At 47.2% G+C, this 62234-nt stretch overlaps 2 protein-coding genes and 1 non-coding gene across 5 annotated transcripts; all 3 read left to right on the forward strand.

Moving 5' to 3' along the window:
- The first annotated feature begins 7229 nt into the window (after window positions 1-7229).
- Window positions 7230-49873, forward strand: FAM117A (family with sequence similarity 117 member A). Of its 3 annotated transcripts, none has more exons than XM_061143773.1 (8): window positions 7230-7438; window positions 31923-32092; window positions 40494-40589; window positions 42574-42684; window positions 43074-43208; window positions 44293-44494; window positions 45668-45818; window positions 48638-49873. In XM_061143773.1, exons 1-8 carry the CDS (start codon window positions 7249-7251, stop codon window positions 48936-48938), a joined length of 1356 nt encoding a protein of 451 aa, XP_060999756.1. In that variant the 5' UTR covers window positions 7230-7248; the 3' UTR covers window positions 48939-49873. The 3 variants fall into 3 exon arrangements, with proteins under 3 accessions (XP_060999756.1, XP_060999757.1, XP_060999758.1); XM_061143774.1 differs by having other exon boundaries at window positions 7233-7438; window positions 31898-32092; XM_061143775.1 differs by lacking the exon at window positions 7230-7438 and adding an exon at window positions 20508-20575.
- Window positions 49874-52121: 2248 nt separating this feature from the next.
- SLC35B1 (solute carrier family 35 member B1) lies at window positions 52122-59077 on the forward strand. The gene is made up of 9 exons (XM_061143776.1): window positions 52122-52389; window positions 53122-53225; window positions 53801-53931; window positions 54222-54252; window positions 54835-54992; window positions 56766-56892; window positions 57664-57770; window positions 57917-58070; window positions 58835-59077. Exons 1-9 carry the CDS (start codon window positions 52187-52189, stop codon window positions 58885-58887), a joined length of 1068 nt encoding a protein of 355 aa, XP_060999759.1. The 5' UTR covers window positions 52122-52186; the 3' UTR covers window positions 58888-59077.
- Window positions 55348-55482, forward strand: LOC133058143 (small nucleolar RNA SNORA70). The gene has a single exon (XR_009693252.1). It is a non-coding gene; the product is annotated as a small nucleolar RNA SNORA70 (small nucleolar RNA).
- Window positions 59078-62234: the final 3157 nt, after the last annotated feature.

Consider the following 62234-nt stretch of genomic DNA (forward strand, 5'->3'; position numbering starts at 1 on the left):
AACTCCAATCCTTTGGCCACCTGATGCGGAGAGCTGACTCATTTGAAAAGACCCTGATGCTGGGAAAGATTGAAGGCAGGAGGAGAGGGGACGACAGAGGATGAGATGGTTGGATGGCATCACTGACACAATGGACATGGGTTTGGGTGGACTCCGGGAGTTGGTGATGGGACAGGGAGGCCTGGCGTGCTGTGGTTCATGGGGTCGAAGAGTCAGACATGACTGAGCTACTGAACTGAACTGAACTGAACTGAACTGAACTGAAGCCTGCAGGCCTACAGCCTGTGCTCCACAATGAAAAGCCACCACAGTGAGATGCATGCTCCACAATGAAAAGGAGCCCCAGCTCGCCGCTACCGAGAGCAACTAAATCTTGTTCGAAGCAACAAAGATCCAGCACAACCAAAAGTAAATAAGTTAATTAATTAAAAAAAATAATTGGCAAGAAATGACAAACATATAAAATGACAGAAGAGGAATTATGAAGCCACTCATAAGCTAGTACAAAATAATGGGCCAAACACCTAAGTCCTGGAGGCATCATTACTGTCTCACAGGATAAGCTGAGGAATGCTTGCAGGAAGTGAGGTCTGATTGGAAGTTGAAGTTGATGATGAAGATGGTGGACAGGGAACCTTGGTGTGCCGCAGTCCGTGAGGTCGCAAAGAGTCGGACACGACTGAGTGACTGAACTGAACTGAGGGGGAATATCATCTCAAAGCACAAAAGATAAAACTGTGGACACATCTGTGGTGATATTTTGCAGTTATCTATTACAAAAGCCCTTTAGATAATATTCGTGGCTCTGAAAATAATTTCTGAGCCTATTTCCTAGGTCTGAAGGAAATCAAACTACAGACCAACTTTCACATCACTTGTCTCTTCTGTCACATTTATAGTATCTTTGAATTGGATTTTATGGTACTTGATTCTTCATTTGGTGTATGGTGTGAGGGTAAGGGAGAGGATTAGATGTGAAATTAGATGAAGAATGTTTAGAGTATTGTAGCTTATTTGCCCAGGGGTCATTGTATTTTTGAGGCTGACCTGGATAAGGTAAATGGGAACAATGGTGGGGAAGAGAGAAGTCTAAAGTGGTGCGAAATGAATAGGCCTTTTGGTTTATACACAGTCTTCTAGGGATATACGCAATCAGCATTTCCTCTCCAGAGACTGATCTCTAAGGGACCTGGGAGAGTCCCAGGTGGGGGATGCAAACTGTTCCCACCAAGGTGCTGCTCTAGAAAGAAGATGATCCCTCAAGGTACCCATAATCACATGACACTGCAGAACTAAAGTTTATTTTAATTTGCTTTCTGTGAAGCAATATCTGCATGCTGGTCATAGTGCTAGGTGTAGTCATTAGACTGAGGACCAAGACATGCCTGTTCTCCTCGAGAAACTTACATATTTTAGTGAGGAGGACAATTGTGAAGGATGCTAACCTGGGTATTTCATAAGTCAAAGAACCAAATCTTCTGTCTCTCACAGTGACCTTTTATGGATATCATAGGGGTAGGTATATCTTTTTCATGAAATGTTCCCTTGAAAGATTAGCAGGGTCTGACACACATCAGAGATCTTTCATCCATAAACACATCTAAATCCTCCTTTAAAAGCAGCTTGATTGAGCTGCATAAATTATATACCATAAAATTCACTTATTATACATGTATAATTCTATGATTTTTTTAAAGTTTATAGAATTGTGCAACCATCAGCATATTCCAGTTTTAGATCATTTCCATCACCCCAAAAAGTTCCACTGTGCCTGTTTGCAGATAATCCCTGCTTCCACTCTCAGCTAGAGGCAACCTCTGATCTGCTTTCTCTATAAATTTGCCTTTTCTAGATAGTTCATATAAATGGAATCATATAATATGTGGTCTTTTGTATCTGGCTCCTTTTACTTAGCATATTGTTTTTAAGGTCCTTTCACATTGTAGCATATATCAGTAGTTTATTCCCTTTTATTGCCAAATAGTATTCTCTATAAATTCTTTTGGAAGTTATTTATGTTTTGAGGCAACACTGACCAGGATGCAGGAGCCCTGGTCTTCTGTCCTGCCTCTTATTTGCCAACTGACCTCTACCAAGTCCTTCCCTTGTCTTGACACCCACTTCTTCATTTGTAAAATGAAGGGACTAGACTGATCATACACAGTCTTTAATGGCTCTTTGTATTTTTCATGGAGTGCCACTAAGTCCTGTATACCCAAATTTTGATGTCTCTGATCCCACATTTACTCTTTACCTATGCATCAGGAAGATCACCTGGAGAAGGGAATGGCTACCCAATCCAGTATTCTTTGCCTGGAGAATTCCATGGACAGAGGACCCTGGACTGTCCATGGGGGTCACAAAGAGTTGGACAAGACTGAGCGACTAACACTTTGACTTTTTTTTTTTTTAAACATCTAAGAAATCCTTTATTGTTAAGGATGAGGAAAACTTCAGTTTTAAAAGGCTGCAGTTTAGCAAGAAAAGTTGATTCCCACTGAGAGGAAAAGAAGAGTTAAGGAGTGAACATCACCCAGTCTGAGAGATGGAGAATGAACAAGTGAGATAACTAAGCAGAAGACAGAAAGTGGTGGGCTGCAGCAAGGGACAAAGTGTGTCAGACAGAGTACCGAAGGTCAAAATCCAGGCCACGGTTATCTTGGGAGTAATAGGGCAGGGATACAGGGAAAGGGAGGCCCCCAGAGTGGGAGAGATGTTGAGGGCTAGCCCCCCTCCCTACTCTGTTCCCATAACCTCATTCATTCCCTCAACACTCCTTCTCAATCCCTCTAAGGCTGCTCTGCTCCTTTAGCTCTGACCCCATTTCCTCAGGATCTCGTTCCCTGAGGAACCAGGCCTGACATTTCAGACAGAGGCTGAGGGAAGGAGGTAGGTCAGAAAAAGACACTGTGTGTCTGCGTCATTTCATTTTTTGCCTTTATTATTTTGGAACGCAGGGGCCAAAGACGTAAGTACTTAAACATTTACCAGGAAGTTCAGAGATAGTCCCAGGTACCAAGGAATATCAAGATTTCTCTAATCTCTGCTGAAAAATTGCTCCTGAGTATCAGATTCTGGAGAATAAAAATAATGATTTGGAATTTCCATTCTTGTTGGTTATTGTGGCATAAATGTACAGAGTGAAGGATCAAGGTGCCCCAGAAGTAGGGCCAGACAGCACCTTCAGAACTGGAAAGCTTCCCTTGACCATGACAACCCTAGCCTTCTCTTAATTCAGTAGCCAGTGGATCCTAGAGATCCTCTGATCTTCTAGAAATCTCCAAAGGCTTTCATCCTTGGTAGCCCTGCAGACATCTGCAGTTTTTAAGACCCCAGGCCTTATAGGGACCGCTTGGGGAAGGGCTATACCTCTGACCCCACACTTGTAGGAAAAATAATTCAAGTTCTCATTTATTTGTGACAGCTGTGGACATCCCAAGAGCAGGCTAGGATCAAGGGGCTGAGCATTTGCTGTTGGAACCTTCTGAGGCAAATAATTCTCCCATAGATGAAAAACAATTTCTTGATATACTTGGTGTATATAATCCTCTTTTGATGTTTTTGAGTGCTTGTCTCCAACCACCCTGAAAGCAGCACCCAGAACATGTCTCAATCAGAACAGCCTCTAGACCACTTCTGCTTGCAGGCTTCACGGCCTGCTGGGCTATGAACTCCAGAATAGGAAGTATGTTTCTGAATATTATTGTCATTCCATAGTGCCTAGCTCTGTGTTTGGCACATAGTGGTCATTTCAATAAGTTTGTGACAAGCAAATTAATTGGTGACAATCATGTTGATAAAGATGACAGAGGGACAATGACAAAGGTTTTCTTGAAGCTAGAAGATGCTTTTAAGGCAATACATCTCCCCTTAGCAGCACGCAGTCTCCCCAAACCCTGGCTGCTGCTTCTTTTGAAAAAAAAAATGTTTTGTTTTTTTTTAATTTGGCTATGTCGGGTCTTAGTTGCGGCACGCAGGTTCTTTAGTTGTGGCATATGGGATTGAGTTCCTTGACCAGGGATTGAACCCAGGCCCCCTGCATTGGGAGCATGGAGTCTTAGCCACTGGACCACCAGGGAAGTCCTAAGCCCTGGCTTCTTGAATTAGAGGAAACAGACAGAAGTTGATCTTCAGATGTGGTCTTTATCCTCCCATCATGCCCATGCCAGGAGAAGCAACCAGTGATAGAGAAGGGAATGAGAAACAGCTGCTTGGGCATGATACCTGGGATAAGGAGAAGACAGGGATCTCCTCTGCATGCCTGCTTTTGCACTCCTCCAGCTGGGCCATCTTAGTGTCTTTAGCCAGCTTATCAAGAAGGAACATGACTCTCTGGATTCAGAAGATCCAGTCCTTCAGCTGTGCCACCTCCACCAACTCTTCTTCCACTGTCTAGGCCCTCTATTCTTTGTACTTTGGTTTAAAAATGAAATTTAAACTCCATATCCTTGAGACTACCCTCTTCTCTCCAAGGGAAGAATGCCACTGCCCAATAATATGCCATTTTCTCTTTAGAACAACTCTATAAGGTTGATAAAGCACAGTTGATTCTGGCACAGAGAAAGGAAGTCATTTGTCCAAAGTATTTCAAGATTCCTCACTCTGGGCTTTTACCTGTAACACCTACCATATGGCCCAACCAGTAAAAATCACACATCATCTTCTAAGACTGCCTGAGAATTTACATGTTGTGTCCTAAAATGGACAAAGTTGTCAGGTAAGAATAGATTTTAAGAGACCAACTGGCCCACACTTTGGCTATCAGGCAAATCAACTGTCTAGAAGTTGAGTGTGTATTGAGAAAATACTTGAATCTGAAGTCAAAAGACCTAGGACGTCCGTCCTGGGTCTGCCATTAACTAAGTGGACAATCTTGGGCAAGTCATCTAAGCCTCTGGGACTTAGCCTTCTGTAAAATAGCAACAATAATATTTTCATTTTCTACCTATTGTATATATAATAGTCTACCTATTACACACTTGTGAAAATTAAATGAGATGGTACATGTGAAAGCTATGAAGTACGAGACAAGTGTTAATTTTAACATCTCAGCCAAACTGTGTCTTTGGAGACTCTTTATGTAAAATGTAAATAGTAATCCTTCTTTGTTTATAAGAAAGTTTTATAATAACAGAGATTAGGAGTTCATCTCTGGAGTCAGGCTGCCTGAGTAACCTTGGGCAGTAAGCAATCTTGCTTCTTTCTGAAGCCTCCATGAAGAGGAGATAATACCCATCTCATAGGTATGCTCATGAGAATTAAATGAGGCAATGTATGCACGGTGCTTAAGATATGCCTGTCATGGAGAAACAAACTCAGTGAATGTTAGCTGCTACTATTACTGATTTTATTAATGAAGTGTGCCACAATAAGGCAGTGTGGTCTATTAAGATCTGATAGAGATCTGAGTCAAGAATCAAAAAGATTCACCTTTTTGGACCTCAGTTTCTCTACCTGCACCATAATAAAAATCCATGTTTTCCTTTTTCCAGATTTTCATGGGGATTAAAAAAAAATATGAAGACTTTGAACTAACTGGAATGTTATAAATTGTAAGTTTTTTTTTTAATTGAGTTATTTATTAAGACTAAATTTTTATCAGGTCATCAATTTTTGTTCATTCCTATCTGCCTTTGGTAAAGTTGTCCACTTCATAGAAAAGGAGTACAACATCTCCCTATCAGTAAAAAAGATTTCAAATATCATCTTAAAGTACATTCTACAAATCTGCAAGAATATACTCTTTGCAAAGAAAAATTTTCTTTAGCGTGTTCCATATCCTCAATTTGTTTTCTGTACATATGCTGATTTTAATATTCATCCAACTCTTGAATTTCCATTTTGGGTATTATCTGCTTTCAATATTTAATCCCAAAAATGACGTCTCATTGCCTTGCAGCATGCTTCCAGATTACCTCCTTTTTTCTGATTATTAATAGTTAGTATGACTTCAGGGAATACTTTCATTTTAACATTAAACTGGGAAAAAACAGAAATAGAAAGATAAATCTGTAGCAAGATCAAAATTAGATATCATGGCTAAATATAAATCTGGAGGGAATTATCTAATTATTTGGATGGTCCCTTATCACAGACAATCTAGGATTGATTGCCTTTCACTTTTTCCACATAAGAGAACAAAATGGTTAATGAATACCAAGAGTAATAATTTTTTCTTTTGAAGAGAATAATTTTAAGCAGTAACTTAAATGCTTTTTCCCTCAAACGTCTCATGTATATATTATAGCACGTGATTTTCACAACAGCATGCATTCTCTTTGTGGCCCATTCAGGTTCATTTTGACTTGTAGGTCAGAGAGCATTGAGCTGGGAAGACCAGGATTTGGTTATGGAGTCACTGTGTAGATTTGCTCAACTTTCTCAGTTACTTTGTTCCTTCCACTCTGCTGAACAGACTTGGAATGGACAACTCTGCTCCTTTTCAGGCTCGGTTTAATTTACAAGCCAGCAGCTGCGTTTTTAGGTTGGACCAACACCAAGTAAGGACTTAGATATGTGAAGAAAGACAAATGTGGTGCCACACGAGGCACAATAGCTATTAAGTTCACGGATATAATGCAAATCGCATGCAAATATTATGCAAACTTTTCATTAATTTGTAGAAACTTACTTTGGAGCTTGCAAGCAACATTGAGATCCTATGAGGATTTAAAACTAATGCTTTCAGGTTAAACAAAAAGTAATGCTTTTTGAACTTATTGCTTTCTTCATACTTACCGGGACTCAAAATTGCTGAAAGTTTGACACTCCTCCCAGCTACCCATAATGATTTCACTACTGCTTTATTCCATCTTACACCCGGCCTCGGCCCCGGCCCCGCCCCCACTTTGCCTGACGTCACGTGACATAGTATTTGCATACTACCTGGGACTGGGTGTGACGCTCCCCTTTTCTGCATCTTGTCATTGGCGGTACCGGAGAACCAGCCTCCTTCCGGGCGGGCCAATCAGCGAACTCTCGGACGTGGGGCAGCAGGCGGCGGTGGGATGAAGGTGGGGTCTTGGGGTTGGATCGCTAGGCATATTAACCAATCATCCTCTGGTAGGGAAAGATCAAGCCACGGATTGGTTGGGAGGAGGGTTCTGGGGATCCGTAGGCCAATGAGAACTCTGGGCTGAAGGGCCGGTCTCCGCCCCGTAGGGCAGATAAGCAGCTGCAGCGGGGGTTGGGGGGCTGTGTGGGGCTCGCTGTGGGTCCGAGGCAGGCGGGCAGTCCGGCGGGCGGGCGATGGCCGCAGCGGGCGGCAGAGGCGGAGGTGCCTGGGGGCCGGGTCGCGGAGGGGCCGGGGGGCTCCGGCGGGGCTGCTCTCCTCCAGTCCCTGCCGGCTCCCCCCGGGCTGGTCTGCAGCCGCTCAGGGCCACCGTCCCCTTCCAGCTGCAGCAGCCGCACCAGCGCCGGGACGGGGGTGGCCGCGCAGGTGAGCCGGGCCTGGAGTGCGTGCCGCTGAAGGAGCCGTTGGGGGGGAGGGCTCGCGTGACGGGGGGAGGGGTAGGGAGAAAAGTGTAAAGGGGAAGTGGAATAGGGGCGAAGGAAGAGAAAGGGGGTCGCGCAGAGTCTGCGAGGACGGAAGGAGCGAGAGCGAGGAGCGGTGAACGCGGAGTGCACCGCCGGGACATAGTGCAGGGGAGTCAGGCCGGGAGGTGAGGGGAAGGTCCTGGCAGATGGAGGCTGGCTTTGGGGGCGTAACCGAAATGTGGGCAGAGATGTGGTGTGGGGGTGAATGGAAGATGCACGGGTGGCAGCAAGGTGTGAGGCGCGTGATGGGGGCGCCCTATGCAGGGATTGCACTGGAGCGGGGAGCCGGTGGGCGTTGGATGTCTACACGCTGAGGGGGAGGGGCATGGAGGAGAGCCCCGTGGAGCCATGTGTTAGTTCTCCAACTTGAGTTTGGCCCCAGCATCCCGTTCTGCAGCTCTCGAGTTCCTTTTCCCACCACTTCTTGTGCGCTTCGCTTTATGGCACCTCCTGGAGCTAGTTTCTTCTAAGCCGTTGGAATAAGTTTAACGGCTTCTACCACCATACAAACGCTCCGCTCCTACTCCCTACATTCCTGTTGGTATGGCCCAAAAGTTGTATGTTTCCAGATCACAGACCTGCTTAATATGGTTGTCTCATTTCAACCATCGCGCGCGCGCGCGTGTGTGTGTAGGTGTAGGATCTGGGTAGTTTGCCCCCTGCCTTTCCGTTCTCCCCCCACCAGTGCTATTTTGTCCTGAGCTTGTCGGTCAACGTGGCAGTGGGGTGAGGGCTACAGTCAAGTACAGTGTGGCAAATACTCCCACTTTCTCAACAGCACCAAAAAGGTGTCTCAATAGCAGCTAACGTGGTGGATGTGGTTGGCAAAGAGCAAGCTTAACCTTGCTTTCACACTCAAAGTTGTAATGGATCCCTTGCAAATGCAGGCAGTTAGGAATGGGAGAAGGAACCTACTTGCATGAGGAGGTTGGCAATAAGTTGAAAGTGAGGCTTACATTTGATTCACAGCAGATGTGAAAAGATCACTGCACACTTCCAAAGCCTCAGGGTCTACCAAATGTACAAGTCATAGTCCCTGCCATCTGATGGTTAATGACATTCTCTAAACCAGAGTTTCTCAGGCTTTTTGTGATTACTAAGCTTAGTTCCAGCCCCTCCTGAAAGTGTAGTTGCTACGGTGCCTTCCTAGGTAGGAATGGGATTAAGAGGGTCTCTGAAGTAGAAAGTCTTCGTTCGTCTGGACTTCATTGTAAATGTTAGCATTGTGTCTTGGAACACAGAAACTTGGTCAAATCTGGTAGCAAGATGGTAACCAACTAGTAAAAGTATGCCTAGAATCTGACGATGTAGAGCAAGGCAATGCCCAGACAAACTCAGGCCTATCGTGAACTGCTCTAAAGCAAACCACAAGAGTACAAACCTGTTGGTTTTGTTTGTGCCTCCTTAGAGTCAGGGAAGTTAGTAGAACAGCAAGCACCAGAACCTAGTCATTTTTAGTGGACATCAGCAGAAAGCCTGCCTGTGTACTAGTTGGAAATCTATTAGCAGTCATATTTTAAGAGCACTTATGTTGTATAGAACTAATATTTTTTTCTTTTTTTTTTTTTTTTTTTAGAACTAATATTAAAAGGACAAACACTGGTGGATACTGTGGAAAGAAGAGTGTAGCTTTGGATGACTGAGTTCTTTACATGGCCAGTTCCTTTTTTAGGGCCACGTACCCTAAGATACTGGTAAAAAAACATAGGAGGCTAGAGCTCTGCATGATTTGTTGGATGATTTAAGACAGATTGAGTGATTTCTTGCTTATAGATTGGGCTGAAGGATTGTTTCTTCTCCATCTATTAGTATCCCAGAGGCACTAATAAGGCACTTACCTGGTCTGTAGTGGGATTATTTGTAGGTTTGCAGTGAAGCAGGAGAGAAGCAAGACAGGAGGAAAGAGCAGCCTGAGCCTGTGGACTTACTTGTGACCAAACATTAAAGGAATGTCCCTGGCCTTTGGTTTGGGAGTGCATCAGGTCTTCTGCATGTTAACTTTTACCTTTATGTGTGTTCAGATTTTTTCCATTCCTCGGCCTTGAGAAGTGGCAGAAGTGGTTTCCTCTGGGCCCGAAGGGTGTATGTGATAAAAGGAAATGCTTTGTGGTCATAAACCCTTAAGAGAATGGCTTTGGGTGCCAGAGTTACCTGGGTATCCAGGTTCTATATTTTACTAGCTGTGTGGCCTAGAAGAAGTTAAGTAACTTCAGTGCCTTAATCTCCTCATCTGTAGAGTATGAATAATAATATCTACATCATAAGAATCAAATGAGTCAATAGCTGTAAAGTGCTTAGAACAGTGCCTGGCAAGTAGAAGGTACTCTGCAGTGTCTGCTGCTGCTTATATTGTTGTTATTTTCTCCACCCAGCCAAGGTAAGAGCCTGTTGGCCAGCGCACATTGCCTTTTCAGGCTTCAAAGAGCAAACTCATATTGGTCTGAAACCAGTACTGCGGCTTTCAGAATTTCAGGGCCTCCCCTTGCATTTTTATTCACTCATCTTTTAAAATGGGGTTTCTAAACAGGGCTCTGAAACCCAACTGTTTAAAAAAACGTGAGCTGGAGCTGAGTCTCAGAAACAATTGTGTCGTCACCGTTTCTGTTTCCCATCTCAAAGTGATGTAGTGCTCAGGGCTGTGCAGTTATCTCTCCACCACACACCCTGTTGTGTTCTTGACAAGATATATTAGATGTTGTTGTTTATTTTATTTATTTATTTTTGGCTGTGCTGGATCTTCAGTCCTGTCTGTGCTTTTCTGTAGTTGCAGCAAATGGCTCTTCTCTAGTTGTAGTATTACTTCTCTTGTTGCAGGAGTATGGGCTCTAGGGTGCGCAGGCTTCAGTAGTCGCAGGTCGTGGCCTCAGAGGTTGCAGCTCCCGGGCTCTAGCACAGGCTCAGTAGTTGCGATGCACCGGTTTAGTTGCTCCAGTGGCATGTGGGATCTTCCCAGATCAGGGATCCAACCCTGATAGGAGGATCTCCCGGTAAGAGGATTCTTTACCACTGAGCCACTGGGCAAGTCCTAGATGTTATTTTTTTAAAAAGGAGGGGTTAAAGATTTACCCTCTGTGGCCATTCTTCCTTAAGGGATGTCTTCATAAAGTGAGGAAGCCTGGGCTTTTATGAGCCTGGGCGAGGGGTGTGGAAGGCAGAAGAATGGAGAGAAAAATAAAGATCAACTCTTAAGAAGCTAAGAGCTCCTAGTAGGTAACAGAAACTTAGGAGAAATTTCTTACTACAGTTTCTTCTTTGTAGGTAACAGGAACCCAGGAGAAATTTCTTACTGCAGTTTCTCCTTTAATTAAATTCTTATTTGTGTCTTATGTCAGTTGGAGTCTGCTGACTTTTAAGTTCTTCTTGGACAGACTGATGGTGAACAAAATCGGGCTAGGAGGTGAACTGTTCTGGCCTCCAGTCTTACCTATTCTGTTTAGTGTCTCTGTCTCCATGTCCTGAAAATGAAACTAATATTCAATCGAGGTTTGCAAATTCTTCCCTAGATGACCAGCCCCACTGGCCAGCTGGGTGCTGGGGGTGCCAAATGCTGCCTCTGAATCTCCTCTGCCCACTAGATTCTTCTTAAACCAAGGCCTGGTGTTATGGCCTGCAGACCAAATCCAGGCTTCTGCCTGTTTTTGTAGATAAAAGGTTTATTGGAATATGGCCATGCTCCTTCATTTATGTATTGTCTGTGGCTGTTTTTGCACATTGGCAAAATTTGAGAAGTTTTGCACAGTGATAGAGTTGAGTAGTTTTGATAGAGACCAAATAGCCACAAAACCTGAAGTATTTACTATGTGAACTTTTCAGGAAACAAACAAAAAAATGGCCTACCCCTTGTCTTCCACAATGTTCCTGACCACTATTCCTGTATAAAGACGAGTTTCAAATGTATGTAGTATATACCTCTGCAGAAAATCCTAAGGGAGCAAAGAAAACTCAAGCCTGTATCCCCACTCATATTTTAGGGAAAAAGAAAGAGACATCATCAAGTTCTAGTCAGTTCTCAATCTTTATAGAAGATCAGCACATGTAAACCCAGGCTACTCACCCCCACCCTTGTCAGGTGACTTGTTTAGTAGATATAAACTAGTTTGGATTTACATAAAAGCTTAACTGTTAGGCAGATTTGCATCTCTTCCCTTCTTACCCTCCTTCCAAAGCTAACAACCCACAGTTGCAGTGAACACATTTCAAAGTCAGATGGAAATTACCTTGGGCTTATCTCCTGTTTTGGATTCTTCTCCTTACCTTTCATTTTTCTGAACAGATCATTGAGAGGTGGCATTGTCATGATTGCCCTCAAACACTGACTTCCCCACAGGGACATAGAAGCAAATGTCCACGATCAGGTTTTCCACGATGGCTGTCTCAGTGAATGTAAAGCACATTGTTATTAGCAGTGCTATTGGTAATTATTAAACTCTCCTTCCCTGCCATGCTTTTGTAAACTTCGTCCTTAGGGATGGGTGTTTGGAGAGGTATGGAACAATAAAAGAGGTTGCTTATTAGCGACCCTCATCAGACCATGGTCCTTCTGGACCTTGGTGTTAGAAACAGCCTGGAGATTAGAATAGAGTGTAACTTTTCTATGCCACAGAACCATCTGCCTGTAAAGAAGCTTGGGGCTGCAGTTAAAATCCTTTAAGAGCTACATTTGTCCTTTAAAAACCTGTGATTGAAGCAGCTTCTGTTTGGGAGGCATTAAACATGAAGCACTTCCCAGCCTGACACTGCTAGCTTGCTTTTGACAGCTTTGCTAGCACTAGGCACATGGTCAGCAAAATGCACTGTTGAAGTATCTGACTCTTAAATGTTATCACCAATGATGGCATCCTTGAAATTAGGGGCCACAATTCCTAACTACTTATCCTTTTGGTATCCAGAGAAGCATGGGTCCATATGTTATTCAGTATTTTGTACAGCAAAGGATTATCCATATGGGAAACTCTCCACTTAGGTAACATAGAGTGAGGATTTTTCAAACTATTTGAGGTCAGTGGAGAAAGGCTGAGAACAATGGTAGGGTGTGGCAGTAAGAGGACGTTGTTCTCTCTGGTTCCAGATATAGACTATCCTCTAGAAAATTTGAGGCAGGATTGGAAATTTTTCATAGTTGTGTTGGCAATATGAGTGTTGCCAAAGTGGTTGGTAGGCTTTAGTAGTCCGAGAACACTTCACCTGCATTTTCTGCCAGTTTATAATGAATGATGTGATGGGCACCAAGGCCACACTATCCCTTGGATCTTAATGGAGCATCCTCCTCCAGATTCTTATAATTCTCGCGTAGAGCCTTGATGCCAAAGGATTCAGATTTTATTTTAGGGTGTGACATATTCTGGGGGCAGGTCTGGTTTTGAGTTCTTTTTGACACCATCATATATATCAAATGCTATATGACACTAGCACAAATGCTTTACTAGACTTAACCTGGGCTTACTTTTATTCCGCAGGCAGCTTGGAGCCCTTTGAAAGGGCTGGAAGGGAAAACCTTGTGTTTCTTTCCATTTCAGAGTGAAAGTGGGTCGCTACCAGCAAGTTAGTTTGGTGAGATGGGGCTGTCTCATCTTTTATCACCCTCTGAGATGGATAGAAGAGGGATCAGGGAAGAGTGAAAACAGAGAAAAGATGAGTGAGAAATCTGGTGATTTGACTCTTCACAGAGGGCTCCGTTATTTGGTTTGCCACTTTATGAATTAACCAAACATCAGCCAAACTAGTCACATTGTTGGGTCCAAAACAAATCCTGATCTCAGAGAGAAAAGAGTTTGGGATTATATTTGAAGTTATAAATGATCTATGCTCCAGTTCCTCTCTGGTCGTGTGGAACTGAAGGGGCTCTTGTTCTTGGGAACAGCTGTCTGGAGGGAGGCTCTCCACAGCTGGCTGCTCTCAGCCAGGCCTCCAGCGCATGGTCCCTACTGAACTTCCTGGGTTTGAAAACTCTTCCTGGCACTTTGTTTTCTCCTCCACACTTTTCCTCAGAGTTGCTACAAAACTGAATGCCCAGCCTGGAGTTATTTAAGTATTTGTCCTCAGGCCCCGAATATACTTCAGTTGACTTTTACTTTGTGGGAGCACCACAGCCAATCAAGGGTGGCTTTAATGAACTTAGAAGAATGCTATCAAAGTATTTCATAATAGGAAAACTTTTAACTCCAGCGCCTGGGGAACCTAGAACTAAAGTCCGGGCTGTGTGCAGACACTTAACCCAGACAGCTGACACCAGGGGTGGTGAACGCCCTGGGGTCAGCTCTGCTACACATTCTGGAAGGGTGGAGGTTGGCGGGGGATGCTGGGGAGACACCTCCAAGGGCTTTGGATGATCTGAAGTGGCAGGCTTTAGGGATGGGGGAGCTTTCTCTCAGACGCTGCCCAACTGTGACTTCTTAGAGTTGGCAGGATTTCTCAGGCAGAGTGGTAGTTTGGGGTGCCACTTCTCTGACCCTGTGTGCCCCATCCTGCAAATGGCGGATGGCTTTCCCAAGAGAAACTTTGTTAACAAGTGTAGGTCTCGTTTACCACCTGCTCTGCTGCTTGCCTCTCTCATCATCTGATCCTAAATAAAAACATGCAGGAGAGCATGGAGGTCTAACCTCCTTTAGAGGCAAAGGTAGGATTAAACATACAGCTCTGAAAGCAAATTACTAACACATGCGCTGGTGAATAAAATGTAAATTCAAGCTAGAGGAGGTACAAAATGAAGGAATATTTAGAGTTAGGTAGGATTAATTAGAGAATTACTGAGATGTCTCTAGTAGGCTTTTTTTTTTTTTTTTTTTTAAAGTTGGCCAGTGTATTATTCTCCCTACGGTTAAATTAAATTTTTACTCTCTCCCTTCCCCTTTGAAAGTGGCATTAGTGTGTCCTTGTTTGGTCAGCTGTGCTCTTTAACTTTCTCAAATCTCTTCAGGCCCTTCTGCCCCATGTTGGAAATTGTGTGCCTGCCTTTTTAAAAGATAGGCACCTCATGTTTCAAGTTCAAGTGCAGTGGAACTCACCCTGCAGCTTGAACAGATTTGAGTGTTTTTGCAGAGGGAGGGCCAGGGCAGATGGGGAGTGTCATGCTCAATAAATACTTGTTGGATGGAGTTGCTGGAAAGGCAGCAGGGGAGGGGGGAGTGAGCCACACTTCCCCAGGCTTATTTGAAATGGTTTTTCCCACTTCTGGTCCCCACACTCTCTCTTTAGCTACTTACAAGGCACCCCCGCCCCTCCTGAAGTGTTAGTGTTCTCTCTCTTCCAATCACTGGTCTCCCATTCATCCTGGTTATTGGGCTCAAAGCCCAGCTGGTGGCAGAGACGTGGCATTTCCATGGATGTCTTTGCTAGGCCTGTAGATTCTCTTCCCCCACACACTTAAAGCCAGAGGGTGAGCTTGGGTGGTTAGTTACCAGGTTGATCCATGGAAACAGCCAATGTTTAGGATTTTGTTGTGATTTTGTAATAGAGCCAGATGACCTGGCTTTAGGCTTAGACGTGTATATGGGTGAGAGGCCAAGGATGAAGGCTGGATGTCCTTTCATTCCAGGTGGATTTACACCAAATTCCTAGGAGTGCTATAATGTATAAAGAAAGCAGAATCTGAATTAGCAGCTTTCCTGGGCTAGAGAATGGAATTGTCTAGCTTGTTGGCTAGACAAAATTGTTGGCTTTAGGGTGACCAGAGGTGTGATCAGGCTAGAAACTCCCATCCCAACCCAGGCACCATCCTTTATATTAATAGAAAGCACTGATGTTTCTTCTTCTCTTTTCCCCACCAAATGGGGGAATACTGGAAAGAGATGCTCACTGTCCTTCTCCAAGCCCTGATACCTACGCTGTCATGTGTAGATCCTGTGTTCTTCTGCCAAACTGCAGGCCTGGTGGCTTAGTCAGAATGGTTTCATAAACCTGCCCAGCTGGGGGTAACTTTGAACAGAGTAAAAATGTGATTGTAAGGGAAAAAAAGCAACTTCTCCCCTCCTCCCCTCTTCTCCACCCCCCCAACCCTACTGCCACATACTGCTTCCCTTTAAGAGTTTTTTGTGCTCTGCATGTGTTTGATCGCCCACACAGCTTTGAGAGAACCGCAGCTGATAACACGTGCGCTCCCTGCCCCACACCTGCAAGCTGGCTGAGAACCTGATGCCTGGCCCCTATTTGACGCTTGTCTTATAACTCATGCCCATCAGATATGACACACAAATTGGAGTTGAGGGTGGAGTGGATAGCATTTGGCATGACAGGATGCAACCAGAGAGCTTTCACAATATTGTGTCGTCTGGATTTCGAGGTTGGGGAGGGGAGGCCCATGCAAGGCCATCCATGTGGTGTGTGCACATTTTAATGCCGGAGGCAGCACCTGGACTCTTTCTCATTAGAACCTCTTCCCTGGGGAGTTCTCTTTTCATGAAAGGCTACAGCAGCTGCTTCTGTGGAAAGAAAGTTTGGATCCCAACCCCAGAAAGCCCCAAAATCCATGTGCATTTTTCAGGGAAGCTGAGAATGTGGGTAGCATTAGTTGTGACAGGGCATTCTGCATATTTAGCTCTTTGTTGCTTGCGGTCGGTGCCCTTGAACGTTTTTCCTTCATTCTCATCAAAGACCTGCAGGTGCAGGTGGCATTTGCTTGTTTTTGCAGATAGGAAAACTGAGGCCCCTAGAGGAAGTGACTTGCCCAAGACTGTGTGACTAGTAAAGCTCTTTGGCTTCTGATCCAGGGCTCTTCCCACTTACGTGTGGAGAGTCTGTGAGGAATTTCCCTCCAGGCTGGCATCCTGTGCTTCCTGCCCGCACACATCCAGCCTCTTTCCCTTCTGCTCACATACCTGTATACCAGGAGCAAAAGTTCATATGTTTAACTGACCAGAAGAGAATTAGAAAAATGGGCTGCAGAGAAGTCCGTTTGTTCCTTTAGCACTCCATAAGTAACTGTCCACTTGATGTGGCTGACTGGAAGTTGATGGTAACAACATTATATGTGTGATATAGTGGCAGCTTTTGAGTGTTCCCAACTGGTTTGAAATATGCAATTTCTATGCGGAATGAGAAGCTAACCAAGAGGCAGGGTTTTCCTACCTCTGTGGAGTCATGGTTATGGTTACTGAGCTTTGACCCATGTCAGGGAGATATTCTTAAGGTGGAGCTTAAGGGAAAGGGTGTCTTTCTTATGTGTAAGTGTGGAATCCCCCAGAAGCACCCATAAATGTGGGTGGTGCATTCCTATGGTGGGGAGGTATGTACAGATGGGATTGTGGCTTAGATGACAATTTAGTCCTCCATATAGGGGATCACTGGTGCAGACCTCCACCGCCCTACCCATGTCCTGCCTGAATGTGTCTCTCTCCTAGCTTTAGATTAACTGGGAGTGGAGTCATTGTGTTACCTAGAGCCTATATGAGACAAGTGTGTATCCAATAAGGGGACCAGCAGGGACTTGAACTCAGGAGAAGGCTCCATCTGGGGATGTGGTATCATGGAGAACTGCCTGGGCTGCTTCCTAGGGAGGGTTATGGGCGGCTCTGACTTCCTTATTTCTCTTACAAAACCTTTCTTTCCCAGTTATTTCCCAACTGCATAGGTAAAGCCCCATTATAACAAATATAAATATAGTTCTATATAATAAAGTTGTTTCCATGCTTCGTATAAATGCTTTTGTTGTTGTTTTGTGGGTTTTTTCTTATTTAAAGAAAAAGAAAAGAGTAACCAACTATCTTATGTAAAAAGTACTTTTTCTGGTCCCTGTCCATGTAATAGTTCATCTCCAAGCCAGAATACTCGAGTGCTTACTTTTGCTTTGGAGGTGGGGAGTGGGGAGTGGGGCTGTGGACCCATCACCGAATAGCATGCCCCACTTGGCTTTTTCTTTATCACAAAACTCCCCCACTCCTGGTTGTTTAGACAGACTACCACACAAAACCCAACAAAGGACAGTATGTGTTGTGTAGCTGGATGTGTGTGTGTGTGTGTGTGTGCACATGCGCACGTTTGTTTTAAGTGAGAACATGTGGGTGCTGGATGTGACTGTAGGAGAGCATGTATACGAGTGTGTATGTAAGGAAAAGTGCATGTGAAAGAAAGCAAATGATAAACAGGACAAATGTTTAACAACAGGCAAATCTGGGGAGAGGGCGTATGGGTAGTCTGTGTACTATTCTTGTTCTTACATCTATATGTTTGAAATGCTTTCCAAATAAAAAGTTTTGAAAAATGAATATATGCTAGGCTAATTTGACTATATCAGGAGTTCTTTAGAATGGAAGTTTTCTTCTGTCGTCCTTGTAACATTTCTTATTCTTCCCATTTAACAGAAAGAACAACCGAAGCCCAAAGAAGTTAAGTGACTCGTCTTGAGTTCATGTAGCACATTGAGGCAGGATTTGGGCCCAAGTGTTGACCGTTATGGTAGGAGACTGCAGCTTGTCCCTGCTGCTCGAGCTGGACAAGGTTGGCATCTGATTCTGAGAGCCACCAGGTGCCTGCCGCCACGTGTCTGAGCCCCGTCCGTGCCCCACATTGACCCGGCAGAGGGGTCAGCAGTGTTGCAGCAGGCTGCTAATCTGCACTGAGCATGTTCAGGATGTCCAGGTATCTTCTAGGGAAAACTGCTTCCTCATTCTGAGAAACGTTCTCACTCTGTTCTTCATTCCGCTCTCTTCATTTCTTAAAATACATGAAATCAGAAGGCTTTCTTGTGTGCCAGAGCTGCAGAGTAATACCACTTTTCATTTTTATAGTAGAAATCTGAGGGGAAAATAGGTTGAGTTTTGTTTATTAATAGAAAGTGATGCCAGATTATAGGCTGGGCCAGGCAGCTTTCTTGGCTGTGTACCAGTCTGCCTGTTGCGCCCACCAGCTCGTGAGTGTACAGGAGCCTATGCTTTAGTGCAGCTCATCTCGCCAAGTAGACAGGAGTTACAGCTTCATACATAAAGGAAGGGCTGCAGTCTTTGTCAGTAAAACTCTTCCACTGACCACGGGGCCCCAAGAGGAGTGGATCTGGTCATCGCCGCTAAGCAGTGTTAAGGGTCCAGATGTTACTGTTTGTTCCCAGCCCTTGTTCTCTCACTCCACACTGCGTACTCTGCATCTCTCTCTGCTCCTTCAAGGCACTTGAATTATTCCTGACATTTTTGTTTACGGACATTTCCTGCCAGCTTTCAGAATTGGGGTAAGTGAATGAGTCCAACTCTACTTCTTAACGTAGACGAAATAGTTTTTGGAAAATCTTTAGTTTTAGTATGCGTCCTTTACCTGAATTTCCACACTGCGACCACCCTAAAGTGTGAGACTATGATTAAGTTGGCCTCAAAGGACTTTTTTCAGGTACTCCAGCCAGTTATGTGAAATGGACTCATGGGCATTTTACTATATTGTGCTGTGCTGTGCTTAGTCGCTCAGTCATGTCCGACTCTTTGGGACCCCATGGACTGTAGCCTACCAGACTCCTCTGTCGATAGGGATTCTCCAGGCAAGAATACTGGAATGGGTTGCCATGCCCTCCACCAGGGGATCTTCCCAACCCAGGGACTGAACCCAGGTCTCCCACATTGCAGGCAGATTCTTTATAGTCTAAGCCACCAGGGAAGCCTAAGAATACTGGAGTGGGTAGCCTATCCCTTCTCCATGGGAACTTCCTGATGCAGGAATCAAACTGGGGTCTCCTACATTGCAGGCAGATTCTTTACCAGCTGAGCTATCTGGGAAGCCCCTTTAGTATATTACTATGCCAGTTTTTATGCTTCCATTGTTTGTTCTTAAGCAGTTATTAGGCTATAAAGGCTATCTGCAGTGTTCTTTGGCTCTGTCTCACCCCAAAATCAGCGCCCAATGGATAGCATCCAGAATCCAGATAAGATGCAAGAGGATGAGAAAAGGCTGTCCCCAAAGTCCTGCTGGGTGCTGTGCAGTGTAGAGGCTTGTGTTAGAGGTGCTGTACAGATGGCCAGAGCTGTCTACTTGGGGGGCATCCTGACCACTGAGTCTTTTTCTTCCAGCTCTTAGAGGCATGGAGGGGACATCTTGGTAATTAACACCCCAGTCTGTTCCCATGGATCATATTCTCCCTTTGCTTCAGGAGGATAAGCCTGTTTTTCTACCTGACTCATAAAAGGTATCATTACTCTCAAGCCGCTTTTGGTTTACGGGCAGATACAAAACCCATCATGAATGGGGAAAATGGTATAACCCACCTTCTATGTCCTCCTCAGCCCCTGAAAGCACATGTGGCGAGGTCACTCGACAAGCATCCTTCTGCTGTGAAGTCATCAGTGGTCTCAGGTGTACAGTGAGGGTAGGAAAAGTCTTCCCAAGGTCATACCTTTCCAGGCTCTTTCTAGAGGAGCCATCTAATCTCGTGTTTCAGACCGGGTTTACCCTGGAGGGACTATATGACCTTTGAGCCTCCCTTAGGAGATCTAAGCAACCAGCACGACCAGGGCTTTAGAGCAGGGGCTGCCCTGGAATGTTGCCTAGCACACTTTGGGGTTTTTCCACCAGGCATAGCCTGGGAATTTGCCTGGGATTTGAGGTCAGGCTGGATCAGTTCCAGAATGTCAGAGGCCAGGTAGGGAATCACTCGGTGGGATGGAGTGGTCTCTTGGGTATTTCCGTTTTGAAGCTGGGAACACAGTAGAACTTGAGTGAAGAGATGGACATAACCAGAGAAGACTTTGCAAGTGGGACAAACTGATCCATGGAGGTTTTCAAGGCTTTGAGGGTTGACCAGAGTCAACCCTAATAGAATTTTAGACCCTGAAGGCAAAGCATGGCCCTGAGAAACAGAATTGATTAATTGCTCTTTAAACCCTCCTCACCAACCCCCAGCCCAAAGCAAAATGAGCCAGAGAAGAGGTCCTGTCAGACCTACTGAGGTGTAGCAAGTGAGCAGACCTGCCCCCTGAGCTCTGATGACTACTCAGCAGTTACCACGTGACAGCCCTTCTGCCTGTGGCAAGCCACAGGTAAATTGAGTGCTATTTATACTCTCCTGCTTGGGGGAGGAGGTGGGAGAGAGGGTCTGGGAGCCCACAATACAACTCTCTGATCAGCCCAGGTAAGACATACCTCACTTTGACTTTCCGCCTGTTTTCTCCCTTAGCTAATTTTGCCCCAGATGACAGCATGGGCTTTGGGGCTTTCAATTTAGCTGACTCTGTCAGTAGCCATCTCTTATTATTCACTGTTTAACAGTTGGGGAATTCTAGAACTAGCTGGGACTCAAACTCTCCAGGTATAACCTCCTGCCTTCTGGGAGGTGAATATTGAGACCTCTGGGGCCATGTGACGATCTTTCCCTGGAGCTCTTCAAGGGCAGGCACTACCATTTTCCTCATCCATCCCTCCTGTCCTGATGAGCAGGAAGTTCTTCCTTTTATCTGGTTGGAATCCCTCCTAATTGAAGTCTTTTTCTGTCCTTTGTTTTTACACTCACACAGTTCACCTTCCTCCTGGGATCTAGCTACCTTCCCTTTAGCTACGTTTACTCATTTTCCTGGATCTCACTGGTTCCTACATTCCTGCTGGAGAGCAGTAATGGTGAATGGATGCCCAGGGCTAACATGGTGGGGCTTAACTGAGGTGACATCCAATTCCAGCTGTGTTCCTGGACCTGTGGGAACCCCTTAAGTCTGCCCAGTCTAGGTCTTGCTCCTGGGATGACATGCCACTTCTTAATTTAGTTTTTTGTTTGTTTTAAAAATTTTGGTCATGCTGGGTAGCGTGCAGAATCTTAGTTTCCCAGCCAGGAATCAAAACTGCCTCCATCCCCTGTATTTCCTGCAAGTGGGAAGTTAGGTCTGGGGCCTGATTTGATTCAAGTAAAACATTTTGGGCACGAACGTTTCACGGATGAAGTTGTGTGCCCATAATGTATCACTTCAGAAGGCACATGGTGTCAGGTCTTCCATTACTAGTAATGCTGAGTTTCTCCAATGTAGTTTTGCATTACTAGTAAAACTGAGGTGGTGACCACCTGTTTTCCCGTTGCAGAAGTACATTATTCTCTTATAAGTGGTTTATGGGGAGATACTTCAGCGTTTAAATATTCTGTTCCCCACAATGTTTTTCCCAGTAGTTTTGGCATCCACTGATGACTCTTCCTGACTGAGCTGTTACTTTGGGAGTTGCATAAAGCTGGTTCTAAACTAACACAGAAGGGCATGAGTATTAATGTGAGCTGTTCTAAAGAGGAATGAGAAATTTTGGAGTTTTGGAATCCACTGGGGGGGAAGACAACAAATTGAGGCCATCAAATTTGGTCAAAGTCTAGGTTATTTTGTGTGACTTGGACTGATAGTAAATTGAGTATCAGCTGCTCACACATATGTTGCTGTCTGGCAGTTCATGAGGTTAGGGAGAAGGCAGGCTAGATGAAGCTAAAAATAAGTCATGATTTGTTTACAAAGCAGAAATTATTTTGACTATTTGAACATTATCTGTAATTCTATTCTTATTTCCTTTTCTTTCACTCACTTTCCACTGTCCTCACTAGAAAAGGGATCCCTCCTTTTTATTTATTTATTTATTTTTTTGGATCCCTCCTTTTTAAATTGTCTTCTTTGTCGTTTTGTCTCACATGCCCAGTGAGTAGAACTCTCCCCTAGACGCAGGTTTGATTGTGCTGGTTCCTAATAGGGGAAAGGAATAGAACCCTTCCAGACTGAACCAAGGCATCCAGCCAGTCATGACAGTTGAGTCTGACAATGAAACACAAGAGGGGAAATGAACTTTGAAAAGTCTTCTGTGGGGAAAAAAGACCTGTGTCTCAAGTTGCTCTGTGGCATTGGAGAAATGTGTGCATGAGGGTGTTCCCAGGCCCTCACCTGGAGAATTCCTGAGAGTATGTGGGGCATACACATTCAGAACAGAAAGCAGGGTAGGGTTCCCATCACGGTCGTCCTCTCACAGGATTTACCGTAGATGAACCTCCCCAACGTCTGGTTCTTCCTTCACCTCTTTTATCTTTAAAGAACTGACTGGACATCATGATTTCTTCTCTGCTTGATAGGAATCAGATTGTCATCCGGAGTGAAGATACTGAAGGTTTATGCATGTCCTCTTGAGTTTCTAGCACTCCAGAAATTCATCATTCCCAAATAAGCAAGGTGTGAGAATTGTTTTTAGGGGGAGAAGGCTAGGCCATGGCTATTTATGCTCTTCTTACAAAGGCCAACTAGATCCCAAAAGAAAGCATGCTCCAATCAGTAACTGCTAGTATTTTGTCCTGTTTTAAGAATGTTGAAAATCCTACAGAACTCCTTTTCAGAGACTTCAGATAAAAGGTGAAAAGTCCACACCACTTCCTTTTCTTCTAACTACAGCTTCTTGAGAACTGAACAAATATCTAAGTAACTGCTGTCTTCTTTTTGTGAGCGCGCACACACACATACGCACATACCCTATCGACTCACCCTTTCCCTCCTTGCTAGGAAGAGTCTGGGACTTCCTTATTTTTTCCCCACAGTGACACCTCCAAAGAGTTTCTCCTGACCCTTCTCTCCAGCCACCTGTAGGCGTGGTCTGCCTCCTGGGGAGTCAGACACACAGCAAGAAATGCTTTCACCTGAGCTACACACTTAGCTATGGAGGGAGTATTAAGTACGGAGTCAGTATTGAGGTCTTGGCTGAAGTTTTTCATTTTTTTTCTCTTTAGTTAAGCCTTCTTGGTAAGGGAAATGTGCTGTTACTCTTTTTTTTTTCTTCTTTCTTTTTAATCTCGTTTCTTTAGTTTCTTCTCCCTGTTATGGTTGAAATGAGCTATTGCTTAGTGTTGAAAGAAGTGTTTAAAGCTCCGGGTTTAATTTTCCCAGCTGGGGTGGATGGGGTCTCCTTGGGCTTTCCAAGGAGGGCCTCTAACTCCTGTACAGTCATATTGGGGATTTCGGTTTGACCACAACTTCCCTCCAAAACCCACATGTCCCTGAGTTAAGCAGTTAAGCGGCGCGGGACCACAAGCAGCTCAGAAGATTGCCTGCACTGCTTAATCCCAACACACATACTAAAATGGAAAAGTAATCCCTCTGAAGCTGCGAGAAGGAACTTCCCCTAATTACTGCAAATCTGGTATTGGGGAAATGTTTAGAAACTCTGAATCTCTGTTTTACTTTGCTCCCCTCCAGATTAGCATTCCTCCTTCCCCCCACCCCCAACAAAAGTGCTGCATCACAGCTAGGAGACAGGACAGGGCCTGCTCCCCCAGTGTGCAACCGGCTGCCTGCCTCAGCCTCCTGGGCGGCCCTGCCTCTGCCTGCTCCCAAAGTGAGGATCAGTGACTGAAAAAAGCATATTGTTAGAAAAACATGTGTGATAGGATCTCATTTAAAAAATATATATATATGCCTACGTATGTGCCCCGAGACCAGGAAGGATTGCTCAGTAGTGATTTCTGAGTGGTGGCATGCATCATTTTTATTTTCAGTTTTGCTAATCTGCATTTTTAAAATTTCCTTTAATATGTTTACAGCTTCTGTTATAATGAAAGTTTTTTCTCTTAAAGAGGGGAGGCGACAAGACTAGTGCTAATGGTTCAAACCTCAGCATCATGAGAAAGCGACTAATAACTTGTTTGTTGAACCTGCCAGTTGCTGAGCTTTGCCACATGTGAAATCTCATTGGCTGTCTCTCTTCTTACTGCTGTAGTCCTTCTTGGATATTTTGGGGTTACTCAGACTCACGGAGTGAGTCTGGAGGATGGATGGAGAGTAGCCTCATCTTACTTCCCAGGCTTCTCTCTCCTGCGTTGCCCAAAAGATAGTAAAATAAGGGAAGTAGCCCTATAGCTGCTCAGCCAGGATCCTTTGGTCAGGGGCTGTTCTCTCCTTGTAAGCTGCTAAGCCTCCACCCTGCAGTCTAGCTCTGGCCAAGTTGAGAAGGGCAGCCACAGATGCCTCACTTCCTGTGTCATATGCTGCCTTCCTCCTGCCCTGACCCCTCCTCCTAAGAGCTGTTGCCCTTCTCCGTTGGTTTCTTGGGGTGGGGGTTTGCTGGTGTGGTCAGGCCTGAGCTGATTTCCAGCCAGGGATATGAGGTCCTTCTGGAGAGTCAGTGGCTGGAGGAACCCCAGAGGCTGAGCTGGCAGCCTGGCCCTTGGGGATTATATTGGCTGCCCCCACTTCAGCCTGGTCAGAAGCTTCTTGTCCTGCTCCTCCTGTGTCACCATTGCTGGCTCATGATGGGCACTTAGAATCTGCTACTGAAGGAATCGATCAGTCTGCTGTGGTGTGCCTGGCCCCTCGTCAGCTGTTCATGTGTTTCCGTCCTATTCACTGTTCCCCAAAGCACAGACACTGGACCGCCGGTCCTCTCCACTCAGAGGCCCCCTCCCCAAAGTCATACACAGGCAGCAGTTGGGAGACAGGGCCAAGTGGCTCCGGAAGATAGCACCTAAGGCTTCTTATCTCCGGTGTGTGCTGTTTTGTTTTTCCCATTTGCTGTTGCCCAAGAACCAAAGCATCCGCCACTGCTCAGCTGCATGGTGAAACAGCCTGGCCCTGTGCCAGGGAGCTTCGCCAGGTGGTTGGGCTGTGGAGGCTGCTGCATGCGATGGGCCGATAATACCCACAGCACTGTAAACAGGACACCCCACCCTCCTGCAGCCACCCAGCCAGTGCCCCGGCAGCCTGTTGCTTTGTCTTGGCCTGTCGTGATAGGGGCGGCTCTTCTCAGACAGGGCAGCCAATTGTCCTGTTTCTCTCCCCCTGTTTCCCAAATCTGAGAGGGTACTTTCCAGAAATGAAACCAGTCCATTTTCCGACCACAAGCAACCGTTCTTTGTGACTTCTCAACGCTTCTCCTTTAACCATAATCACACAATTGCAGGGCACAACCCCATCCCCAGGTCTTTCCGGTGTACCCATGAGGGAGGGAGAGCCCAGGAGCTCCATTTGCAGTCACTCAGGGGACATGCCAGTCTGACCAAGCCGCTGATGCCTACGCCTCCCAGTGGCTGTTTCCCCCGCACTATTCTGTCTGGATGCTGTCCGGCCTGGGTTAGACCAACACTAGGGAAGGAAAAGGCTCTGACTCTAAGCTGTCCCCTTCCTTCCCAGGGGACATTGGTGGCTGGAACTCACCCTGTGTGTCTCCTCTCCCATACTCCCCACTCCCACCTTCAGTCCTAAAAGATCACAGCGTGGGGAAGGGTTAACTGACAACAACTGGTTTGATGTAACCTATCTAACAAAGACTTGAAAGTCTTTTTGCCTCTCATCTTCTGTTCTTTGCAGCAGGGGTCTGACCAGTACCTTGTCTCAGATCAGCAGCAGCATTAGATTAGAAACAAAGTACACAATAAATGTAATGTGCTTGAAATATCCTGAAACCATCCCCTCCACTCCAGGTCTGTGGAGAAATGGTCTTCCATGAAATCGGTCCCTGGTGCCAAAAAAGCTGGGGAGCGCTGCTTCCCTAAGAGATAACAAGCCGGGACTGTGCTCCTGCCGACGACGGAAGAGCAGGTCTGGTGAGGGATGAAGGGTGCATGGTGCGGGCTGCAGTCACATCACAGTGAGGGCCGAGCTGAGATCAGAACCAGATCGCTTACACCCAAGTCCCTTCCAGATATGTCGGGGCCACGCTCCACCAGCCCATGGCCCCTTTGAGGACAGCACAGAACATGCCAGTGTCTGACTTCAGCTTTGGTTTGTGTTGCATCTGGGGGGGAATGTGACACCTTGGTTTTGCCCTTAATCATTTTTGGTGATTTTCCTTTCTTTTTGGGGGGTGTGTGTGTGTAGGAGCAAGTCAGAACCGCCAAAACCCTGAGAGTCTTGGTGAATAACTTTGGTCAGAAATGACTGGAGGGCATGTAGAATTGACCAAAATGGGTGGTTGGTGTCTTACACCAAATTCCAGGATCTTGGGCCCTCCCCAGCCCTGGGGGTGCTAGGGAGTAATGTAGCCTCTGGTTACTGCCCTTGAGAGTGGACCCCTATAGTTCAGCAATGGGGTAGGCTGTGAAGGGTATCCAAGGGCACAGTGTAAGACAGGCATGGTTTCAGACATCCCTGGGGATACTAGACTTTCCCCCAGGTTTCAAAACCTTCTCCAGAAAACCAACCAACCATCTGCCTCCCCCCACCCCTGCAAAACAAAAACAAAAACAAAAACAGACACCCTGATCAGGCCCACAGTCTCCTTCCTCACTCCCCTCCCTGAGGAGCTGCCAGGCGCTCCTTCCTTCAGGTGTGTAGGCAGGTGTCCCATACCCTTGAGGGCATTACTGATACATGAAGGCCGAGAGCCCCCGTAAGCTGATGTAGGAAGAAGGAGGGTTGGGTTTGAACGTATGACTGCTCCTCACTCACTGGGCGACCAAGTTCAATGTGAGACTGGACTTCTCTGTGCCTTGTTTTCCTTATCAATCTTTCTGGAATCCCTTTTAGGAAAACAAAAGACTGTACCCACACAAGTACTTTGGGGTAAAACTTGAAAGCATTATGTAAATGGGGGTATACTTAAAGCCTCAGAATGGAAAAATTCTGAAGGAGGTTTTTGCAACAAATTCTGCTGAGGGGCTGGGAGAGGTGTCTTGAAGAAATCTTTCTCCCCAGAGCTTTTTCTCACCCGTGGAGCCACAGCCCCCTTCCTTCCAACAGCAGTGAAGCGGCTGTTAGGATCATGGTGTTCTGGCCTCTATGCCAGTCTCTGGCTCATCTGCTTCCCACCTGCTCTTTGCTTCTCTGTCATGTAATCTTGTAAACTTGCCCTCCAGAACCCCCACCTCATCCATGGACTCTTAGAGACAGTTTGGGAGAACCACAGGATAGCATTTTGGTGTCTGGCCAGGCTGTCAGCATGGGTCAGAAGCTCCCAGAAATATCTGGATTGCCATCTTCTGATCTTAAACCAAGCATAGAAAAACAAGTGGTTGAAATGCCAGTGTAGGAGATGCAGCTGGGGCTTGAACCTAGCATGCCTGTCACTAACTTACTGAGCAACACGTGCCGGGAAGAGGGGAAAGACATTGGGCCTCCCTGAGCCTCAGAGGAAAGGGACAGCGACTCTGGGGGATTTACTCACAGGGAGCAGGGTGAGCATGGATATGCAAAGCAGACACTCTTGGAATCCAGGTGTAATTAGAGCAGGCTCACCCTTATAATAACAGGTTTTTGATTTTGTGCAAATACTTAATGTATCTGCCAGTGTTCAGCCCTATGCTCTAGATGCTGTGTGGGGTTCAAAGATAAATTAGGCATAGCCCTTGGCCACTGGTTATTTATTATCTGGGAGTTACAAATACTTGTCATCCGAGAGAGGCTGCGAAGTACTAGAAGAGGACACAGCAAGGGCTTCCCTGGGGGTCCAGCAGTTAAGATTCTGTGCTTCCACTGCAGAGGACATGAGTTGGATCTGGTCAGGGAATTAAGATTCTGCATGCTGCACAGAGCAGCCTAGACAGAAAAGAAAGAAGGAAGAGTACAGAGTACTGAGGAAAATCAGAAAATCCTGAGACATTCCTTCCAGGGGACCCAGGAGGCTCTGTCAAGGTGGAGATGGTTAGGCTGGCCCTGATGGATGGGTCAGATTTGCATATGGCCCTGAGCACATGTGCAAAACCTCAGAGGAGGGCAGGCCCAAGTCACAGGTGGGAAATGGTATACAGTGTAGTTTGTCTGGGACATAAGATACCTTGAAGAGTAGTTATGCGTAAAGAAAAGGTAAGTGGGACCAGAACACGAGGCCTTTGAGTACCATCTTTGAAAGAAAGCCTTGAAGAGTTTTAAGAGTGTTAAGGTAAAAAAAAAAAAGTGTTAAGGTCATTTAAAATGATGTGTTGAGGTCACTATAGATTTGGAAAGGTGTTTATAAGGTGAAAACACTGCAAAATAATATGTACAGTGTAATCCCATTTTTTATTTTGAAATATATGTACACACACAACACACAGAAGGCAAGGCCCCCAAGGATGTATATTTCATAGTATTATCAATGAAGCTGAGCACTGAAGAACTGATGCTTTTGAACTGTGGTGTTGGAGAAGATTCTTGAGAGTCCCTTGGACTGCAAGGAGATCCAACCAGTCCATCCTAAAGGAGATCAGACCTGGGTGTTCATTGGAAGGACTGATGTTGAAACTGAAACTCCAATCCTTTGGCCACCTGATGCAAAGAACTGACTCATTTGAAAAGACCCTGATGCTGGGAAAGATTGAGGGCAGGAGGAGAAGGGGACAACAGAGGATGAGATGGTTGGATGGCATCACCGACTCGATGGACATGGGTTTGGGTGGACTCCGGGAGTTGGTGATGGACAGGGAGGCCTGGCGTGCTGCGAACCATGGGGTTGCAAAGAGTCAGACACGACTGAATGACTGAACTGAACTGATCTCTGGGTGTTGAGATTTGAAGTTTTTTTCTTATTTGTTTACATATTTCTTTGCACTACTTTTTTTTTTTTTTTTTAATTTATCTTTTGACTGTGCCATGTGACTTCTGTAATCTTAGTTCCCTGAGAACCTGGGCTCACAGCAGTGAAAGCATGGAGTCTGCTGGACCACCAGGGAAGTTCCCACATTTTTATGTCATTTTTAATTTGTTTTAAGTGAGCACATGTATGATAGCTGAGGGAAATGATCTAGAACTATAGGAATTAGACAAAACCTGAGACTAAAAGTTATCCATGCAATAATATTTATGATATTCAAATTGAGGGGAACCTCTCAAACATCTAATAATATGGGAGTGGCTAAGCAAACTACTGTATATCAACTTGGTAAAATGTTGTTCAGTTGCTAAATTGTGTCCAACTCTTTGCGACCCCATGGATTGCAGCACACCAGGCTTCCTGTCCTTCACTGTCTCCTGGAGTTTGCTCAGATTCATGTCCATTGAGTCGGTGATGATATCTAACCATCTCATCATCTACTGCCCCCTTCTGCCCTCAGTCTTTCCCAGATTGAGGGAAAGATCATCAAGGTCTTTTCCAGTGAGTCAGCTCTTCCCGTTAGGTTGCCAAAATATTGGAGCTTCAGCTTCAGCATCAGTCCTTCCAATGAATATTCAGGGTTGATTTCCTGGTTTGATCTCCTTGCAGTCCATGGGACTCTCAAGTCTTCTCTAGGACCACAGTTTGAAGGCATCAGTTCTTTGATGCTCAGCCTTCTTTATGGTCCAACTCTCACATCCATACATGACTACTAGAAATACATGACTACTAGAAAAACTATAGCTTTGACTATACAGACCTTTGTTGGCAAAGTGGTGTCTTTGCTTTTTTAATACACTGTATTAAAAATGACAGATATGTGGATTGTTCATACTTGGAATTGAGTATGTGAAATGGGTAGAACAAAGAAGAACATCATTAATACATTTCATATTGATTACTGTGTCATGTAATACATTTCACACAGTAAAATGTGTGTAAATATTTAAATGGATTTGGAGAAGGTAGATAGTATTACTAGTGTTTCTCTTTTTTCTATTGTGATAAAACAGACATAGGGGCTTCCCATGTGGTTCAGTGGTAAAGAATCCACCTGCCAATGCAGAAGACTCAGGACTCGCAGGTTCAATTCTGGACCAGGAAGATCCCCTGGAGGAGGAAATTGCAACACACTCCAGTATTCCTGTCTGGAAAAATCCCATGGACAGAGGAGCCTGGTGGGGTCACAGAGTCGCACACACATGACACACATAACATAAAATTTACCGCTTAACCATTTTAAGTTTATGATTCAGTGGCATTAAGTACACTCACAATGTTGTGTGATGATCACCGCTGTCCATTTCCAGAACATTTTCATCTCCCCAAGCAGAAACTGGTGCATGCCTGCTTAGTTGCTTTAAGCATGTCCAACTCTTTGTAACCCTGTGGACTATAGCCACCAGGCTTCTCTGTCTATGGGATTCTCCAGGCAAGAATACTGGAGTGGGTTGCCATGCCTTCTTCCAGGGGATCTTCCCAGTCTAGGATTTGAACCAGTGTCTCTTATGTCCCTTTTATTGGCAGGCAGGTTCATTACCACTAGCTCCACCTGGGAGCAGAAACTCTGTGCCCATTAAATAATACTACTCCATTCCCTTCTCCTGCTAAGCCCCTGGTAATCTGTTCTATTTTCTGTCCCTATGAATTTGCCTATCCTAGGTACCTCATTTAAATGGAATCATGTAATATTTGTTCTTTTGTGTTGGGTTTTTTTTTCACATAGCATAATGTTTTGAAGTTTCATTCATGGTATAGCAGGTATCAGAACCTCATTCCTTTCTGAGACTCTTGTATATGTAGAACACACTGTGTTTATCCATTCATCTGCCAGTGGACACTTGGTTATTTCTACCTCTTGGCTGTTGTGAGTAGTGCTGCTATGAACGTGGGTGTACAAATATCTCTTTGAGACCCCCCTTTCAATTCTTTTGTATATATACTAGAAGTGGAATTGCTGGATTGTATGGTAATTCTTTATTTAACTTTTTGAGGAACTGCCAACCTGTTAGTGTCTTCTTAATATAAAGCTCTTCAAGTTTATTTATATCTACAGTACCCAGTTCCTTTTGCTGTGATTAATGCACACATGAATTATCAAGAGATTAGTACAGATATGAAAGCATTTTGCTTTGTTTAAAGGGAAGAATTTTACAGAGCTTAAGGCCGTAGTGTGTTTTGAATATGGTTGTGGGAGACATAGTCAACTCAGATAACTGAAAGTTACAGATGATTCTACAACTCTTAGATTTTATCAACAGTTTCAACTTTTACCTTCTCCCAGAAAGACTTAATCAAGGTAAAAATAAAATGAGTGGGCTTATAATTGTTTTTTTGTTCTATAATTTTTTTTTGTTCTATTTAGCCAGGGGTCAGAGACAGAGGAGAGAACCAAAAGACTGGGATATTCTCCTGGATCCTGGATAGATGAAAGTAGTTATATCATTCTGTTTGTCTCAGTCACCTAGGTTCCCCAGAGCTAATGGTCTTGAAGGAAGTAGGAAGTGTCCTTCAGTTAATCGGGTTGATTTTGTGCATAGGAGCCCTGCAATCAGAAATGCAAGGGAGAAGAAGGCAGAAAACAAAAGATGAAGGAAAACTTGGTTTTTGTCCACTTCCAGCAATCCAGTTCTTTTTTTATTGATGGGAAACAGACCTCTCTCAGGAAACTCAGTGTGGAGACCTGGAGTTCACAGTTCGTAGTCCATTAGGAACAGGAGAAAGAGGACATATATAAAGTAATCCCTCATTGAGAGGGACATGGTGTAAATTGTTTCCAGTGACAAAGACCAGCTGGTTAAGTCAGGAGAGCTTTGGTCAAGCTGTATGTGCTTTTAAGGGCTGCTTCGGATTCCTGTAGGAGGGAAGTGAGTGAAGATGCAGCAGTTCAGCCAGGCTTCCTAAAAGAGAGATGGTCGATTACCACGTCTGCTTCTTCCATGCTGACCTCTAGGTGTACGGGCTGTGCTCTCTTCCAGCCAGCGTCCCATGTTCTGTGGCCCCAGAAAAACCAGTGTGTAGGCCTCAGCCACCCCAGGTCCGACGTACATTCTCCTTGGACACCATCCTCAGCTCCTACCTTCTGGGCCAGTGGCCACGAGATGCTGACGGGGCCTTCACCTGCTGTACCAACGACAAGGCCACCCAGGTAACGAAGCTCTCTCTAATGGGGTGAGGGGTAAGGATGGGGTGGTGGGGTGACTGAGAAGGTCTTGGGTCTACTTATCAACCCTCAGTCATTGACATGACTTGTTCTCGGTTTCAGCTATACATATTCACTATACATGAAAAGCTATATACATATAATTTTTCATCATCTCATGTTTACCAGCTTGGTTCTCTTTGTAAATTTACCTGAAAATGAGTTTGCATTCCACCTGTTGGGAGAAAGAAGGCAATTTGGCAAACCATTTGTCTTTGAGTATTCATGTGTAGATATGCAAGAGTTGATTTTGGAATTTATTCTAGATTTTAATAAATGAGATTTACCTTGCTAAAACAAGCCAACATTCAGCTGAGTATGCATTCCCCAGACAACTGGAAGAGGTGGCCACAATGTGTGTTGAGCCAGGATATATCCTACTGGAGCAACAGGAGTGGAAAGTTCTCAGATAATGGAGAGTTGATCCTCAGTCAGCAGCCCTATCTGGGATTTTAGGGGACCCATTTGAGTCCTCTGGAGCCCAGGTCCTCTCTTCAGGGTGTTTTTCTTTTCATTAAGAATCCTAAACTTAGAAGGAATCTCTACAATCATCTGGTTCATTGGTCAGTTTTTGAATAAAGTAGTATTAGCCTGAGCAAGAAGTTGTCTCATGTGTGAAATTATACAAAGATATTTCTTCATCTGACTGAGGACTTTGACCTTTTCAGCAGTTAAGTTTTTAAGAATCAAATCTTCTCCTTTTGATGCAGTTTAAGCCCATTCCTGTTCAACTTCAGGACAAATGAGTTGTTCTCAGGAAAGAGGAAACAGGGTGGGGAGAACACAGGCTCAGAGGCGAGGCAGCCCGCGTCCTGGGGGATGCTGGGCCAGTTGCTCTTCCTTTGCAGTCGCTGGAGTGTGCCCATCCCGCCTGATCGGAGGTGGGGTGCTGGCCAAGTGGGAAAGGCTTTTGTGTGCTCACTTCCCCTGTCTCCTCTGTTGAGCACATCTCATCAGTCCCTTTTATTTATTTTTTAAATGAGATCCATTTTCAAATGTTATTAGTGAATGTTTGAATGCCCAGTGCTGTTCTTGGCATGTCAGAGTGAAGAACAAGGAAATGAGAACAAGGTTTGGCCTTGGTGAGTTTGGATGCCAGTTCCATGAAGGCCAGTAAACCGGGAGCCAAGGGATGAGATGGGGCCAAGTGTCTGGCACAGTTTACAGGAGGGACATTCTCACAGGAATACGCCACCTTGGAGCAACAAAAGTTTGCAGTTAAAATCGATGGCCCTTTTTAGATCTAGGAACAGACTGTAAAGCATGCTCAAATAGGCCTACTTTCCAGGAGCCCTGGACACTGTTGTTCCCTGTGTCCCCTGAAAAGGGCAAGTAGTTTACGTTATGCTTCCCCATCACAGGCCTGGAGCACACATCCCTTTCTCTTTTGAGAGAATGGTTAGTCCAAGTAACGTGTCTAGTCATGGAGGGCTTCCTGGAGGAGCAGGTCTTGAGGTTGCTTCAGATGTGCTCATGATTACACCCGCTTCATCAGACAGCAGGCTTCCACGCACCCCATCTATCCCTGAATCCCCATCTCTCTCATTTCCTGCTCTCCGCCTTCTAGGAAGCCTCCATCCCACTCCTCAGATGGCGTTCTCTTTGTCAACTCAGAGCAGGGTTGGCCTCAGATGTTCCCTGGCCGGATTTAGAGGCATGGGCTCTAGGCTGTGTGTTTTTGCTCAGGCTCCAGCTGCAGGCCAGATCTTTTATATAACAAGTCTGGGCTTCTTGCCACAGCGAGACAGAGGTCAGCGATGCGCCTCCATGGGTCTGGCAAGGCTGAGCTTTGCAGCTTTCCTCTTTCCCTGGGATCGGCTCCAGCCCTCGAGGAACTCTTAGCAACCTGTCAATATTGTGGCTGCAGTGAGGAGGTGGGAGAATTCTGATCAACATAGGCATCCAAACCCAAGTATGTGCTCGGCCCGTCTTTCATTCCTGGCCTTCTGGGAGTTTTCTGCTTCTAGGTTTTGGGCTCCATTCAAATTCCTGCCTTAAGCACCCTGGCCTGGCACAAGCTACCTTCTTCAACACTGGGATTACACCAGGAACCCAAGCCTCTCCTGACATCTCCCAAAGTAACTGGTACTCCTTCCTTACAGAGCACAGCTACATCACCTAGAAAGGACTGGAGATGGGGGAGATACAAGGGGTGTAGTGAAGAGTGGAGGGAAGGTAGCGAGGCCAGACCTACCAAAATTCTTGAAAGCTTTCAGTTCAGTTCAGTCCGACTCTTTGTGACCCCATGGACTGCAGCAGTTGCTAAAAATAGATGATGCCAGCACCTTTTCCTAATTCCTTTGAGCTTGAGGGGGGGACATCCCACCCCTCCCCCACCTCCTGTGCTGTCTTCTAGCCACACCAGGGTAGTACTTCCACCACATTTGGAAGGCCCCCTCTTCTGCTCTATTAGTTGTGCCGCCGACCCCTGCCTCCACCCCTCCTCATGCATCCCTCCAGCCAGCCACCAGACTGTGTGTTTGAAGACCTCATCACCCTGGCGCTCCTGGGGCAGGACTCGCAATGAGGACAGCAGCCACAGTCATGGGGTAGGCCAAGCAGCTCAGCTCCCCTCTCCAAACCCCTGGAGCGGGCAAGAGCCCTGCAAGTTTCACATGAGAACACACTGTCCTCAAGGCTTCTCCCAAGGCAGAAGATGGAGTTAAAGTTCTCAGTTCTTGAAGGTAGCAGGTTGCAAACAGTCCCAGTATTCTCTCCTTGGGCTTAGCTGTGTTTTAAGCCCTTAGGAAAGCACAAAGGAAGCATGGGTGGTTCCCAGGCAACTTGTCTGATGTAGAGAGCTAGCTTACCCAGATATTTGGGGCAAGTGAGGAAGAGAATGTGGGTGGACCTTATTTGGTTCTTCTAAGGGGGTGTGAATGTGGTTATCTGGGAAGGAGGGCTTTGGAGCTGCTCATGTTCTGAGCCAGGATGTGCATCAGGAGCAAGAGGACCAGATCTCCCAGAGGTCAGCATGGTGGGTGTAAGGAAGAACTTGGGTGCAGTGGGTGCTGGACACAGAAGGCACAGTCAGTGAGGACTAGGAAGGTTCCTCTGTGGCGTCACCATCATCTGGAGGTGTCTTTCTGTCTCGGAAAACTGTGCCAGGATTGTCCAGGTCAGTCTGCCCTCCCACAGGTCAGCTGGTCACTCAGAGCTGGCCACCAAGTGCTGTGGCCAGTCCCTCCCAGCGCTGGGCCTGGGCGGGTGGTGGCAGTCGCCCCCTCCCTTCTTTTTTTTTTGTTTTTTTTTTTTTTGCCCCCTCCCTTCTTTCTGGGAGTCTTCTGAAGGGAGGAAGTGGTCTTACCACAGTGGGATGACTGTTGGAGCCACTGGTGTTCTCATCCTGCAGACAGATGCAACCCTGGGTGCCTGTTCGACTGGCCCCATCCTGCTCATCCCTAGCCCCGTTTCCTCTTCAGGCTCCAGGTGAGGTGGGGAAATGCCCCGATGATAGACCCTTTTTCTCCCTTTAGGTCTGAGTTACCTTTGGGGGAAAAAATTAGATTAAGTCCTTGACTATCAGGGCAGAGGTGGCAGGCTTTGTTTAGAAAGGCTGTTTTTTCCCTTTGTTTTCCCTTTCTATGACTTTCCTGACCTCTGTGCTGTCCTTCTCTTTTCCCCAACACAGTGCCTCAGCATTTGGTGATGACACACAACTCAGTCTGCTCATCACGGGCCTTTTTTTGTGGTTGTGAGGGTCTGGGCACAATGCCTGTTTCCCAAACTGGTGAGCAGAACCAGTTGTTCAGTATATGGTTTGATGGCAACTCAGAATATTTGAAAATGGGTCCATGATGGAAAATTTGAGGGTTGCAGACACTGTGAGACCAGACAGAACTCTAACTCTGCAGCTAGAGTTCTTGGTGCTGGCTGGCCAACCATCCTCAGAGCCCTCCCTGCCTCTTTTTCTGGCCAGAGTCCCAAATGGTTGATTCCCTGCTGAATTTCAGCTCGCCATGTAGTTACTGAGCATCTATACTAGGTCAGGCACCATGCTGCTCTGCACATCCGCATAGTAGGTACACACTGGGTTGTGTCCTCAGAGCCCAGCTGAGGTCACTGGAGAAAGTGAGGACCAGGACTCTTCCTGCCTCAGAATCTGGACAGAAGTTTAGTAGGCTGTGGGGCAGAGGAAGAGGTTCCAGTTTGGGGGGTTTTGGCTCCATCTCACCCCTGCCCTCTTGTTAGATCAGGCTGCTGTTTGGAAAGCTGTCTTCACCCTAACCCAGTTTTCCCACATGTTGCTCCGAGACTTCAGAGTCCCAGGCAACGCTTCCTTGGTCTAACCCACATCAGTTTTGCATAATCCGAGCATCATCTGCATAGTTGGCTGATGCCACTCATGACCAGTAAGTAGCCCTGCTCTCTCAGCTGCTCCCCAAGGCCAGGGTGTTAAAATAAATCTGTTCCAGTGTGTGAGTCCCTTTGACAAACACGACTGGCCTGCTGAGCTCAAGCTTTATCCTGCTTCCAGAAGACCATCTGGAACAACTACTTATGGTGCTGTCACACAGCCTGGCTTGACCCCTGTTGTGCCATAAAGGGTTGCTCTTTGAAGAGTAGCCTTCCTTAGCCTTGACTTTTCTGTGCTCCAAGGAGACCTTGGACCAGATGTCTGGGGTGAGACTCAAGAGGAGGAGCCTGTCTACCCAGGAGCACTGGAAATAAGGCACAGACATGGTCCCTCTCTTGATGCTCCCAGTTCAGTTGGAGTGGCCAAAGCCCACACCTGTGCACATGCCTGCCTGAAGAATACTCAACGGCAGTGTGTAAGCGGCTTCAAACACAGGGTAACCTACTGTATAGGTTCCTGAGGCTGATGTAAAAATTACCTCAAACTTAGTGGCTTAAAATGATGGCAGTTTATTGTCATAGTTCTGAAAGTCAAAAGTCTGAATTTCATTCCACTGGGCCAAGATCAAGGTGTTGGCTGGGCTATACTCTTCTTTGGAGGCTCTTTGGGAGACCCATTCCTTGCATCTTCCAGCTTCTGGTGGCTGCCGGCATTCTTTGGCTTGTGGCCACATCACTCCACTGTCTGCCTCCATGGTCACATCTTCTTCTGTGAGTCACAGGGTCACATCTTCTGTGAGTGTCTCTGTTTCCCTCTTACAAGGACACTTTTAATGGCATTAGGGCCCACCAGGGTAAACTTCCCATCTCAAGAGCCTTAACTTAATTGTATCTGCAAACGCTTTCTCATATAAGGTAATAGTAACAGGTCCCAGGGATTAGGACCTGATTTCTTTGGGGGGCCATTTTCAATCTATCACACCTACTGATGTCGCCTACTACTTTGCCCCTTGCTCACTCTATCCCAGCCACACCGATCTCCTTATCGTTCACAAACCTGCCAGACTGGCTCCTCCTGCTTCAGGACCTTTGCACTTGCTGTTCCCTCCATGTGGGTCACTATCACCTGTGATATCTCCGTGGCTCACTCCTCATCGCCTTCATGTTTTCATCAGATTCTCCCTTTTCACTGAGGACTTCCCTGACATTTAAAGTCATGTTCCCCAATCCAACATTCCTATTGTCTTTCTTTAAAAAAAAAAAATTATTTACCTTTGGCTACACTGGGTCTTTGTTGCCGCTCACAGGCTTTCTCTAATTGTGGCGAGCGGGGACGACTCTCTAGTTGTGATGTTGCCTGGGCTTCTCACTGCAGTGGCTTTGACTTCTCTTGTGGAGCACCGGGGCTCTAGGCAACAGGCTCAGCAGTTGTGGTGTACAGGTTTAGTTGCTCTGAGGCGTGTGGCATCTTCCCAGACCAGGGAATTGAACCCATGTTCCCTGCATTGGCAGGTGGATTTTTAACCACTAGAGTCCCAGGGCAGTCCCTCCTATCTCCTGTCTTTGCTGTATTTTTCTCTTTTACCTATCACTGTTTAAACTGTGCCTCCACCTAGAATGTACACTCAAAGGGGATGAGAATTTTTGTTCTTTTGTGTGTTGTTATATTCCCTAGCACCTGGAATAGTACCTGATACACAGTTTGCATTCAGTTACTCTTTGTTGAATGCACATGTGATGTGTGCTCTGAACCCACGTGATCAGAGAAGATGCAGAGGGCGGCAACAGGCCACATGAGGTGGAAAGTTAAGAAGGGCTCCCTGATGGCAAGGCTGGGAAGAGCTGGTAGAGCACACTGCCTTAGTTGGGGACGCCAGACTTAGAGGGTCAAGGGATAAGGAAAGACAGAGGAGATGGAGCCACATTTGTCTGTATGACAGAGAGCCCAGGGTGGAGGGTAAGATGGTGATGTCTGTGGCGAGGGGTGGGTGTTGAGGCAAAGCGATGGGCGATGGCCTTTAGTAGCACAGTTTACAGAGTAGGCAGTAGTTGCCAGCAGATGCTGCTGAGCAGACTGAGGTGCGGTGGACTGAGGACTGAGAGAGGAGAGGATCCCAGCTGCCGTGAGTTTTCACATCCATTCTAGCCTCTAGCGCTGGCCTACACTTCTCCTTCCACCCCCTCACATACCTCAGAAGAAAGAGGCAGTTGAAAAGTTTTCAAGAGATGTTAGTAGACCCGGGGGAAAGCCTGAAGGTGGCTGATTTTCCGCCTTCTCACCACGCACCTGTGGGTGCAGTATCTTCCTAGAGGAGGAGAAACGGGCGACGCCTTAGCCTTTGTCACCCCTCCTCTGCAGCCTCTGCCATCTTTCCAGGGACAACAAGCTTGAGTGGAGCTCAGCTCTAGTGAGCAGAACTAGTTATATATTGGTTTGGCTTGGAAACCTGGTAGAGAGGAACGTGTGTGCATCTGCCCAGCTCAGGGGCTATGGGAGAGGGGGCTTCTCCTCTCTTTTCAGTATATGCAGTGGTGGGGATTTTCTGAGGCTGTGTCCGCCAATGCTCTGATGGGCATTTGGAAGCAGACCAGCTGCTTGGTTTCCCCTGTCAAAGCCAGCTCCACCTCCAGGCATTGGGGTACAGCCTGAGTCCACCCTTCTGCGGAAGAAGGGACGGTGGGGCTGCATCTCTGGAGGGGTCCCCCTTGTGGTGCTGGCCTCAGAGAAAGGAGTCGAGGCAGTCGTCTCACCCTGGCTGTCTTGCATGGCCCGGCAGAGGTCCTGATGGGTGGGCAGCTGGGAGAAGGAAGAGGCAGAAGGAAGAAGAAGAGAAGGGAGGCTCAGCCCCCTGTGGCCCCTCTCCTGCAGCTGTCGCGCAGGGCAGCCTGCTCCCACAGCCCCGCTCAGACTGCCCCCACTGAGCTGTTCTTAACAGCTGTTGGGTGGTGAGTTGTTGGGCTTTTTCCCTCTTATCCTCCCCCTTTTCTGTTTGCAACAACCTCTCGGGGGAGGTCAACGGATCTGTTGGAGGAGACAGTTCCCAGGCCCTCATGGTTTTGGCAGCTTGTGCAAAGAAGTTAGAGAGGAACTGGTTCCACTGGAGCCTCCCCCTTGGGCCCCTCCCTTGGAATGGAAGTAGGGATGCTGGCGGGGGAGATGGACCATGTCCGCCTCTGCCTCATGCTTACAGTCAACCGCTTCCCCCCTCCAGCGGGGCTCAGGAAGTGGGTCTACAGCTGCCCCTGCCTCCATCCTGGGTCCTCTGTCTTCTGCTCAGTGGGAGGAAGAATGGTGGGCTGAGGGCCTGGTTCTTACAGTGGCAGAGCAGGGCCTAGGAGAAGGAGCTGCGATAGAGCCAAGAGAGATCAGACGTCTGGGTTGAGTTCAGAATTCTGGCTCCCCTCTTTGTGAAAATCCCTCCTGCCATGTATTCAGGGGGACGCTGGGGCCCCCAACACTCTATGGACAGGGAAACATCCCAGAACAAGCTTGAGGCACTACGCTGCAAGAAGTCTCCTGCTTCAGTCCAAGATGGAGAGCAGGGCATCTCTGTTGAGCTTTTCCCTCTCTTATCAATTAGTGACTCCTTAATGGGGTCTCGTCTGGTAACTTGTTTTCATTAGACTCACAGGAACCTGGGCCCGTACTGGGCTCTTAGATGGGCAGGGAATCAGGGATGCCAGCAGTTCCCTGAACTCAAGCTCGTTTAGACCTGGTTAGGATAGAGAGGGACAAAACTCGTCCTCACTGCTGGGGAGAAGCACCTGGACTTTCTGGGGCTATAATCCATGTGCAAAGGTCTTAAGAGAGTAAAGAGCAGGTTGTCCTCATTGGCTTATCAGGGACAGTTTGCTGGAGGATGTGGGAAGAGGCAGTGCAGGTGGAGAAGCCTGAAAGAGTAAGAGGGGCTGGCGGCATCCTGGGGGTTGAGATGAGAGAAGGTGAGAGAAGACCACCCAGAGCCACCACCTGTGTCCTGAAAATGGTGTGTCGCTTCCCCAGGGCTCATTTGAGGAGCTGAGCTGTCTCACTGGGTTTCTCTCCCTGCAGACCCCCCTATCCTGGCAAGAGCTTGAAGGCGAGCGGGCCATCTCCTGCACACACAAGCGCTCAGCGTCCTGGGGCAGCACAGACCACCGGAAAGAGGTAACCGCCCTCTTTGATGCCCCGGCCAGGGAAGCTGCCTCTTGTCTCCTCCTAGCACCATCTGCTCCAAAGTGGACCCACATTTTCAGTCTCACCCGCCTTGATCTAGCCTCTTCCTGATGAGATGACGTCTTCGTAGCTGCCTCCCAGCCTCCTGGTGGCCTGGATTTATGAGCCCAAGCCCTCCTGTAGGCAGGGGCTTGGCCCGAACCTACTGCTGCCCTCCAACAGCCAAGTTCAGGGTGGGGGTGGCCATTGTTCCCTCTTCACTTTGAGGTTGCATCCAGATAAGCAGTTCAGAGACCAGAGAGAGACAGAGAACAAGTTTTCTGGGAATTGGAAGCCTCCAACCTCACTACTTAGCCACTCATCCAGCCTTATTTTTAAAAGCAGAGAAAAAAATAAATAAATAAAAGCAGAGAAAACTAGTGAAAATAGTGATAGGTTCCCAAACACTCCTTCCTGGCCCTCCCTCCCTCTCATGAAGGCCCTTGGGGTTTGAGGGTGAGGAGAGAAAAAGCCATAGACTGGATTCCAAGGCTCCCACCCCAGGAGGACCAGCTTGCCAGGGGTCACCGTTTACAGGGCAGTAGCTTCTGCCCTCTTGGCTGCAAGAACAGAAGGAGAATTGTTGTTGTTGTTGAGTCGCTCAGTCACGTCTGACTCTTTGCCACCCCACGGACTGTAGCACGCCAGGTTTCCCTGTCCTGCATATTCTCCCAGTAGGAGAAGATGAAATATTTAAGGCTAGTGGGAAATACAAAGTATTTGCAATTTGTAATTATCAGAATATTTACATTAAGGATCAGTAGGTCCAGAATTACAAAGTGACTGGGATAACTTTGGAAGTTGTTGATGATGCTCCATAATTGTTACCGGATGTAAAGTTGGGACAAAAGCTGATATTCCTTCTGGAGAGGCTGCTCCTTGGTCAGCACAGTCTACTTTAAAATGGGGGCAGGGGGAGCTCCCCTGGTGGTCCAGTGGTTAAGAATCCTCAATGCAAGGGACACCGGTTCCATCCCTGATCCAGGAAGATCCCACATGCCCACAGAGCAACTTGGCCTGTGTGCCATACTGAGCCAGCCAGCCCTCTAGAGCCTGAGAGCTGCAGCTCCTGAAGCCCATGTGTCTAGAGCCCATCTCCACAGCAAGAGGAACCACTGCAATGAGAAACCCACGTGCTGCAACAAAGAGTAGCCCCAGCTCAGGGGCCACAACAAGAGAAAGCCCTCGAGCAGCAAGGAAGACCCACCACAGCCCCTGCCCCCCAAATAATAATCATAATAAAATAGGGGGAATTCCTTCTGTCCTTCCTGGTCCCAGGGCCTCTGAGATAGCTGTGAATATACTTTGAGGAGTGAATGTAAAAACATCATTTCCCATTTTTATTAATAGAGTAGTTTTCCATAACTTTGGAATCTGTGAAAGACAAAAATGGTTTCAGTGTTGTATACTTTTTATTTTTTCGAACCTGAGCCACCTGTGGAAAAACATGGTAATTCAAAACATCCAAAAAAAAAAAAAAAATCCAATAATCTGGTCAATATGGTGTCTAACTTGCCTGGTGAGCATAGCATCACAGATTTGAACACCACTGAAGTATTTTGAGATGGAAGATTAACTTCCATCTTCTTTTTATGTATTTTATGTATCCTGAGCTTTTGGCAGGAGCCACGCCTGAGAGAGAGGCTTCCCAGGTGTCGCTAGTGGTAAAGCACCTGCCTGCCAGTGCAGGAAGTGTAAGAGATATGGGGTTTGATCCCTGGGTTGGGAAGATCCCCTGGAGGAGGGCATGGCAACCCACTCCAGTATTCTTGCCTGGAGAATGCCATGGACAGAGGAGCCTGGCAGGCCACAGTGCATGGGCTCGCACACAGTCAGACGCTCCTGAAGCGACTTTGCACGCACACCTGGGAGGGGGGACCCCGTGCACCTTTGCTTTGCTTCACCTGCCTGTCCTCTCCCCTCTGCTGGCCGCCAGATCACCAAGTTGAAGCAACAGCTGCAGAGGACAAAGCTGAGCCGCAGTGGGAAAGAGAAGGAGCGGGGCTCCCCACTCCAAGGGGACCATGCTGTGCGGGGAGCACTGAGGGTACGTCTGTCCCCCAGCCCTCTCCCCGCCCATCCTCCGTGCTGGGCCCCCTGGCGCGGGCAGGTCCTCCGAGCCCTTCCTCGCTGCAGGGCCTGAGTGCCGGGGAAAGTTCTGATGCAACATTGGAAAGGGCACATGCTGCATGTCTCTGTCCTCCATCCCCACCCCCTGAACACTTGAGGCCGCAGTACAGACTCTAAAAGACTCTAAAAGCACACTCTGGACCTCTGCCTTATAGAGAAAGCCCCACTGAATTGGTAACTGTCCCCAAACTCTCCTTTACCCACTTGGTTCTGCTGTGTAGACAAGACTGTTACCCACTGGTCAGAACTGATACCTGGATGGGGTCTGGTGGGGTTCAGTGATGGCCTCATCTGCCTCCTCCTCAGGCGTCCCCTCCCAGCTTCCCCGCAGGGTCCCCTGTCCTGAGACTCAGCCCCTGCCTGCACCGGAGCCTGGAAGGGCTCAACCAAGAGCTGGAGGAGGTGTTTGTGAAGGACCAGGGTGAAGAGGAGCTGCTGCGGGTGAGTGGGGGCCACACCCTGGGTGCACAGACAGCCGCATCTTGCTGAGTCTGGACACCGTCTGGGGGTGCACAGGCCATGCGCCTGTCAACAGAGCAGCGTGCCAACACCACCCCATGGGAGAAATACAAATGGGGTTTATTAGACTCAAATGGACTTGACCACAAGAACGGCAGAGCTGGGTGGGTGAAGCTGGGAAGGCTTTGGGGCAGTGAGTAGAAAGAGAAGGAGTAGGGGTTGGCAGAGAGGAGGGCCTCTGGCTGGGAGGAGCAGAATAGGCGTCACTCTTCAGCCAAAGCATCAGCTCAGTGCTCCTGGCACCCTCGTCACTGTCACCATCACCACCACCCAGCTGTGCCCGAGTTACTGCTTCCCTTTCCTCCATCGCTACCTGGTCACACGAGTTCATCCTTCATGCCCAGCTGCCTTTTGCAGCCTTCTCCCCCCCCTCCACTCCCAGACGGATTATTTGCTCCCTTTTCTGCAGTCTCAGGCACATTTTTATACTGACACAGGACAATTGGGGAATGCCAGTTGGGCAGTATTAATATAATTCTAATGGGCACACTCCTCAGTTTATGATTTACTTGCTGGTTGATTTTTAATGTGCATATATGTAGGATTTTACACGTGCATACAGATTGGTGAGCTGTTGATACAAGTACGACTGAATGTTAAAACAGGAAGTGTGTATTTAATACATGATACTAACCTGCACATTTTTACTGCAGTGGCCTTACGGTGTCCTGCTGGCTTGCCCCTTTTCGTGCCCCCATGTGTTGTTCACCTTTGTGTTCCCAGAGCCTACACAGAGGCTCCTGCCCTCGTGAGGCATACAGCCTAGTGGGAGCCACATGTGGATGAAACCATAAAATGTGTGGTTATAACGTGCTGTCCATGAGGGAAAAGAACAAAGCGCCCTGATGGAGGTGGTTGGGAAAGTCAGGGAAGTGAAGAAATGGTGTCACCATGTTGTGAATAGAGGACCAGGACAATGGTGAGGGGAGGATCCTAAGGGTCCCTGCAGTCCTGATGGCCTGACGGGACAGGCCTGAGAGTCCCCATCCCCACTCTTCCTCGGCAGATCCTTGAAATCCCTGATGGGCACCGCGCCCCAGCTCCCCCCCAGAGCGGCAGCTGTGATCACCCCCTCCTCCTCCTGGAGCCTGGAAACCTTGCCAGCTCTCCCTCCATGCCCCTGGCATCCCCCCAGCCTTCTGGCCAGACCAGCCGTGAGGAACACCGGGGTGCAGCTGAAGAGCTGGCGTCCGTCCCCAATGACAAAGGTAAGCTGGGGAGGCCAAGGCCGCATGGCCCATGCTGAGTATGGGGTCACCTCTGCACCCTTTCCCAACTCATCAGCTTCTGGCCGGGCACTTTTACTCACTAACCAGCTAGAATATCTTCATTCTGTATGTTATATTGATCCTTGATATAGATTTTGATTTATAACTTATACGAAGCTTCTGCACTTACAGTTTTATTTAATTTTCACTTGTAATCCAGAGAAGCAGTCCCTCCCACCTCCATTTTTTGGCTGAGGTCTGGCCGTAGTGGAGAACCCATGAGCCCATCAAGTGTTGACGGTACCCATAACCAGGCACACATCTCAGGGCAGGTGTGAGCGCTACAGATAAAAGAATGACCCTTGCCCCTGGCCACACAGTCTGACCCAGATCAAAACCCAAGCTTTCTCACTCCAGATCTCCACTTTGTGCTTCCTCCGTGATTGCATCACTGAGAGGATAAGACACGAGTCCTCTTTCCTGTGTGAATGATCCTAACATTCTAACATGCAGGCACTGTTGCCTGCATCACCTGACTTGATCCTCATAGCAGCCCCATCAGGTAGGCTGGTCAAAGGCATGATCTGACAATACAGAGGTGAACAGAGCATAGAATAATAATAAATGTGAGATAAACACAGATAAAGTCAATATTTGAAACCTCGGCAAAGTACATTTGCTGTGTGGAAAATGAGAGGAATCTTATCCCACAAGTGGGGTGAGTAAAGATTGCTTGTCTGAGTCAGTAGAAGAGCTCTTCCTGGAAGAATGGATAGATTTTCAAGACCGTGGAAAGGAAGAAGCTGTGGTATGTTGGCAGGCAGGGTGGTGCAGTCTTGGAAGAAGGCAGAGACACAGACGTTAGGATTCTTTTCAATCTGAGACTTGGAGTTCCAGTCGCAGTCTACCTCCGGGGCATATGGAATTGGTATTAGACCAGACTTTTCCCTCAATTCAACTGTATTTTTTTACCCTGTATAACAGAAGCTATAATTTTGTAAGCTGCCTCAAAGATGTTTTAAGGTAGAGCGTAGACAAACAATCTGGATGAACAGAACCACTGCCCCTCACAGTGCCATGTCTCCCAGTCCCACCCATTTACACCCAGGCCTGAGCCTGGGGAAGCTGAGACTTCCTCTGGGGCCACTCGACTCAGCCTTACTCTGTGTGCAGCTTCCTCCCCAGGCCACCCCACCTTCCTTGAAGAGGGCAGCCCATCTCCAGTTCTTGCTTTTGCCGCCTCCCCTCGGCCCAATCACAGCTATGTCTTCAAACGGGAGCCCCCAGAAGGCTGTGAGAGAGTACGGGTGTTTGAAGAGGCCACGTGAGTACCTCAGCTGGTTGGTGGGGGTCTGGGCATGCGAGGGAGGGGGCCAGAGTGTTGGCTAAGCCCTATGGTGTCCCACCAGATAGGCCCCTCTTCAGGCTCGGACTCCCTCTTGTCAGGAGACACTGTCAGCCATAGACAATCAGTACTGCAGTTTTTCCATGATCAAACTTGTTGACATTACCTCCTCTGAGAACCTTATCATGATCTCCATAGAAACCTGCTCTCTGCCCACATGCCAGCCACAAGCGCAGCAGGAGCTGGAAAGGAAAGAGATCTGAAACTTAAACCCTTGGTTTCTTCTATTTTTTTTCCATCCCCACGGAAGGTGTGAGAATTTGTTAGACCATAATGAGAGAGAGAGAGAACATATTAGTAATTCTCTTCAGGCAGAGTTTAGAAGTGCCTCATGCCCACTGGCACGGCCGGGGGAGCCTAAAGAGCTTTCATACTGCTTCTGAGTCAAATCTTCACCCTGCAGCTGCAGTGGTTCAAGTGTCATCAACTTCCCGACAGAAATTTCCAGTCCTTGCAAGTAAGGACTATGGAATATTCCCAAACCAGCCTGGACAATTCAGAAGTCATTCTTAAATTGATTTCTTTACTACTGTTCCCTCCCATTAGCACAGAGAATCCAGAGCCAAAGCTTTCCAAATGCTCATGGCCCCGCTTAGCAGGAGCTGGGAAGAGAGCTCATCACATTCCCGCTACCACTGTAATGTTCCTTGGGGCCTTTGCACAGTGGAAGCTATGGTTTCGACAGCAGTCAGGAAGTTCAGTTATGGTCTGTGAGTGGAGATTTAGCCAGGACAGGGCTTGGGGGCTTGATGGCTCTATCTGTATCCCAGAAAAGGGACAGGATGACCCTTGGTAGTAGCAGGAGGTACATACATAACCCAGAGGGAGTTACGGGGAAAATCATGGGCACTGGGGGTTTGCTCGCATCATCACTGTTGCCATTTCTCCTGGAATCCTCGGTCCTCTGGGGTGGGTGAGAGGGAAAAGGCCAGATCTTATAGCTGAAGCAGACTCTGGACCCTGTCTCCTTCCCCAGTGCACGGTATAGTTGAATGATTACAGACTGGAATTGCTCGTGACAGTTAGGCTGCTGCTTAACTTTATTCTTTTATAGGCTCTTAAGGCCAGAAGAGGGGTAAAGCCATCTCATCCAGCTTCTTGCCCCTATGTTAACTCTTTTAAGCAAGGTGGTGAGCCGTCAGTTACTTTCTAAGATATCCTGCGACAGAAATTCTCAACTCATTGGCATCTCTTCATTGTATGAACTTTCCTACTGGGGAGTTCTTCTGTTTAGTCGTTCTTCTTTCATGTTTTCCTCTTCCTGGCTGCCTAGCCAGTAAGAGAGCCTGGATTTCCCAGGGAGGGAATCAAGCTGTTCAGGGTCATGCTGGTTGTCATGTCCTTCGAGCGTTACTGAGTCTTCCCTCGGTCACCCTCCTCCTCTGTGCCTGCTTAGGTCAAGGGCATGCCCTCTCCTGCCCATCCCCTGCCTCTTCCTAAAGTGGGATTCTTGTAAGTCCATCTCAGTCAGGGGACACCTTGCCACTGTGGAGTTCTCTGGGACCCCAGGCTTCCAAACACACCCCACACATGGGCCCTCCCTTCCTTCCACCTTTCCTCCCACCTCCCACACTGGGCCAACATCTGCCCTCCTCCACATACCTTGCTCTTCTCCCTGGGTTTGGGATGGTTAGAATTAAAATTAAATGGTACTACAATTAAAATGGTGATCAGTTTATCAAGCTGCGCACTGAGTGCATTTTCTTTGTGTTTATGTTACACTTCAAGAAAAAGTTAGGCAATGGGAAGCTCTGGCACAGAGCTCGACTGTCTTCTCACATGTTTGTGTTCTTGCCTGGAATCCTCACAACTGGCAGCTTCTTGGGGCTCTTCACCCTTGAAGCATGGCCAGACATTCTTTTGGGGGAAAGAACCTTTTATTTTATCATAAGGATTCCTTACTCTAGAACTCTCTGACCTGACCTGTTTTAATCCTTCCATTTCCCCTACGTGATCGACAGAGTAGGGATTCTTCCCACGTTAGGTGAGGCAGGTTAGGCCAAGAGCACATGGTAAGTTAGAACCTAGATCTGCTGATAAGGTCTAACTGCTGTCCTTTGCTTTCAGCAAGGGTTTTTGAAAATCATACCTTTTAAATCCTTTCAATCTGCTCAAGAATTAGATTTTTGAGGCCCGGAGATTTCAATGAGGGGTAGTTTTCCTCTGAGGGGACATCTGGCAACGTCAAGAGGCATTTTTGGTTGTCACAGCATGGGGTAGTAGTGCTACTGGCATACAGTGGGTAGAGGCCAGGGATGCTGTCAAACATCCTAGGATGCACAGGATAGTTCCCCACAGGCAAGAGTAATCCAGCTCCAAACGCCAATAATGGGGAGGCTGAGAATCTCAGCTTCAGGCTATAAAAAGTCTAAGAAAGTCACTTTGCTAGGATCTCTGTTTTCAGGCAAGAGGTCTGCCCCTAAAACACTGTTCACTGATAAAAATCTCTCAAATTAAAAGGTCTCTCAGTCTCTTCTTCTAGAATCACAGTCAGGAAGTTCTCCTTCCTGTCTAGCTTTAATCCCTTCTGTTTTTAGCTAAAGTAGATTTCCGGTTGTTTAGCCCTGTTTCTAAAACATGGAGAGCTGAGGGGCCTAAACACTGGTTGTTGCTCAGTAGCCTGTCGTTTTTTTTGGTCAAGCTACCAACCTGCTGGAACAGAGACCCAGCTCCCCTGACGCTGCGACGCCTCTCATCCCTTCTCACTGGCTGTTTGTGTTTCTGTCTCCATCCTCCAGGTCCCCAGGTCCTGACCTGGCCTTCCTGACTTCCTGTCCTGACAAGAACAAAGTCCATTTCAACCCAACCGGCTCGGCCTTCTGCCCCGTCAGCTTGATGAAGCCCCTCTTCCCCAGCATGGGCTTCATCTTCCGTAACTGCCCCTCAAGCCCGGGCTCCCCGCTTCCCCCTGCCAGCTCCAGGCCACCGCCTCGGAAAGATCCAGAGGCCTCCAAGGCCTCCTCACTGCCCTTTGAGCCGTGGCAGCGCACCCCACCATCAGAAGAGCCTGTGCTTTTCCAGAGCTCCCTGGTGGTCTGAGGGAGCTTTACCTCCACTTTACCATGGAGACCAGTGCCTTGGTGGCAGGACCCTCCCTAGCTCCCCTGAGGTGGGGGATGAAGGAGCCCTTCCCTCTCGGCCTTTGAGCACTTTCATTTATTGTGTCAAAGCCCTGGGTCCTCTTTCTGATGAACACTGGCCCCTTCAAATGTGAGGGGACCTGCTTTGTCCACTAATAGCTGGGCAGCTCACAAGTCACACCTGTGTTCTTGCCACCTCTCTCACTTGGTGGAAAACTCACCCAGAAGGTCTTGGGTCCCCCACTCCTGGGTATGAGTCCAAAGGGCTGTGTACGGGACCCTTGTCTTTATCATGGAGTGAGCTGGCCATGGTTGAAGGAGAGGGGACACCACAGATTTCCTTCCCTCTCCTTCAGACATAGACAAGGAGACCCAAACAGATACCCCCATCCTGTCAGTCCCATCTGCATGCCACCCTCTCACTGGAGGAGCTGACCAAAGCAGCCTGAAAGGGCCATGACACTTGACCAATCCAGCTGCTGGCAGAGGGGGAACCAGGTGTTTTCCCAAGTGGCATTTTCATCTCGCTTTCACCCTAAGATTGTCTTAAGTAGCAGCCCAGCCTGCCCAACCCCAGGTGGGTCGTGGGGGAGAGGGAGAGCTGGCATTCCTCTGGGTGGCAAATGGCGACTCTCCACCCTCCACCTGTTCCAGGACTGGGTTCGATTAGGAAAATGCCTATTTTTCTTGTATTGATGTAGAAACTCTATTTTCTCCCAAAGACACTATTTTTGCAGCTGTTTGAAGTTTGTATATTTTCCGTACTGCAGAGCTTACACAAAATTGAAGAATGTTAATGTTCAAGTTTTATTATCCTGTGTTTAGAAGGTTTGTTTTTTTTTTTTTTTTGCAGATCTTGGTGTTAATAGACCAAATAAATAAGTATTCCCAGCAGCTAGAGTTTCTGTTAAATACTTTGGGGGTTAGGGAGCAGGATGGAGATTGAGGGTATCATTCATTAATCACTTCATCCATGTCTTCAAGAGGCGCCTTTACTTAACACATAATGTTGGGTGGATGGTTCCAAAGTCTGTGTCCTCAGGACAGCAGGCTTGCCTCCTCTACATGGACACATAAACAGTGCAGCCAGGGAAGGGATATCCTGAATGAAGAGTGCGGTGGATGGGGGGTGAAGGAGTTAGTTGGGGAAGTCATCCTTTCTTGGGTGAGTCTGGAAAAACACCCTAACGGAGAGTAGATTTTACCTGGGAAATGAAGGTGACCAAGGGGAAACAGTTTGGCAATTTACAAGACAAGGGAATGGCATTCAGATTGAATCTCTGGGCACAGTTTTAGGGAAGCTTTAGCTCCTTCTGAGTGTTCTTTTCACATGAGTGAGCACCTACAACACAGATGGTAGAAGAAACTGTTCTGGTCCTCTTGCAGCCTATCAGCTTTATAGTGCCCCACCTGTAAGAGCTTTGTGGGGGAAATGAGAATAACCAACCCACCATTCTGTTAGTGATTTGCAATTTACAAAGCATTTTCACAAAGACATTATCCCCATTGTATGGGTAAAAAGTTGACTACCTTAAGGGCAGTCATAATAACTACAATTGCATCTATCTCATAAAACCTCAAAACAAACCAGGCTATCCCAACTACCATGAATTAGCTAGGTAAGCAACAGATACACTGTAAAATGCTTTACTTAAAAGGTCATTGAAATATCATAAACCATCTGATGTGATAAATCCCACTGTACTAATAAGGGAAGGACAAATGGGGGAGCTAGGATTGGGAACCAGATCATTTGATTCCAGTGCCCATTCTTCTAACCACAGTACTCTCCCAGTTATTATATTTCCATTAATTTCAACTGAGGAAACTTGACTCAGAGGTCAAATGAATTGTTTGAAGTCCCAGCTAGGAAAAAGGCAGAGCTGGGACTGGAACCCTAGCTTGGTGCCCAGGAATCATCAGCTAATTCAGTACAGGAAGCCACTGGGTAAGAGAGCAAAAGTGTGGGGGTCCCCCTCCCCAATTAATATAAAGGAGACAGAGCTGGGGACAGACCCTATTTCTACTTCTTGCCCCTCCCCTGAAAGATGTTTGGCCTACCCCCAAAGTCTTAGTGAGTCAGGCCCAGAGGGATGGGTGTGGTGCTGCCCCGAGTTTCCTTCCTTTGCCTGAGGCCGTGCCAGAGAAGTAGGCTGCTGGAAGGGGAGAAGAAGCCTCTACCCAGAGAGCAGCCCAGAGTCCAGTGACTACCGTGGGGCTTGAGGCTGGTAGTCGCAAACCCTGGGGTTAGTCTGGCTTTAGCTCCTGGTGTCATCAGGTGGGGGCCCAATAGGCGTTCATTAATGCAGGAGGGTTTGCTCCCTTGTTGGTGAGTTGTAAGACCCTGAAGAAAATCCACTTCAGCAAGCTTCCATTTCCATCTCTAGATGTGAGGAAATAAGATCAGAGTTGAGAACGAGTCATGACTAATAAATACCTTAAACTTGCACAGCACACTTTTACAGTTTATAAAACACTTTCACCAAGCTCAGCTCATTTGATCCTCAACAGTCAAGAGGTGACAAAGTGGCTATTACTAATTCCTATGGACTATATATATAGATTAGGAAAATTGTAGCTCGGCATTTAGGTGACACGCACAGGTTACCCTGCCTTTAAGTGACCGAGCTGAGACAAGAGCCCTGCCGCCCTTGGGAGCCTTGTGATGTGCTCTAGGAGGAGGATGGCTCCCCAAAGACAGGTCTTGAACGCCCTTCTGATAAAGAGGTAGAGTTGGGGACGCTGGGGACCCGCTAGGGGGCGCTGAGGTTACATTGACAGTTTCCGTGAGTTAGGACCCAGCAGAAGCCTGACAGCCGACCGGGAAAAAGGCTATTCGATTTGCTCGGCCGGCGTACTCCTCCTTCCCACCCACCTGTCTGTCTTTGCATAGAGTAGCCAATTGGTTACCTCCACATCCTCATACGTCATCATTCCACGTCCGCGTATCGCCTAGACCATCCCGTCGCGCTCCGGGTCGCAGTTGTCCTCGGAGTTGCCTGATCGGAAAGTCTCGAGGGCGAGGCGTTGCCCTGCATTCAGCTGGCTCCCCTGGCCATCAGGGACGAGGCCGAGGCCCCAGGGTGGGTCTCCTTTCCTTGGAAGCGGGTTCTGGGTTTTGAGGAGTTTTCCCCTCGGTGGTTCTGAGCTGGCAGTTCCGGCGGTGGCTGCTGGGGCCCTCCTCAGCGGCGGTCTCATGCAGCTCCTATGAGGCCCCTCTCGCCGGTCGGCGATGTCCGGCTGGACTTGTCACCGCCGCCGCTGCCGGCTGTGAGCGGGTCTCCGGTTGGGTCCTCCGGGCGTCTCATGGCCGCTAGCAGCTCCCTGGTGCCCGACCGGCTGCGTCTGCCGCTCTGCTTCCTCGGCGTCTTTGTCTGCTATTTCTACTATGGGATCCTGCAGGAAAAGATGTGAGCGGATCCCCAGGGTGGGAACGCATACCCCCACCACCGCACCACCACCCCCGCCCGCCCGCTCCATCCTGCCTTGTCTCCCAGCCTTTGGTCAGGTTCAGGCTCGCGGTCCTCCCGCCCCTAGCCCCAGTGTTCCCTTTGGCCCCTTCTGCTCTCCCGGCATCCTGACCCCTTTGCTGCTAAACCTCCCAAGGGTTATACAAAACGCCAAAGTTGGTTCCTAGATTCTCGGGAGGTGGTTATTTTTCTTCCCTTAATTGATGTTTTTCCTGTTGGTTCTAAAGGACTGGGTTTTGCAGACTTAGGTTTCCCGTGCTGGGCTGTCCTTGGAACTCCTATATTCTTGCAGGTTCCTGATTACTTCGCCCTCGGCCCTGCCCCGGTGTACGTCGTTTCACCAAATTTTTCACGTTTCATTCAGCTCCATCCTGTACGGATATGTGTACACACACAATTTTTCACGTTTCCTTCAGCATCATCCTGTACGGATATGTGTGTACACACACACACAGTTTGTTTCATTCGGTTCTCTGATTAGCAGCCTGGAGTATCTAATTTCTGGCTCCAATATAATTGGCTCCTGTTGTAAATGTGCCCGGTGATCCTTACCAAACTTTCCCTAAGTCTAGAGAAGCAAAAGAATTTCAAAGCGTTCAGTGGCTCTGAATTACTAGAGGACCCTGAGGGAAGTATATTAATTCGTCTCTTTCTCGTCTATTTTATTCTTAGAACAAGAGGAAAGTATGGGGAGGGAGCCAAGCAGGAGACCTTCACTTTTGCCTTAACTTTGGTCTTCATCCAATGTGTGGTCAATGCTGTGTTTGCCAAGATCTGTGAGTACTTAGATAATAATCTGTTGTGTGTCCCGTTCCCTGTGTATCCTAGGCATTAGGTCTAACTCTCAAGACCCTCAGCCCTTTTAGTGCTAACAACAGCTTCTCTATTAGACTTATAAAATTAGTGGTTTGGGAAAAAGGTGGACTTCTGTTTCCTTAAACTAAATCAATTTCTCAGTCAGAAATGTGCAGAGAATGGATCTGTATTCCCGATCCCAATGAGAATATTTAAAACTTTTTTCTTTGTCTTTTTAGTTTTCCTTTTTGTGTCAGTTCTCTTTGTTCCCTGGGGGCTAGCAGCAGGGCTGACTAGTCCCTTGATCTGAATGAACATCCACCCCCCCCACCCCCCACCGCTGCCCTGCATGAGGTCTTGTGTTAGGTTTAGATGATATTGGAGAGTTGGAGAATCTTCAGAGATTTCCCAATCTAAGAGGACAGAAATAGTTCGGTCTAAGTACTTCTCATCTTATTTGACAGATAAATTCCTTTCATGTGGCTTTGACTGTTGCTCAGTGGTCCTTCCTAGGCCCACCAACTTTCTCTTGGATGTTTCTTTTGTCTTCTCCTAGTGATCCAGTTTTTTGACACTACCAGAGTGGATCGTACCCGGAGCTGGCTCTATGCTGCGTGCTCTGTCTCCTATCTGGGTGCTATGGTCTCCAGCAACTCGGCGCTACAGTTTGTCAACTACCCAACTCAGGTGAAACCTCAGGGTGGGGTGAGGGTTGGCTCAGAAGTTCAAAAGGATGAAAGATTCTTCCCTCAGGTCTGTGACTTAAATAAAAGGAGAATGTGTCTGGGAAATGAAGAGTGTGAAGAACCACAGATCTGACATTTAGTGATGGTGGGTGGGCCATGATAGAGCCGGTTTCTGAGGCTATAGTCTCTGGTGCAGGCCCCACGCTAACTTACGCATCTTATGTAGCACCCAGTTCAGTACCTAGCATGTCAAAGACGCTCATAAATTATTTTTGCTCAATTTAATTTCAGGTCCTTGGTAAATCCTGCAAGCCCATCCCAGGTAAGCAGAAGATGGTCGCTGTCGTCCATCCTCAGTCTTCCTGTAGTGAGCTTGATCCTCCCCTACTAGGGCTCTATTCCTCTGAGCTTTGTCATCTCACCATTGCTATCTGTAGGGACTTCCCTGCATCCCTTCCTCCTGCCCATCCTGTCATCTGTATCACTTCCTGTTGTGTTTGGTGTTCATTAGCTGGTAATCCTCACTGTGAGCTAGAAGCTGACCTCATCTGCTTCACATGGTCAGTCGTTTTGGTGGCCTACATTGTCATTAGATACCCGAAATCCCATTTGATCATCAGTTTCCTTATTCTCAATTTCTCACTCTTCCCTACTGCCCCACCTTTGCCAGGTTCCTTCCTGGAGTCTTTGTTCTCTACCTTTCTCTGCTTTATATTCTTCGCTCAATCTTGTTGCACAGTCATCTCTACAGAGGTGCTAGTCTTGCACTCTCCTCTTTTTGTCCTCTGTCAGCTCTCCTTCTCAGACATTCTTTTTTCCCCACGAGTCTTTGGCTCCTAGGAGATTATTGGTCTCAACAGTCTCTATGGGTGCCTGAATTTTCCACCCTGTTTCTTCCCTGTAGTCATGCTCCTTGGAGTGACCCTCTTGAAGAAGAAGTACCCAATGGCCAAGTACCTGTGTGTGTTGCTAATTGTGGCTGGAGTGGCCCTTTTCATGTACAAACCCAAAAAAGTAGTCGGGATAGAAGAACACACAATTGGCTATGGAGAGCTGCTCCTGGTATGTAATCCTGTTGGGAAAGGAACCCTTTTCCAGTAATCTTAACAGGAATATCCGCCCCCTGCACATACAGAAGGCCAGTTATATGTTTTGAGAGAGATAAGTGATGTTTCTTGCCCCCCGTTTCTGGTCTCTGTCTCTTGCTGCAGGGTCCTTGGCCCTGCTAAGGCTGTAGTGGGGAGCCTAGAATATTTCACAACAGTTCAGCTCTCCTTCTGGGGAAGAGATAACTCTGAGGCCCATGTCTAAATGCTGATGTGAGGTCCCTGAGACCTGAGAGTAAAGAGGAAAGGAATAGTATGTCTCTCACTGTGGCTTTCCAAGAAAGTTGGAAGTCAGAGTTAAAAATAATACTATATAGCCAGTTAATCCAACCATGTTCTTTTCCCCATGGGGGCCCAGTGTGCAATGGCTGCAAACAGCAGCCTCCTTGGTAGTGTATGCAGCCTGTTGCCTGTATAGATTGCCCTAAGGGACCTTGGAGATAACTCTGGCCAGTGGACATTCATGCCTGGCATGCTGTCCCCAATCTAGGCTCCAGACAGGTACGCGTGGTGCCTTTGGAAAGCCCGCAGCGCAGTGGCCAGAGTCCACTTTGGCCAAGTTAAAATGTCTATTCACACCAAGCTGCAGAACAAGGGGCATATGATTGAGGCCCTCCACAGGGCCAAGTTCAAGTTCCTGGCCACCAGAAGATCCACATCGCCAAGAAGTAGGGATCTACTGAGTTTCACGCAGATGAATTTGAAACTGTAGTGGCAGAAAAGCGGCTCATCCCAGATGGCTGTAGGGTCAAATACGTCCCTAATTGTAGTCCTCTGGACAAATGGCGGGCCCTGCACCTGTGAGGGTGCTGTCCCCTCCTTCTTCCTGCCCACCAATAAATCCTACTTTCCTGTCAATAATATTATAGTAGCTATTGCTTACTAGGTATTAGGTACTGTTTCAAGTGTTCTACATGAAAACTAGTTAATTTTTACAATAACTTTATAACTTAGTATTAATCTGCCTTTTACAGATGAAGAAAATGAGGCAAAGAAAAGTTAAATCGTTCGCTCATGGCCATACGGCTGTTAATTGGCAGAGTTAGTGGCTAACATAGGCTTCCCAGGTGGCGCTAGGGGTAAAGAACCCTCCTGCCAATGCAGGTTATACCTAACAGACACAGGTTTGATCCCTGGGTTGGAAAGATCCCCTGGAATAGGAAATGGCAACCCACTCCAGTATTCTTGCCTGGGAAATCCCATGGACAGAGGAGCCTGGCTGGCTACAGTCCATGGGGTCCCAAGGAGTCAGACATGACTGAACAAATTATGTCCAATATTTCCCTGGATTCTAATCCGGCAATGTGACCACAGAATCCAGTCTCTGGAACACTGGACTCCCAAGCCAGGAGGCTAACATGCTGGGATTAGATTTCCTCTCTCCACCCTTAGTGGAAGAATGTGTTTGGCTCACCACAGCCTATTCTAGGCCCCTGCATGCCAGGCTTCACAGCATTGCATTGAGAAGTGGTAGGCTTCCTGCCCTGCTCTGATCACATTACATCTGTGTGGCTCAGATCACCTGTCCTTCCAGGGCTGGGGGCAGGAGGGAGCTCACATGGTCTGTTGTCATCCTCTGCTTGTGGGCAAATGGCAATGTTTTGTTCTGAGGACTCTCTCTTAAGGCAGCGGCTTTCTGAGGGATCTCAGAAAAGTGAGAGGTCTGTGTCCTGAGTTAGGGAGGGCCCCAGGGGCCTTCTTACTGCAGTCTGTACTCTTTCTTTCCCAGCTCTTGTCTCTAACCCTGGATGGACTGACCGGTGTTTCCCAGGACCACATGCGAGCTCACTACCAAACAGGCTCCAACCACATGATGCTGAACATCAACCTTTGGTCGACATTGCTGCTGGGAGCTGGTAAGGAGTGGTTCTGCTGTTCTTTCTGTGTATCAGCAGAGGGCAGACTGCCTTCATCCACTTAATCTCTAGCTCTGGTGCCAGCTGTGCTCTTTGCCCAGGCCAAAGGTCAGCCTCCGTTCCCAGATGCCTTATTGTCCAAGCCCTTGAGAAGCCTTCTTGGAGAAACTTTCACCAGTCAGCTCTGCTTGTTGCTTGTACTGGCACAATCAGGAATAGATCTTTGTGAGGTATCATGGGAAGACGCACAGTAGTAAAATGCAGGGGTGCCCTGGGAACTCACCCTCCTCTGATGTAGATGAGACATTGCTGTGTGGTGAATACTGAAGACTGTTCAAACATGAATGTGTTTGCTTTTAAATCAGTGCCTTCTAACTTTTTTTTTCAAGTCTGGGCACACACAGGGAGTATTTTTCATACAACACACTAGGGTTAACAGAGGAGGCTGCTGATGGCTGGAATCGACCAGTGCTTGGGGCTGCCTTGAGCTAGGGATGTGTGGATCAGTATCTTCACAGCATCTGAGGTTTGCTTCTTTCCATCACTTTGGCAGAAGTAACTCATTAACTTCTAAGTATTTCCCAGAAGAGTCTTCAGTTAGTTTCTCTAATCAGAAAAATAGGAGATACTTGATGGGACAATACAAACTCATGCTATACATTTTCCCTTGCCCTCCCCCACTTCAGAGCACTTACGCAGGCCTCTGCAGGTGTACGTGTGTGAGTATGGGCACACAGGATGCACCATTCATCTTTGGATGTTTCTTTCTAGGAATCCTGTTCACCGGGGAGCTCTGGGAGTTCTTAAGCTTTGCCGAAAGGTATCCTGCAGTCATCTATAACATCCTCCTCTTTGGCCTGACTAGTGCCCTGGGCCAGGTGAGTGCCTTGATGGGTGATGGCTTGGCTTCCCCAAGAGAGACTGGGAGAAGAGGGTGGCAAGATCAGCTCTGATGTCCTGTTACAGACTTTTCTTGGTAGATACCCAGGAACCAGCCTGACTTTGTCTTTCTGTCTTTCTCTAGAGCTTCATCTTCATGACAGTTGTGTATTTTGGTCCTCTGACCTGCTCCATCATCACCACAACTCGAAAGTTCTTCACCATTTTGGCATCTGTGATCCTCTTCGCCAACCCCATCAGCCCCATGCAGTGGGTGGGCACTGTGCTGGTGTTCTTGGGTAAGTTACATCCAGAGCATGCAGCTCTAGGCCATACAAAGGAACTTTATTTTTTTTTCCCTTAATACTTACTTGTATATTTGTGTAATGTGTTATTTTAGAGCAGATTTCTTTAAAAAAGAAAAGGAAGCATTACCTGTAATCCAGCCTTCCTAAGGAACATTTCATTTGAATGATTTCTTTCCAATGATTCTTTTTTCCCCAGACACTGAGCAGGGTAAAATTATTATACTTATTCCCTACTAATTGGCACTGCTGTGGGTGAGCTGAAAGAACTAGAAGTTTGACTCTTAAATTTCATTCAGTCTTGCTGGTTTTTTGTTTTTTTATTTTTGGCTACACCATGGAGCACACAGGATCTTAGTTCCCCCACCAGGGATTGAACCAGTGCCCCCTGTAGTGGAAGCAAGGAGTCTTAACCACTGGACTGCCAGGAAAACCCCTGCTGTATTTTATATACAAGTGTAATTTATCAGTATCTTGGTGATTTTTTTTCATTTGATACTAATCTCTTTTCTCTGAGGAGGTTTTATAAAACTAATGTTTGAAAATTATAGTTTTATTTAAAGCTCCAATTTTGGAGACCAAGGCACATCCCACTTCTCACCCCCAAATAATTTGTAGACTTCATTTCTCCCCTTAAAGTTAAGGCCATACTCTCTCTTTCCATTGGAGACCAAGGCACATCCCACTTCTCACCCCCAAATAATTTGTAGACTTCATTTCTCCCCTTAAAGTTAAGGCCATACTCTCTCTTTCCATAGGTCTCGGTCTTGATGCCAAGTTTGGGAAGGGAGCCAAGAAGACATCCCACTAGGAAGAGAGAGACTACCTCCACTCCAAGAATATTTAAGTTATTTTCTCCAACGGTGACATCTCTTGGGAAAACGGACACAATAGAGATAAAGGACTAGGTTTCAGTCTGGGTATTTTTTGTTTTTGTTGTTGTTGTTTTTTAAAGAAACAAAATCACATATTCTAAAAAAAGCATTTGGATTTTAACAAGAGAGAGTTGGCCATTTCTGTGCTTGATGACCAGGAGTACAGCCTCGCACAAAAAAGGAGAGAAAGAGAAGAGGCAGAGCTTGGTGTTCATGACCCAAGCTGCTCCCACGTGGGTGTGGTTAACTTGGCTGGGGGGCCGGTTCCCCCAAGAACTGTCACTTACGGCCTCTATTCCCGCAGGCGAAGGTCTAAATGTACTAGAACAGGTAGCTGTCTGTGAGAGCTAGAGAATGTAAAAAGCACTTTATCTCTTAAAGCTCTGGTGGGCAAATATTTCTTAAAAAACTGCAGATATAGTCTCTCCTCAAGAAACTTCTCTTGAGGCTGAGATAAAATGAGCCCAGAGCCTCAGAGTCTGCCGCGTTCTGACATTTCCCTGTTTTCCTCCTGTTCAACCAAAGCTCAACCGAAACGAGAGCAGAGACCCAGTGTGCATGTCGTGAACAGCTTTGGAAGGTCTTATTCCCTCCCTCTACCTCCGTGTCTGTTCTCGGTCCTCTCAGTCCCCTCCTGGGGACGCTGGATTAATCCTCCCTTGTCCCCTTCAGCTGCTGAAGCCTCGCGGGCCTCTGCCATCCTGGCGGTGCCCTGGTATTCCCATGCCAGCTCCTGCCTGTTGAAAGGGATGCTGGCGGAAGGCACAGTGGCTGAGTCCTGGCATAGAGCCGCTGTTGAGATTTCTGGGTGGCAGTGGGGGGAGAAGGCGGAGCATGGAGCAGAGCCACCTGCCCACTGCTGCCTTCGGAGTTGGAAATCGCTATCCTCCGTGGACCAAACTTTACACATGAAAGTGCATTTCCACCAGCTGCAACTTTCACTCCATCTGTTCAGCAGCCCCAGCCCCTTGGCTCTCCAGATGGGCGCCCAGCCTCCTTCCTGTGCCGCTGCCTTCCCACCCCCTGCACCCAGCCTTTCAAGCCTGGCTCACTTGCACTCGTCTCATTCTCCTGGGGCCCTGGGTGTCACTGCAGCTCTGCCCTGAAAGGCCCCCTCTCATTTTGAACTCCTCCTTGAGAAGAGAGGTTTTAAATGCATCTGGCTGAACTTCCTTCTTTTCTCCACCCCTTTCTTTTTTCTGTGTTTCTCATCCTGAAATTTGCATCAGTTAGCTCCTTACCTACTGGACTGATAGTTCTTCCAGACTCTTTTCTGTGGATTAGTTAGGCAATGAGAGCATGTTACCAAGGCCAGGGTCCTATTTAGCAGTCCTTACCTGAGGCCTGGTGTTTTTTTGTTTTGGGTTTTTAAAAAGTAATTATTTATTTATTTGGCTGTGCTGGATCTTAGCAGTGGCATACAGGATCTTTAGTTGCAGCATGTGAGATCTAGTTCCCTGACTAGCATTCAAACCCAGGCCCTCTGCATTGGGAGCATGGAGTCTTAGCCATTGAACCTCGAGGGAAGTCCCTGGGCCTGGTGTTTCAACAAGAGACATTTTCCCAGTTATCAGGCCAGTCCCCTCCACCTCTACCCCTGCCTTACCCAACCAGGGGTCTCAGGCAAACCTCATTCTAGTCACAAAGAGCAAGAAGGATTTCCAGCAGCTCAGCATGGTTCTCACCTGATACTAGAGCAAGCTTGTCCTATCCTTTGTGAGCCAGGAGCCCAGTTCTGGTATATTCATTCAGTTCTTCTCCTATTCTAATCCTCCTGTGTGCCACATCCTGTGGACATGCTGGGAGTTCAAAGTTGATTAGGAGCAGTACTTACCCTCTAGGGTCTAACAGGGAGTCGGATAGATAAATCATTGCATCTCAGAAATGCAGAGCTAACAACGAAGAAAGCTGTCTGGGCAAGGTGAGGCTTGAGCTGGAGAGAGTGTGGGAAGATGAAAGAAATGAAAAGGGAGATTTGGCTCTATTGCCAAGTGGGAAATAGGGTTTTAAACTGCCTGGCATACTCTGGTTTCCCTTCAGATCGTATGAATCTTTCACCTTTTAAACTGCCTGGCTTCTTCCCATGTTCCTGCTTCTTTTTGTCTTACAAACTTTTAATTTTATATAGTGGTGTAGCCACACAGCCACACATGTATCCAATTTCCCCCAAACCCCCCTCCCATCTGGTCTGTTAGCAGAATTCCATGAGCTATACAATAACAGTAGGCTTCCATGTTCTATACAATAGGTCCTTGTTGTTTATCCATTTTAATACCGTGCTGTGTATGTGACCACATCAAACTCCCTAACTGTCCTTTTCCCCCTTCTGCTTCTGATCAGTTCAAGTGAGAGGACAGGAGCAGGTGAGTGGCTCTGCAGTGTGGCATCATTTCAGCTCAACTGGAAGATATGTTAAAATGTTGTGTAAGCTGCCAGCTTGTTCGGGGTGGTGTACTCACCTACAGGATCACAGGAACTGAGAGTGCCAAGTCAGACTCTCATCAGTAACACTCTGCTAGGTTATTATGGTACTGATAAACGTGAAATACCAGGCAAGTTCAAACAAAAGTATTGTTGATCACTAACCCTGGGCGGCCTGATGCTTCAGGTTTCTAAACATCAAAGGACTTTCATCTGCAGTTAATTCTCAGCTCTGTGTAGAAGGGAGGGAACCAGCACACACATTTTCCCAAGCACTCTTTTTCATAGAGGGTGTATTGTACTTCTATTTTGGTCCACCTATCAGGCTTGCCTCTTTAGCTGTTTGTACTCCGGCTCGTGGTAGAGTGGTTTTTCCACTTCCTGTATACCTCTTAGTCTAGGGTAAGGGGAGTGACGCAGATGTGATTTGGGGGTAAAAACCATAGGGAAAGCTATTCTGGAATTAATCATCATAAGGGAGAAAAATTGTAAGTTGTTTTTCAAATGACTTAAAGGAGCAGTGTGGATAATCTCTAAAGTGGGTTCCTTAGCATTAGGTGATGTGTTTCCTCAGCCCTGTAAACCCTTATAAAGAGGACTAAGCAGGCATTTGCATCTTTTGGAAATGGAAAAGCAAGTTAGGGAAGGGGGCAAGTTGCATTTGGTCCCTGGGTGTGTCCCAGGGAGATTAAGGAGAACTCAAGCTTCCCCCAGTTATGGTTGCCTCTTGGACCTGTGCCCTCAGAAGGGCAGAAGCCACCCTCCTCAGGAGACCCATTGCTTCTGCTGTCTGGTCCCACTTGGTGGTGGAACAGTTTGCACATTTTATAAGTGGTGCTGGTCACTCTCCCCAGATGTCCTG

Source organism: Dama dama, chromosome 5 (assembly GCF_033118175.1).
Source record: "Dama dama isolate Ldn47 chromosome 5, ASM3311817v1, whole genome shotgun sequence".
In the NCBI taxonomy this organism is placed as follows: Eukaryota; Metazoa; Chordata; class Mammalia; order Artiodactyla; family Cervidae; genus Dama; species Dama dama.

Coding starts and splice junctions, on each gene's coding strand:
- FAM117A (XM_061143773.1), top strand. CDS start 7,249: ATGGCCGCAGCGGGCGGCAGAGGCGGAGGTGCCTGGGGGCCGGGTCGC. Junction 7,439..31,922: donor GGACGGGGGTGGCCGCGCAG/GTGAGCCGGGCC, acceptor GCTCTCTTCCAG/CCAGCGTCCCATGTTCTGTG. Junction 45,819..48,637: donor CGGGTGTTTGAAGAGGCCAC/GTGAGTACCTCA, acceptor TCCATCCTCCAG/GTCCCCAGGTCCTGACCTGG.
- SLC35B1 (XM_061143776.1), top strand. CDS start 52,187: ATGAGGCCCCTCTCGCCGGTCGGCGATGTCCGGCTGGACTTGTCACCG. Junction 52,390..53,121: donor GGGATCCTGCAGGAAAAGAT/GTGAGCGGATCC, acceptor TTTTATTCTTAG/AACAAGAGGAAAGTATGGGG. Junction 54,993..56,765: donor GCTATGGAGAGCTGCTCCTG/GTATGTAATCCT, acceptor TTTCTTTCCCAG/CTCTTGTCTCTAACCCTGGA.